This window comes from Telopea speciosissima, chromosome 7, assembly GCF_018873765.1.
Source record: "Telopea speciosissima isolate NSW1024214 ecotype Mountain lineage chromosome 7, Tspe_v1, whole genome shotgun sequence".
In the NCBI taxonomy this organism is placed as follows: domain Eukaryota; kingdom Viridiplantae; phylum Streptophyta; class Magnoliopsida; order Proteales; family Proteaceae; genus Telopea; species Telopea speciosissima.
The window spans coordinates 57,708,802-57,769,749 of NC_057922.1; the positions used below are offsets into that span (position 1 = coordinate 57,708,802).

The following is a 60,948-nucleotide window of genomic DNA, read 5'->3' on the forward strand; positions in this document are numbered from 1 at the left end:
AGGTGGATGGGTAGCTCAATGAGTAATGTGAAGACTGAACCCCCCCCCCCCATGAGAAACCCCCTGAAATCCACAAAAACCCAAATTCGAGCCCAAAAATTTGTTTCTGGGAACAATTCGGCAAGCCGGTTAAGGAACCTATGGCACTGGTTGCCTCTGGAACCAAAAGGGTTCCTCAGAGTTCATGGGCAGAGGCTTCCAGCGAGAATTGAGGGATCCGGCGAGACCGAATCAGCCTTGTTTGGCTGTTTTGCCTGTTTTGAAAGGCTGAACCTATTGGGACTTGGGGTTTTAGCTTCCTTAAGGTTTATGACCCATTTTTGAGTGGTTGTTTTGCAAATAGGTAACGAGTGACTCGAAACCTCATTTGCTCAATTGTTGGCATTCGATCTTGGATTGTGCGTATTGAGATGAGGGACCTATGACTATATATTATGACCTAGTGTATGTATGTTGTGAGTGAAGCATGATATGCATGTGTATAATGTGATGCAATTACTAAATGATGCCTGATTTATATAAATTGCTATATAAATGAATGCCATGAAGATGCTTTGAATTTTCATGATAATGCTTGAATGTTGAATGAAGTATGCTATGAGAAGCTTATATGAAATGATGATATGCATATGGTTTATGAAAGTGAGAGGAATCTGATATGCTATGCAATAAACATTATATAGAATGGTTATACATGCTATAACAAGAGAAAAGAAAGAACAATTATGAAATGAAAAGGATAATGAAGACATGAAGTAAATGAATGAACGAGATGTATGTGTATGGTTAATGGTAACTTAGTAAAACAACCCTGTGGTCATGGATTAAAGTATCGGTCCGTATCATATCGTATCAGCCGATACTGACCAATACGTCTCTTTTTTTTTTTTAAATGTATTGTATTAAGTGTATCGATATGTATCGCCTGATACGTGTCGATACAATATGATACGGTCGATACGTATCGATACACTCTATATGTACTAATATTTACCGTTTGTTTGGGTTTTTAAATGTATCGAAGCGTATCGATACATATCGATACACATGCCTTTTTCACATTTTACACCAACCCTCTGCGTCACGAACTAAATCTCAACTTTTTCTCCCTTCGGATTGCGCCACAATATATGTCGGGTAAAGTCGGATCCACATCGTACTCGAATCCTTGGAATACAAGACATAATCAACACTTGAAGGGAAAGGTAGGTTTTTTTCAAAAAACTTGAGCTTTTGCTTCAAATCTTGCATTTTAGTTCTTTTTTCTTTTGGTATGATTTAAGGAGAATAGGTTCAACTAACTATTAGATGCATTCTTTGTATACATTTGCAAACATTTGAACTCAAATCCACCATTTTTCACCCAAAACCGAAAATGGCTTCCTTATGGGTCAGTATTGTGCTTATGTTCGGTTAGTACACAACATCATCCTAGTTGCTCTTATTGTTGAAGACCCTTACAGACATGAGTTTGATCCACCCCAACATTCTTCATGGCAATAGAATGACTCTACATGTAAGAAATCTCATCTTTTATAACAGTTTCAAAGTGTCATACTTGTCTGGTGACTCTGGCTATACATTATTCATAATTCTTAGTGTATATGCATGATATATGACATATATTGCTTGTTTATATTGTTTTTTGTGTCCAAAAGTGTATTTCCATGTGTATTTTTATCATTTTCATGTGTTTCTACACCGATCAATACGTATCTCTGATACGATACAATACAATACATCTCTTAAAATCGCCCGGCCGATACAATACCCGATACTAATACTTTAAACCTTGCATGTGGCTACCACCCCTTTTCAGTAGGGGTTATGTACCGGATGAGAGCCTAATGATGAGTAGGACCACGTCCATCCTAGGGCCCCGGGGCCTGGAACAAGGTGTAGATGTGGCCTACAACGTACCAATTGCTTACCCTCCCCCAGGGCTAGTATATGTATATGGGAGAAGGTAAGACTAGTAGAAAGTGTGAACTAGAGCTTGTCCCTCCCCCGGGCTACGGTGCTTGGGCACATGGAAGAAGACAAGTCTAGTATGATGTTATGAGCTAGAGCTTGTCCTCCCCCAGGGCTACGGTGCCTGGACACATGGGAGTATACATGTCTAGTATGATGTTTAGATAGATGAGGGTTCCTCTCCCAGGGCTCCGGTGCCTGGATACAAGGGGGTAAAGCCCATCTATAATGCTTATTGTATCATCCTCCCCGGGCTGCAATGACTAGGGTCAACATGATGTGCACTCTCGGTAGACCACTAAATGACCATGATCTGACCTAGTTAATTGGAAATGAATTTAATATGCGTACTTCATCATCTGTGCTTGCAAAGTTTATTGTCTTATGTATGCATGTGTATGTAATATTCATAGTACCTCACTGGGCGCAAGCTCACCCCATCTAAGTTGTTTTTGAGATGATGAGACTGTGGAGGATGTGTATACCGCTTCTGGATATGAGATGGAGAGCCCTGATATATGTTATGACACTTTTGAGAATTATTTTTGAAGACAGTGTTTGTATTGGACTTGTAGTCAACATGAAGGATATTAGAACAATTGGTATATGAGTTGTAATATCTCGAACTATTATGTAACTAATCTTTTGGTCATATAAAGGACTGTGCATAATGTTAGCCAACAGTGTATATAACTCTAAGAAAGTTTTTAATTGTACTTGCTTCCACAATGTTTATATGAATGATCTGGGACCATGTTCCGTTTTATATTTATATGGATGATTGTGACCCTTGTGGTCGTCGCACATGAGAGCGGGACCTAACCCCTTGTCCGGGTTTGGGTTGTTACATGGCCTATCAAATATGTTTTGCTTGGGTATTCTCATACCCGAAAGGGTTATTGATGTTATAATCCAATTACTAGACATTAGTTTGTTAGTGTTGATGTTACTTTTATTGAAAGTACCCCGTATTTTTGGGCTGAGAGTCGTGTTCTGGACACTGAATCCTTCAGTTCTCCTCCTATTCCAGAATTCTTCCTCTTGCATATCCTCTGCCTCCTTGGTCATCAACACTACAAGTGCATCGATGCCGTTCTAAGCCGTCTGCACCAGTTGCTCTTGCTCCTCTCCTGCTCTCTACATAGTCCAATTCGTTGTCTAGGGATCCTACTCCATCATCTTCCTCGCTGACTTACCAATTGCTCTTTGGAAAGGTACTCGTTCTTGCACTCAAAAAATTGTTGGTCATTTATCCTATAGATAATTTTGTTTGTATTTCACATCTTCCCTCTTCCATTTATAGTTTTTCACTTGTCATTATCTGCATACTGTGTTCTGAAAGCTTATCAAGAGGCGTTGTCTCATCCTAGGTGGAAGTCTACTATAGATGTGGAAATAGATGCACTGCTTTGTCGCCAGATATAGACATTGATTGATTTACCCCTAGCAAAAGAGTTCATGAAGTGTTGTTGGGTGTATACCATTAAGTATAACCTAGACAGATCTGTTGAGTGACTTAAGGCTTGTTTGGTGGCTGAGGGGTACATTCAGAAATATGGTGTTGATTATTTTGAGACATTTTCTCCTGATGCTCGTCTCAACTTTGTTTGTGTTCTTATTTCTTTGGATGTTAATCTTGATTGTCCATTGTTTCAACTTGACATTAATTGCATTTTTGTATGGAGATTTACTTGAGGAGGTTTATATAGAGCAACATCTTGGGTATGTTACTCAAAGGGGAGAAAGCATAAAATGTATACAAGCTCTATAAGGTGATTTATGGTTTGAAACAGTGAACGAGACTTGATTTGATAAGTTCAGAAAATCTGTTACTGGTTATGGGTTTGCACAGTACTAGTCTGATCAATTTGTGTTTGCAAAGTCACCAAGAGTATTGGTTGTTTATGTTAATAATATTATCATCTCTGGCAATGATTTGACCGGAATTGAAGGTGTCAAGATCTACTTTCAACAACACTTTCCGATGTTGTCTAGGTAATGAAGTTGTTCGCAGCAAAAAAAGTGTCGGTCTGTCTCAGAGGAAATATCTGAAAGTGGTATGTTGGGTTCCAAACCTGTTTGATACTCTCATGGATTATCATCAAAAACTTGGTCTTTATGAAGATAAGGGGTTTGTAGACAAGCATCAGTACAGGAGTTTGGTTGGCAATCTCATACATCTTACTGTGACTAGACCTGACATATCGCTTGCAGTTGGTGTTATAAGCCAGTTCATGGAAAAACCCAAGCAGGCTCATGGTACTAAATCTCGTTTCGTTTCGGTGTTTCGGTCTGACCAAAATTTCCGAGATACCGAAATTTCGTCGAAATATGATATTTTTCTATGGGTGTAAAATGCCAAAATGACCGAGATTTCCGAAATTTTCGAAACGAGATTACCGAAATTACCGAAATTTCCGAAATTTCCGAAACGAGATGACCGAAATTTCCGAAATATTCAAAATATTGCACGTGACTTTTTCAATATCTCGCGATATATCGTGAGTCCACGATATTTCATCGATATCTCACGAGATATTGTCGAAATATGGTATTTTTCCATTTCGGATTGGTATCGTATCTCGGACAGCTCGAGATATACGAAATATCGCCGAAATTTCGCGAGATTTTGAACTATGAGCAGACTCACTAGGAGGCAACATGTCACATTTTAAGATAGTTTAAGGGTGTTCCTGGATAGGATCTCATTTATAAACCTCATAGTCAAACTAATCTTGTCAGTTACTTTGATGCTGAAGGTGATAGGAGGTCGACCACTGGTTATTGTACATTTTTTGGAGGTAATCTTGTTACTTGACGCTATAACAAACAAACTACAGTGACTAGGTCTAGTGCTGAAGCTGAGTATAAAGCTGCTAAGATATGTGTCACGATTGGGGGTTTGTCCCAACTCCCAACATGATATAGTTAATTCATATATTTAGTTTCCTTTCTATCTTCCTAGTTGGTCTAGAACTGAAGTTAGAGTTAGAGACTTAGAGTTAGACTAGGATACTAGGATTGCTATTCCTATTACTGTTATATTTCAGTTTGATTAATATAAATAAGGGGGCTGATGGTAGATCATTCTGAATCTATCGTAATGTTCTCCCATTCTCTCTTCTCTCATCTCTCATCTTCTTCAGATTCTGGTTGGTAGTTTGAGGTTTTGTTACATGGTATCAGGGCAGTAATCAAGTACCTAATTCTCTCTGTTATCGCTGTTTTGAGAGTTGTTTTAAGTTTCTGGGTTGAAGAAGGAAACTCTAGTTCATTGAAGAAGAAGAGGAACTAGGGTTTTGTATGGGTTTCGATAAAGAATTTTTTTTTATGAAAATCATACCTGTGATTATGTTCTGCTGAATTGATGATTGAAGATTCTAGGATTCTACCTACTGCTTCACTGCAATTGCTTTTTCACTGAAGATTTATTTACCTCTAATATTGTATCGTAACAGTGTTGTGATTCATCGATTGCTGATGTTGAATCACTGTTGACATTTGCTATCGTCTGCAACCATACTCTAATGTCGTCTGGAGCTCTGTTATAGTGTTATTACTCTTTTTGAGTTGCTGCTTCCCGCTTGCAAGAACTGCACCACCCAGGTTACCGCCTCTCTGTTCTAACGTTTCGCTTCATGGTCTCGCTGGAACGATTGAGATGGTGGCGTTGCCTCCTTGTTCAACACGACGGTTATTATCTATTGAAGTTGCTGATGATTGATGTGCTTGAGTTGATACTGCTACCTGGATAAAATTCTCCCTGTGTTCACTGGCGCCTACCACTACTGTTTATGCTCAAGACTGATGCGGCTTTTAATATCTGTTCTTGTTGTGCCAAGCTGGAGCCTTTGATATGTATCCTCCAGCTTGATGGAGAATATTAAGATGTGTCACTGGGGGGTTTGTCCCAACGTGATATAGTTGGTTTATATCTAAAATTCCTTTCTATCTTCCTAGTTAGTCTATAACTGAAGTTAGAGTTAGAGTCAGAGTTAGACTAGGATACTAGGATTTCTATTCCTATTACTGTTATATTTCAGTTTGATTAATATAAATAAGGGGGCTGGCGGTAGATCATTCTGAATCTATCGTACAGTTCTCCCATTCTCTCTTCTCTCATCTCTTATCTTCTTCAGATTCCGGTTGGTAGTTTGAGGTTTTAATGTAAAGCTAGGGTAACCTAGCCCCAATTAACCCACAATAAATCACAGCGGTCCACCAGTAATAGCCCTAACAGCAGGGTACAAACCAGGTCCAAAAATAGGACTTAGGGTTCAGATTGTTGGAAGTATCGAGTGGGGCCCATCTATGGGTCTCGGGATTAGTGCCTGGTGTTAATACCGAGATCCCTTATGGGTCTCGATTTATGTTCTTTTTATTCTGGTCTTTTCCAGATTTGCTCCTAAGTCCTATCCCTATTTATATTGTATTCTTTTTATTATGAGACGAATAACAAGTTGCGGCTGCAGTTCTCTTCTTCTCTTCTCTTCCTCTTCTCTTCTTCTTCTTCTCTGGTTCCATAAATTACATAGTATCAGAGCTGAGTTACTAGAACTGGTACACATCCGTACACAGTCCCCTTTTCTTCTCTTTTTTTTCCTTTTATTTTCTGCGATTTCTGGTGACCTAACCAGAAACTTGCAGCCTCACTGATCGAACTCTGTTCTGATGATTCTCCTCCAGACTTCGTCAACATCCAAGAAGAAGATGGGCATTCCTTCACTCAGCGTGTCCTCTATGAAGGCCTTCCCCAACATTGTTCTGCTTGCAAGCTCTTCGGTCACACCTCCAAGAGCTGTGGTTCAGATCCTCTCTCCTCTAAGGGTCACTCGACTTCCCAGATTGCTCCTTCGACTCTGGCTGTGGCTGAGATGCAGAAAATCACAGACCTGCTTCGTCTTCGGCTCAGGTTATTGCTTCGTCCACGGCTGCAGTGTCTGCTGCTGGTTCTTTAGATCCTGGGGCCTCCCTGCTTGGCCCTCCTGCTGCTGGTTCTCACGCCCCTTCTAAAGTTCTCTCGATGGTTTCCCTTGCTGCTTCGGTTGACAATGGTTCTATCGGAGCTCCCAACGAGATCAACTCCATCGCTACTCCCGCCATCGCTGCTTTTCGCGACAGTCCTCGCGGCCGGAAAAAACAAAGGCAGCGCCACTGGAGGAGTCGCCGGGAACCAGAAGAGACTTCAACGCTTGGTGAGTTCCCCGAGGCTCACCTACCACGACGCTCACCTGACGCTGGCCACAACAGGTTTTCTGCGCTCATGGACCTCGATCCTGAAGCTGCCTGTGATGTTGCAGTCTCTCCGGTTCTCCAGGAGCCCTGTGACGACCTGCAACCTCCCTCTGCTAACCCCCCTTCCCCTTTTGCTATACAAAACACGGTGCCTTCCACTGCTTCTCCCTTAAACCCCCCCCATTTCTAGCTTTCACCTACCCACTTCGTCATCCCCTACTCCCCAAACTTCCCATTCGACCTTTCCACGTGGCCCTCCCCTTGTCCCATCCAACTTAAAATTGTCCCCTGTTGACCTGACTCATTTACCCATATACCTCCACTTTTCCACAACCCACTTATCACCACTTCTCCGCAACCCGCTAGAACCTAACCGAACCAGTCCCAGCCCAATCCACTTCAACCCAACCCATTTGAACATAACCGAACCAGTCCCAGCTCCCCTTACCGGTTCATCTGGCCCCAACTTGTGCCATCCCTCTCCCTTCTCTCCCCTGGTTTGCTTTCCCCCCCTGCGTGAATACCGTCTCAGGCCCCGCAGTGTTCCACCGGGGTCCAGAGTTAGTTCCTCCACTGGATGGCTGCCCCCTCCTCCCCCCCTCTCATGATCCCTTGGACCATTTGGAACGTCCGTGGGCTCAATGCAGCGGCCAAACAAGCTGAAATCCGTGTCCGCCTCAAGACCTCCAAATCCCCTCTTTGCTGTCTCCTTGAAACCAAAGTGCTTGAGCATAACTCATCCCGCATTGGCCACTCTCTGGCCCCCTCTTGGTCCTTCCTTTCCAATTATGTCCACTCCCCCCTTGGCCGTATTTGGGTTTTGTGGGATCCCACAAAATTCCATATCTCAGTCACCTCCTCTTCCTCCCAATTTCTCCATCTCTCCATTTCTGACCACCTTCACAACCATCTCTGTTTCTTCACCATGGTCTATGCCCTCAATCGCCATCCTGATAGAATCCCTCTATGGGAGGATATCCGATCCATCTCCTTCTGTTGGTTCCTCCCCCTAGGGCATTGGAGGAGACTTTAATGTCATCCGTTTTAATCATGAAAAATTGGGTAGTTCTCCAATCGACCACCAAGCAGTCACAGCCTTTAACTCCTGTCTGGAGGACTCTAGGCTAAACGACCTCAGATGGTCGGGTACTGATCTCTCTTGGCACAACAAGCGCTCTGGCTCAGGCAGAGTTGCCTGTAAGCTTGACAATGTCCTTCTCAACGACCCTTGGCTTTACTCCTTGCCGTCCTCCTATGCTCTCTTTGACCTCCCTGGCCTCTCTGACCACTCCCCCATTTCTCTCTTTGTCCTTCCTTACCTTTCTTTTGGCCCAAAACCCTTCAAGTTCTTGACATGTGGTCCTCCCACTCTAGTTTTCTTCCCCTTGTCCAAGAGGCTTGGAACATCCCAGTTCATTCCTTCTCCACCCTCTCCTTGCCTTCTCCAAAAAGCTCAAAAATGTCAAGGTGGCTCTCAAAGCCTGGAATTCCTCTACCTTTGGCAACATTTCCTTTCATATCTCTGCCTGTTGGGACACCCTCTCCTCCATCCAGCTCCGCCTTCAGGTTGACCCCCTCAACTCCTCCCTTGTTGAAGAGGAGATCCTTGCTACTTCTGACCTTGCCTCCTCTCTCTCCCTTGAGGAAAGCTTCCTTAAGCATAAATCCAGAATCAAATGGCTTGAACTCGGTGACTCAAACACCGCCTTCTTCCACCGCTCTCTCAAAGCCCGTTCCAACTCCAACTCTATCCTCTCTCTTGCTTCCTCCAATAGCTCGGTCCTCTCCTCTGTTGATGCCATCAAAGCCGAAGCTGTGAACTACTTCACTAGTATCTTTAACCCCCCATCCCCCCCTCCCTACTGACCTCATCAACAAATTCCTCCCCCCCCCCCCATCTCCTCTCTTCCCTCAGCTCCATCCCCTCCGACTCTGAAATCACCTCCACTGTTCGCTCCCACAAGGCTAGCAAAGCTCCAGGCCCTGATGGGTTCAATATGGGTTTCTTCTCCTCCTGCTGGGACATCATTAGTGTCGAGCTTATCAGTGCTATCAAAAGCTTCTTCTTCAACCCTCATCAGATCCAAAACATCAACCATACCTTCCTTTGTCTCATTCCCAAGTCCTCTGGAGCTACGTCCATGTCCGACTTCAGACCCATCTCCCTTTGTAATCTTCTTTACAAGTTCATTGCTAAAATCCTTCCAACCGTCTTAGCCTTGTCATTAACTCCCTTGTCAGTCCCAACCAATCTGCCTTCATTGTTGGGAGAAGCATCTCGGCCAACATCATCCTTTGCCAGGAAATTGGTCGAGGCTTTGACCGCAAGTCTCACTCTCCTGCTGCTCTTCTCAAAATTGACATCCATAAGGCTTTCGACTCCATCCGTTGGGACTTCATCTCCCAAGTCCTCCTCAAAATGTCCTTCCCTCCCATTTTTGTCAACTGGATCCACTTCTGTATCTCCACTCCCCGCTTCTCTGTCCTTCTGAATGGCAATCCTACTGGTTTTTTCTCCTCCTCGGTTGGTATCCGCCAACTGCCAAGGTTGTCCCCTTTCCCTTTTTCTCTTTTGCCTGTCCCTTGAGGTTCTCTCTCGGAGCATCCAGTCCAAAACAGACCTCCACCTCATCTCCCCCATCCCTAAGTGTAAGCCTACCAACCTGACTCACCTTGCCTTCGCGGATGATCTCATGATCTTCTCTAAGGCTGACCCCCTCTCCATTGATACCATCATGTCCTCCCTCAACCTTTTTCAAGGTCTTTCTGGTCTCCACATTAACCTGCAAAAGTCCCAGATTTTCCTTGCCGGAGTCTCGGACACCACCAAAGCCTCCCTCTCCTCCCTCACCGGCTTTACCATTGGCGCCTTCCCTGTCCGCTACCTAGGCCTCCCCCTCATCCCAACCAGACTTTCAGCCCACCACTGCTCCCCCATCCTGGATCTCCTCCGTAAGAGGTTGCAGCTTTGGAAAGCCAAGCTTTTATCTTATGCAGGTCACCTCGAGCTCATCAGATCGGTTCTCGAGTCTTGCTACATTTACTGGAGTGGTGTTTTTGGCCTCCCTAAGGCCACCATCAAGGCGGCTGAATCTATTATATGTGCCTTCCTTTGGAAAGGTGTGGACTCTGCCAGGTTCCTTCATCCTATGAATTGGGCTTCCCTTTGCGTTCCAAAGTCTGAAGGAGGCCTCGGGCTGAGGAGAATAAAAGATGTCAACACGGCTGGGTCCATTAAGCTTATTTGGAAGATCCTCACCAACAGATCCTCCATCTGGACTTTTTGGGTGTACGTTGGGCCCTTCCGTAGAGATTCCATTTGGTCTGTTAGCCCAGGGACTGATTCCTCCTGGGTTTGGAGCAGAATTCTGCAGGTGAGACATTTAGCTAGGGATGCCATTTCGTGTAGGATTGGGGATGGTACGACCACCTTACTTCGGCTTGACAAGTGGCACCCCTTTGGTGTCCTCTCTTCTATCGTGAGCTCCCGAGATATTTACTCCTCCGGATTGGACAAATTTACCCATGTTGCTACCATCATTACCTCAGGCTCTTGGTCCCCCCCCACCTCCCCTCCCCCCCTCGCCGACCTTTGGACCTCCCTCCCCCCCATCCCCCCTGGGCATCGAGGTAAAGGCGACACCATCTTGTGGCTCCCATCCCAATTGGGCAAATTCAGCTCTCACTCTGCTTGGGATTTGGTTAGACATAGAGGGACCCCTTGTCCTTGGCATAGAGTTGTTTGGTTTCGTGGTCACATACCTCGCCATAGCCTCACCGCCTGGCATGCCCTTGCTAACTGCCTTCCTACCCAAGCCTTCCTTATTTATCGGCATATTCAGGTCCATCCCAGCTGCTGTCTCTGTTGGAATGGGACTGAAGATGTCGATCACCTATTCTTCACTTGCCCCTTTGCCTCCTCCATCTGGTCCCGTGTCCTTCGCCATTGTTGGCCTGGTCGACGCACTCCTCTTCCCCTCAGCCGGGAATGGATTTGGATTGACATGACTTTCGGAGGGAAATCGATTTGCGACTCGGTTGGCAAGATTGCCTTTTGTGCCACCATCTCCCACATTTGGATGGAACGCAACCTTAGAAGCTGGACATCCAACTCCCGCTCTTTCGACATGATTTGGAAGGCCATCTTTTTTTATGTTTCATCTAAAGTTAGTTCCCTCCCCCTTTGTGATGTGAAAGATTCCCCAAGGAACAGGCTCATTGTTGTCTCCTGGGGCCTCCCTACATCTATTTTGCGCCCTAACTAGTCCCTAGTTAGGGTTGTTGCCCTTGGGCTTGTATATTCCCTCTTTTTTCTTCGTAATTAAATTTTTATTCATCCAAAAAAAAAAAAAACCAGAGACTTGCGATCTTGAGAAAAAAGGGGTGGTTTCACCCCTCCTCTTTGTTGGTTCATGGATTATGGATTTGATTGTTGAAGCTATGGATTAAATCTGCTACTTCTACAACAACAAAAAAAAAAAGAGCAGATTTCTAAAGTTTTTTTTTCGGTGATGCTGTGCGAGATTTTATGGAAGCAAGGTACTGATTAGCTTGGTGTTTGATTTATGGTGATTCGACTAGAGTGGTAGTTGTATATTTTTCAAGTTAGTGGCAGCCTTTGGTGTTTATCGATTTTTGTTGGGAGGTTTCTCGGTTTTTGTTGAAGTGGTGTGTTTCTCAGTTTTTGTTGGGTGGTGAAATTGGTCCCTTTTTCAACAGTCCAGCATGAGTGCTGATACTAAACAGAACGTGGTTACAGAAGTTGTTTCCTCATCCTCCAATCAAATCACGGAGAAGAAACTTGAAGGTGTCACAAATTTCCAGCAATGGAAGAAAATTGTGAACCTTGTCTTGACTGGTTGTGACCAGCAGGCACATCTAACAGGCACCAAACCTGCTGATGATACAACTTGGGATACTATCAATGCTAGGATTCTTGGTCAGATGTTGAACTCGATGGAGAACCGCAGAGTGGATTTGGTTACTCACATCGATACGGTTAAGGAGTTATGGCTTGGGGTTGTATATTCTGGTCATAATAATTTGTCACAAATTTATGAGCTATCTCAGGACTTTTATCAGACAAAGAGGAAGGGGCAGTCTATCTCTCAGTATTTTTCTGATTTCAAGAGATTGTATGAGGAGCTAAATTCCCTCTGTTGGCAGAATCGTGGATTAGAAAGAGAGAATGAGAGAAAATAATGTGTTGTATTCATTGATAGGTTAGGTTAGCCCCTCTATTTATAATAGAGGGGAAATTACAAAGAGACTAAACTAGGCGATGTGGGACTAAAACCCGCATAGCCCACTTACACTTAATAACATAAGAAGAATAAAACTACCCCAAAAAGACCAGAATACCCCCCACGGTATTGTGGATTACATATTCCAACACTCTCCCTCAAGCTGGATTATACAAATAAGCAAAGAAAGAAGATCCAGCTTGAACTAAAGAAAAAATAACTCCTAATAATGCTAACACTCCCCCTCAAGTTGGCGCATACAAGATACTAATGCCCAACTTGAACAAAAAAAGGGAAAAAACTAAATTGTAGCAGAATTCAGCTTGACAGATGAATGCAGCTCCCAAATAAACCTTCAAGAACTTGAAAAAAAATAGGTCTTCAAAACCTGGGCAGACTTGATTAGCAAACTTTCACCAATCTTTAACAGCTGTCCAGTGATAAATCTCTGATTGATAATCTTGAAGATAAGCAACTAGGGCAGCAAGCAGATGAATCAAGCAGCAGAAAAGATCAAGCAGCGGAAAAAATCAACCTAACTGTAGAACCTCATATAGGCAGGCAATAACCAAACATCTTCAATACTTTAATACTTCAATCTCCCCCTTACGGCAAACTCAACCCAATAACAAAATAGATACCCATTGGCAATGGTGAAAACTCTGATCTTCTATGTTTTGCACCAAGTGTTCCTGCAAGTTCTACTTCTACAATGTCTGCAGGTGTACTGTACATAATCCCCCCCTCACGTGTCGTACTATAACAGAGATGATGTAAGAGACAGGGCAAAAACATAATATTCCAGAATTTTCCAAGAGGTGCTAAGGGTAATGGAAAAGGAAGAAATGGCAAATTAGAAAATACCATTAACTTCCAAGGGGGTTATGGGTATATGCCAAAGGTATGTTTTGGGAGGTGGTGAAGTGAAAAGAGCAATGGGATAATGAACCATGGACAAAAACAATGCAACACAGTAATCTTCAACCTTTTTCAATCGATCAAACTAATTCCAAAACACCAATCTCCAATGATCAGATCTGAATTATAAAAAAACAGGTCTGATTTTTAGAAGGAGAAGGCACCATTCTTCAAAAACTTGATCAATCTTCACACAAGGAAGAACCAGTGTGCAAAATTCCAAACTATTAACTCCCACATGCTAAATAGAATTGACGAAGATATCTAGACAGCAATGGATGTAAGAAGCTTCAACAAAAAACTTGGATCAGATCTGAATTAGTGAATAAGGCTAGGATCAAGCTCTCAAAGTAAGCCGGATATGAACCAAAAAAGCTTCACATAACTGAATAGGTTTGTAGTTGCAACCAATAACCTTGGAACACACTGTTGTAATCCCAAATAAACTGATCTCCAGGGTAGTAGATTCGAGTCTTCAATAATGAAAGAAATTTGATCTCCAATAGTAGGATACTCAGTCTCAATAATAGGGCAGCAGTAGCCCACATAAAGGCAGCAGTAAAATGTCAACCAGTCATGCTTACAGAAGCCAATCAATAGAACCAGCAAGGTAGGTGGTAAAGCTCAATAGAACCAGCAAATATAAGATAATCACTCAGTAGATCCAATAGGTAGTTGAAGCAGCCAGCCACATAAGAACAAGGAAAATAGGTTGATAATTGGAAAAATCGAGCCATAAGAATGAACCTGAATTTTTTCCAAAAATAACTGATGAATGATGCTGAAATATGGGTTGAATACTCCTCTGATATGTATAAGACTCTCCTCAAAATATGAGCTTGATAGGAAAACCCTAACCCTAAAATCGATTGTTTTCAGGGTTTTAGAAAACCCTGAAATTGAGATCGATTTAGGGAAAGGGGGCTGTAATTGCTGATGTAGACATGTAATAGATGCTGACCAAGGCTGCTAGAATGGAACCTCCAAGGTGAACAATCAATCTCCAGTAAGAGTGAGACCTGATCTTCAAAGGGAGAGACTCCAAAAAATCGCAGAAGTAGAGCAGGGCAGCATTACAGCACTACACCGGCATAAAGGACCTTCTTCAAGCCTTGAACTGATGAAGGAGAGTTCTCTTTTAATGTTAGAACCACCTCCGAAGCACTCGAACAGCAGCAAACATCCCTAGCCCAAATCGATTTTTATTAGGGTTTTGGAAAACCCTGAAAAGAAGAGATCGATTGGCGTAGGGGTATTCAAAAAACTTGGATTGGTGCAATATTGAGGTCGATTGGTCCTTAAAGTGGGAGTAATCAGCCCTCCAAAAATTAGCAAAAACTGAAACCTGAAAGTCAGGGTTTTTGGCAGGTAACCAAATTAGCAGGTTAAGGAATTTTTGCTGTAGAAATAAATCCAGCCATCAGAAAGGGTCCAAACTTAAGTCGAGTAGGGCTTGTAGTAATAGGGAATCACCCCCAAAAGATCAGCTGCATCTAAAAAAGGAAACACCAAAATCGATTGGAGTCAGGGTTTTGAAAAACCCTGACAAGTTGAGATCGATTAGGGTATGGTGGCTGGAATTAATTAAAGCTTAGAGAAAAAGGAAATAGGAAATGAGGATAATGGAATAGGGTAGAAAGGGGATGGAGAAGGGTGCATAGGGAGCTCCAATGGTGGAAGGTCAGTCTTCAATACTAATAGGAAGTTGATCTCCAAAAAATTCTGGAAAACCCCAAATCGCAAAGATGATTCCAGCAGTATTTTACTATAAAAAAGTAGATAGAATGGAGGAGGGCAGCAACTAAATCATTGGTTAGGGATTTTACCTCATTAGTGCTGCCCCCTTACAAGGAGGAGAAGAAGAAAACCAGAGAAAGAGAAACCGAGAGAGAGAGAGAGAAGAAGGAGAGGTCGATTGGAGAGATGGAGTAGGGTTTTTTCTCTTTTTCTAACCGAGATCAGACCAGCTTTGATACCATGTTGGCAGAATCGCAGATTAGAAAGAGAGAATGAGAGAAAATAATGTATTGTATTCATTGATAAGTTAGTCCTTCTATTTATAATAGAGGGAAAATTACAAAGAGACTAAACTAGGCGATGTGGGACTAAAACCCACATAGCCCAATTACACTTAATAACATAAGAAGAATAAAACTACCCCAAAAAGACCAGAATACCCCCACGGTATTTTGGATTACATATTCCAACACCCTCCTTCCTATCTCTTCTAATGTGAAACAGATGCAGAACCCAGGGAAATAAGGAAATGGGTTGGAACCCAAGGAGGCTTAGCGGATTTGATGGTTGTCAAATCAAGTTTAAATTTCGAAATTCAAAAAAGGAGGAGGATGTTTGATGAGATAAAGGAAAAGGTTGTAAAGGTGCCTAACTTTTCAGTCTTGGCGGCTTGAGGTTAAGAGGTTGTACACCCTAGGAGTACACGTTGGAAACATTGGAAGTAGGGGATGCATTGAGAATCCAAGAAGATTTAACACCAAAAATATCCTCATGGCACAACCTCTTAGGACTTAAGCCACGTGGCATCGTCCAAAGAAGTTGTGAGGGGCATTGTTGGTTCCCATTTTTTCCGCCAAGGGTAGGCCGAGAAACATGGCCACGTGGCAGAGCACAAGAGATGCGGATAAGGACCCATCAATGGCGTGGATAGTTGGTTATTCTAAGAGGGGCCCATCATGCCCAGAAGTAGCCTAGAAGAAAGGGCACGCTCCAGGACGAGTTACTCCACAAAGGAGTCATGCGCAAAACAAGGACCCATGGCGGAATAATAATGGGGTTATAGATTCATGGAAGAGAAGACCTGACAGTTATGATAACTGCCAAGTAGAGTCCTTCATAGGCTCCATCTATAAAAGACATGGAGTCTTCATTAGGATCATCAATCATCTGACAAACACCTGCAAGTCTATCTTATTTTTGCTTTTTGCTTTCTGTCATTTCTTTTTGAAGCATGTACGGTTGTATCTCGTATTTGGGGGCGGCACAGAATTATTCTTGGAGCCCATTCCCATATTTGGTATGATCTAATGTGATTTGTCTTTTATTATTCTTTCATTCAGTCCTTTGCTTTATTTCTTGCTTCCAGCACCCCTTTTTTATTGTGACCAACGTCATTGGCATAACCCAAAAGACCTTAGAGCTACTCAGGCAAGAGGGAGATCGACCTCCTGGTTAGATAGAAGTTAGAACAGGCCATCGACAGCCTCGTTTGAGCCTGCGCAAAGGCTCTGGCATGCCCGCACTCTCTTTACCAAGTGTGTATGCCATCGTGTGTAGGTGTTGGATTTTTCCACCAACAAGTATGAAGGCAAAGCACCTATTAATTCGGCAGAGATGAAGGAAGAACACTGAGTAGGAAATATTTACCACGGGCATTCAAAGCTCAACGGCAAGCTCAAATAAATCCTCTTCGACAACATCACCACCAAAAGGCTTTGATGGACAGACCCGAACTGAATTTCCCACTTTTCCTGCTCCTATTAAGATCGATGGCACCAATTACCTCATGTGGTCTAGGACTACCTATTTGACCATTGCTAGTCGAGGCCTTACAGGACATATTGTTGAGAGTACCCTCATGCCAACTGAACCTGGTTCTCTGCAAGACCGATGGGTGTCCCATGATGCTATGGGGATGTCCTATTTGCTCCGCCCTATGCAACCTGACCTCTCCAGAACCTACTTATTACTAGAAACAGCCCATCAAATCTGGAGTGCAGCAAAGGAAACTTATGGGAAGGCAAGTATGAGATTCACAAGAGGGTTCATGACACCACTCAGAAGGAGTTGTCTGTTGCTAAATATTATGTTGCCCTCAAAAGTTTGCGGCAGCAATTGGATCATTACTTAGACTTTCAGCCCTCTACTGCTACTGATATTGCTGCCTTTCGCAAGCACATTGACAAGATCCGTGTGTATGACTTCTTGGCAGGTTTGAACATTGGGTATGACCCTATTTGAGTGCAACTGCTTAGCCAATCTCCATTTCCTATACTAGCGCAGTTTTTTGCTTTGGGTCATATAGAGGAGACTCGTAGGGGTTCTATGTTGCACACTTCTATTGTTGACAGCTCTGCCTTACAAGCTAGTTCCAGCCCTACTTCTATTACCATTCCTGATGGTGGTAATGCTGCCTCCAAAGAGGCTATTAAGTGTGAACACTGCAACAAACCCTATCACACTAAGGCTCAATGCTGGAATTACATGGGAAGCCTGCTGACTTTGAGGCGAAACGGGGTCGTGGGAAGTTTAAATCCAAGGCTAATCATACTAAATCTACAGTTGTTGTTGCTGCAGCCCCTTCTACAGACATTGGTCTTACTCAGGATGAACTTCTGGCTTTCCGTCGCATGTTACAGGCCTCTTCCGTTGCACCTACTATGGCATTTGCACTTGCTGCCCCTTCTAGTTCACACTTTGCTTCAGGTATTCCAGTCGGTAGTCATTGTGCATCGGCTATCTCTAGTCCTTGGATTATAGACTCTAGTGCTACTAGCCACATGATTGGTTCCTCCCATGTGTTTCACCACTATTCTCCCTCTTCTAGGAAAAATACTGTTCGAGTGGCTAATGGTTTCCTTTCTCCTATTAATGGAAAGGGCTCCATTCACTGTTCTCCTACCCTTACCTTATCTTCTGTTTTGCATGTTCCCTCTTTTTCTACTAATCTTTTTTCGATTAGTAGTCTTATCAAAGACATAAACTGCAAAATAAATTTTATTCCTTCTCATTATGTCATTCAGGATCTGGTGAAAGGGCACACAATTGGGGGTAGTAAGGTACATGCTAGTCTTTACTTACTCGACACAAGTCAGACTTTTCTTCCGTTAGCTTCATCTCCAGCTCATCAGTTACATTCAGGCACTTCTCCGAATCTTCACCTATGGCATTGTCGACTTGGTCATCCTCAATTCAGAACTTCATTTTTTTTACTTCCTCAATTAATCAAAGATTGTAAAATGGATGAGTTTTTATGTGACGCATGTGTTTTGGCCAAACAAACTTGTTCCAATTATTCTCCTTTGAATAAAAGAACTGTTTCTCCCTTTGCTTTAGTTCATACTGATGTATGGGGCCCTGCCCTTTGTGCATCAATTTCGGGCCATAGTTGGTTTGTTTCCTTTCTAGACTGTTTTACTCGTACCACTTGGGTGTACATGATGCAGCACAAAAGTGAAGTTTTTTGCTGTTTTCAACTATTTCATCGTATGGTTAAGACCCAATTCAATGCCACCTTAAAAATTTTGCGGAGTGATAATGGCAGGAAATACATGGAGGGTCAATTCCAAAATTATTTGGCTGAAATGGGATATTTCATCAGATTAGCTATGTAGACACTTCGGCCCAAAATGGAGCGCTAAAAGAAAGAATCAACATCTTGTGGAAGTGGCTTGAGCCATTATGGTTGCACGGCAGGTTTCTTCTCAATATTGGAGTGATGCTATCCTTACCGCTGCCCACCTCATAAACCGAATGCCTACCCGTGTTCTTGATGGTCGTCCACCTATTGACATTCTCCAGGGTTCTTCTTTTGCAGTGTCTCCAAAAATATTTGGATGTGTTTGCTATGCTCGTAACCATCATCCTCATGGCAAGCTACATCCTCGTAGCATTCGGTGTATTTTTTTTGGTTAGTCTGCCACCCAAAAAGAATACAAGTGTTATTACCCGCCCACTCGGCATATTCTAGTTACTATGGATATTGTCTTTCATGAATCCCTGGCGTATTATTCTCAGCCACCTATTCAAGGGGAGCATGATCCACGTTTTGAAGATGTGCTTGCTATACTACCGGTTCCTATTCAAGGGGAGCCTTCTCCTCCAAACCCTCCAAATCCAGCCTCTAGTTTGGTATCTGTTTAGGGGGAGCGTAGACCTGTGAGTCAGATTCCTATCGAAAAAATCTATACCCGGAAGCACAAGGAGCAAGTTGAGACTACCACTACTATACCTCTTCTCCAATCATCAGAACTTGATCCAGATCCAGACTCTGCTACACCATCTGGTAAGGATCCTTCTCTTGACTTACCTATTGTGGTTCGTAAAGGCATTAGGTCTTGTACCTATAGTTGTCATGGCGTCCTAGCGCTGGAGGTCTATGCATATCCACCTACGCCATGGCATCCTGTCTCTCTTGCCCTCTTCGATTTCTTCTTCCTGCCTCTCTTTCCCTCTTCGATTTCTTCTTCTTTAATTTTTTTTGTTTCTTCCCCAACCTTAGACCCACTCCCTACTTCCCTAAATCTCCTATTTTAGCTTTGGTATAGTAACCTGCAACTAAGACATCTGGCAGATCTGATTTCAGATCTCACCATTCAGTTGCCAGTAGAATTTTGGGGCTATTTCTCGTTGGGATCGGCAGACCTTGGTGCTACGATTTTGTTCCAAAAATTGCAAGGAGAATCGTCTTCATAAGGAGTTTCCTCTGCTCGAACTACTCTAGTTCACCGCCTCTCTGCCTCTCTTTCTATCGTGTCAGTGCAAGGTTGAAGAAGACATTAAGTCTTTAAAATTGCAAGTAAGGACAACTTATATTATTTATATAAAACCCCTTATATTCTCTATTGCTATTCTGTTTAACCCATTCAGTTTTCTCTTTAACTCCATTAAATTACAGTTCTGCCACTCCTTTACAACTTCAGATTAATTACAATTCTGCCATTGCTCTTATAAATCTTGAATTATCTACTAGTTTGCCATTCAACTTTGGATTTAATTACAATTCTGCCATTCCTCTTATAAATCTTGATTTATCTACTAGTTCGCCATTCAACTTTGGATTTAATTACAATTCTGCCATGGTCGACATGATCGCCATGGCGGGCGACGTGTCGATATATCGATCAAACACCCCTCCACTGACTTGGATCGCCATGACGCCATGACAACTATGCTTGTACCCAACATCCCATCTCCAATTTTGTTTCCTATTATTCTTTGTCTTCTTCCTATCGAGCATTTGTGTCTTCTCTTTCCTCTATTTCTATTCCTCAGAAGTGGCAAGAGGCGATTACAAATCCAAAGTAGCAAGCAACCAAGATGGAAGAGATGACGGCCTTATCCAAAAATGAGACGTGGGAGCTAGTGATTCTTCCTCTGAGCAAGAAACAAGTCAGCTATAAATGGGTTATTGTTGTCAAGCAGAAGATGGACGGGATAGTAGACAGATACAAAGCCAGACTTGTGGCTAATGAGCTTACTCAAATCTATGGGATCGACCACAAGGAGACTTTTGCCACAGTTGAAAAGTTAAATCTTGTTCAGGTTTTATTGTCATATGTTGTCAATCTAGGCTGGGATTTGCAACAATTGGACGTAAAAAAAATGTCATTCTTTATGGAGTGCTGGAAGAGGAAGCTTATATGGGGATTCCTCCAGGTTTTTTTTGTCACAAGACTTATGAGAAGGTTTGCAGACTGAAGCGGGCGTTATATGGGCTCAAGCAGTCCCCTTGGGCTTGGTTTGGCAGCTTCCATAAAACCATGATCTCCCTAGGGTACAAATAGAGTAATGTTGATCACACCTTGTTCATCAAGCGTCGTGGAGATAAGCTCACCCTTTTATAGTCTATGTCGATGACATAGTTGTGACAAGTAATGATGTCGATGAAGTTTCACACCTGAACATTTTCTTGGGACGAGAATTCAAAATAAATGATCTACGACAGCTAAGACATTTCCTGGGGATTGAAGATGTCCGTTCTTCAAAATGCATTTTTCTCTCTCAAAGAAAGTATCTCTCCTTTGGAAGCTACCTACTCATCTGAAAGAGAAAGATGGTGATCCTATTGACAAGGGAAATTATCAACAGTTGGTGGGAAAATTGTTTCTCTCCAAAATTAGGCCGGACATTGCATTTGCAGTGAGTTTGGTCAGTCAATTCATGCATGATCCCTACTCCACTCATATGGCTGTTGTTCTTTGTATTCTCTATTACTTGAAGTCACCTCCAGGACAAGGGTTCTCTTGTCTCCATAATATCATCTTCGTATTGACACCTACATTGATGCTGACTAGGGTGGTAATCCTGATCGGAACTATTTCAGGTTATTGTACGTTTGTAAAAGGTAATCTTGTCACATCGCGTAGTAAGAAACGGAATGTTGTGGCAAGCATAGAACTAAATCTTGCGAAATCTCAGTCGAGATCTCAAATATTTCGAGTATCTCGACCTGACCGAAACGAAACAGCAACTCGAATAAAAAAATGCAAAAACTCGGTCGAAATTTCAACCATCTAACGATATCTCGAGATAAAAATCAAAATCTCGCGAGATATCGAGATTCCTTTTTCAAAAGTAGCTTTATAAATACCAAAACTCGTTAGTCTCGGTCGAAATTTCGACCAAGACTTAAAAAGCTCTGGTTTTTTGGGGGTGTTTTTCTCCTTATTAGTCTCGGTCGTTTCTTCTCCCATACAGTGACATGGCATTCATTTGTCTTACAATCGGAGAACAATGCACATCCGCTCCATCGGACTATGAGTGGGGTCGATCCTGGACATCGAATTAATTTTTATTAGAATATTTGTAAACATTTGAGTCATTAGATGACTACTTGACTTGTATTGGACTATTGGGGATATTGCCATATTGATATCATCTTCTTAACTTGTTATTTACTTATCTTACTTAATATTATATCTTAAACTATGACTTATGAATCATTCACTTTATGTTTCCAACTTCCAAGTCAATTTACTTGTTTAAATTGCTTATTAATAATTAATTTATTTTGTCCTATAGTACTTAAGGTCATAAACAATGTGTATGTGTAATTAACTACGTTATACATTAGGATTCGACCGTATACTGACAATCAATGGTGCAAATCCAAAACACCCCTTTGGGTGACTATTTTTGCAATTCGAACATTTAAATGTGTTTACATAACCTAAAATAGGGTTTCCATGAAGTTTCAGACCTCAACTTGGCCTAACACCCACCGAAATGACCTACCGAAACATAACAGAAAAATGCAAATTTTCGATTTCGGATATTTCGGTCAGCTTGAAACTCCGAACTGAAAAGAGTTTTTTCGAACTATGGTGGCAAGGTCAAATACTGAAGCAGAATTCTATGCTATGGCCCAAGGAATTTATGAGTTATTGTGGCTTCAAAATTTATTCCAAGATCTTAGAGGTTCTGTTCAACGTCCAATGATGTTGTACTGTGACAACAAATCAGCAATTAACATTGCCCACAATCCAATGCAGAATGATCGTACCAAGCACGTGGAGATTGACAGACACTTCACCAAGGAAAAGTTAGATAGTAGACAAATTTGTATACCCCTTTTATGAAGTCAGGTGATTAGCTTGCTGATGTCTTCACTAAAGGGCTGAGTGGAAAGATGTTTCTTCATCCTAATTTGGTCAAGTTGGGCATGTGTGATATATATGCACCAACTTGAGGGGGAATATTGAATTATGTGCACCAGAATATCAGGAGTAGATCCCACCTGGGCAATGTATTCGGTCAGGAGTAGGGTGGTCATTTCTGGCCCCCTCTATTAGAGGAACTTGGGGAAATGGACCTGCCCAGGAAATGGAGCAGATAAAGGTCAGTTTTATTTATGCTTTTATTCATGTTCTTTCAAGCAAGGGTAGAGATATAATTAGGGTTGTAACACTGTTCACATGAACAGTATCTTGAATAGTGTTTCCCTTTGTAATCTCTTTCATTACTATAAATAGAGAGCTTGACTAATCTGATCGATCATTCAAGCCATTCCTAAATTCTTTTTTGTTAACACAAATGAATATTTTACTGCACTTTTGGTTTTTTACAATGTGTTACCATATTAAGATATATGGAATTTATACATTTGACAAAAAACCTAGCATTAGAAGGTTGAAAATTTCACCTACCACCGAAAATCCAGTTTTTATTCTTCAATTGGGGGGGGGGGGGGGGTTGACTTTTTATTGTTTTGGAATTTGATTTTTTAAATATTTTTATTGGATTAAAATAGGAAATATTTGCTTATTTATGAATAATATCTTAAGTAAATGAACTTATATGCTATTAGGCATAAATAAGTGTATGTCCTAGTTTATGGCCTGGTTTCTAGCATAAATAACTCTGTCCTAATTTCTAGCCAAGTTTCCTCAAGTTTCAACGGGCATGAGTGTCGAAACTTGTAAAATATGGGTTGTTTTGGTCGAAACTCGTCGAACTAGTGACTTTTTAAAATCCACCCACATCTCGTCTCAGTTTCTTGCGAAACCGAGATATCTAGATGGTTTCGACAAGTTTCGGCTGAGTTCTCTTTCCATGGTCTAGGTAAAGAAAAACTATAGACCAGACATAACCAATTGAAGATTGGACTACATTAATGTTAATTGGGCAGTCTTTGTTTCTACTACAAGGTCCACATCAGAATATTACACCTTTGTACGTGAGAAACTGGTTACTTGGAGAAGCCAAAAACAATCTATGGTTAAGAATTTGGTTCAAATTTTGGGCTTTGAAACTGAGGGCTCCATGCAATTTTATTGTGATAAGAAGGCTGCAATTAGCGTAGCACATAACCCAGTGCAGAATGATAGTACAAAGCACATTGAAGTTTATCGGTATTTCATAAAGTAGAAAATTAACTCTGGTTGCATACCCCTTATGAAGACAATGAATCACTTAGCAAATGTTGTTCACCAAAGGAATTAATTCTCTGCAATTCCATACCCTCTTGAGCAAGTAGGGCATGTATGACATTTATTCCTCAGCTTGAGATGGGGAAACATGTAAGTGTGGGTAAGATGGGAAATAAGTATGTATTTGAACCCACTGGGTATTTACATATTAGTGTAGAAGTATTTATGTAATCTTGTATTAACTATCGCAAGTTAGCAAATATAGGGGATAGGAACTGATCTCCCTCCTTATTTTCCCTCTAGCAAACCCTTGTTTGTTTTCTCTCTTCTTCTTCATCCTTCTCTCTTCTGCCTCCTTTACTTGCTTTCACTTTGTGATTTAATCCATATAAGTCAAACTCCCCACAATAATCTAAAACAGTTGTCAACCAAACAGACAGTAAAACTTGACAAGATACCAAAAATTTTTTGTTTAACTTCTATCCATGCCTACAGTCGATTGTAAGGCTCTTACTTAGTTTACTCTTTCAACATACATTACTCATTATATGAAGTTTTACTTAGCTGAAAATTATGAAACAAAGCCAAAATAACAGACCTTAGTGTTGCCATGATTCTGGAAAGTCCCTTTAAATATATTCCTCGGACATTTCAAAGCCAAGTCTTCAGATATAAAACCAGTTCCATCAGTATGTACAAGAAATTTCCCACCTTCATCATGAACAGCAACACCATATTCATCCTAACAAATGAAAATATTGTTTATTCTAGTGACAGATACGGGAAAATAAAGTTTCAACAGATAATAAATGAGCCAAAGTCAAGGACCATACCCGGCAAGGTTCATCTCCAATCGTTTGAATATTCAAGGATGCAAAATCTACGTCTAGCTTGATAGTTTTTGATAAGATAAGGGAGAACCTGCATTTCCAACAGTGGAAGATGATTTCAAACCATAGGAATACCAATTGCAGACAATAATGAAAGTGTCAAGAAAACATACCTCTTCATATAACCCACTAGACTGTTGACTGTGTGTACATGCATAAACACACAGCGTGCATCATGAACAGATTTACAATATAAATGATACGGTTTCATCCTGTCTACAAAGTCATTGGACTCCATACAGACAAAATAGCACTTCACACGAGATGATGTCGGATCCTTTTTCTTTTCCTCTTTGCCTCCATCCTTGAAAACTGATACAGAATTATACAATCAGACCGAGAAGAAATCATGTTGATGTACTCCTGCTAACCTATTACTACGTAAAGTTTACAAGAACAGAATCTCGAAACAAGATCCATGCAGCTAACCCCATTTATTTGGAATGAGCCTAGTTGAGTTGAGTTAAAAGGGGGGAAAAAAACTAAATGTACACTATGCAAGGATGTATCATGGTATCAACTGTGCCTGACAATCAAAGGGCATCAAGATGACCTCTTTTTTTTTTTTAAAGCAACAAGTGAAATTCTGTAAAATGAAGAAATAGAAGTACAAAGAGTAGGTCACATGAGTGACAGCAAAAGCTAGATATTGGGAATAACGAAAAGAAAGATAACAGCTCAAATTAATCAAATACATAAAAGGAACTGTGGATTAGTGAAGGATCCATCTCCTTCCCCATCATCCTCTCTCACACCTTCCCTGTTCCCAGTATTCTAGCAACCCTCTCCCTTCTGCTTATGTTTTTGTTGAATTATTTATCCACCCGTGTCCCCCTCTGGATAGTCCGCCATGTTAGAGCTCCTGCTTGATATACATATTCTTTTCACCCTTTCCTACAAGGTCGGCCTTTTAGAGGAAGCGGTTCCAACATGGTATCAGAGCAGGCAGGGTTCACGGAATCGAGTCGCCCTAGGAGCGGGCAGATGTTGAATTATTTATCCACCTGTGTCCCCATTTGGACAGTCCACCGTATTAGAGCTCCTGTTTGATATACATATTGTTTCCTTCCTTTCCTACAAGGTCTGCCTTTTAGAGGAAGCAGTTCCAACAGTTTTCTTCTCTCCCCTGCAACTCTGACTTCTTCCCAGGTTTCCCCTCTTCTCCTTAACTGGCCCTCCACCAAAGGCAGAGAAGGAGAAGGCAAGGATAGAATTTGAAGAGGCAGTTCATGCGACCCATACAGTACAGGGAGGTGATAGTGATGATGACAGTGATGGCCCTGTGTATGTACCTGATGATGTTTAGACAAAGGCAGAGGCTAGAGATTTTCGGCGACCACAAGCAAGGAGCAAAGGCTCCTTTAATGAACATGGTAGACATAGAGACCCTAGGGGAGGAGCTGGTCCGTCCAGGCAACCCGTGTTGCCCTTCAGAAGATCACAGAGTACTAGGGCAGCCACCTCGCCTAGTGGTCCCACCATAACGGGACCCCGTCCTAGAGAAATATCCCAACATCTACAAGAAAGAAGGCAACAAGCAACGTAGACGGAAGGAGATGTGGGGTAATGTGACGAGGATGGCTGGGGAGGCTATGTCTAAGTGGTTGTTATTCCACAGCATCCTCTCAAATGCCACTAGAGGGACCTATTACCAAACGATGCTAGATTCAGTTGCTAAGGCCCTAGAAAATCACAAAATAGAGGTTAAGGGCTCAGTTAGAGTGGGAGAATATCCCTCTCGGGATTAGCATTAGGGAATAGCACTAATCCCGAGATGGGCTCCCCTGTTTTCTTTTGTTTTTTCCTTTTCTGCCACTGTACTTTACCCTACATCAAATATATTTCTTCTCTAGCCCTCTCTCATTACGTGAGAGCGGCCAGCCTCTTGCTCTCAATCTCTCTCTTCTCCTCCTTTCTCTCTTCCTCTGCATATTTCTCTATATTTACATGGTATCAGAGCAATCTGATCAATAGATACACGCTACACACTTTTTCTCTTGGTTCTTCATTGTCTCTACATCTAACGAAAGCAAGGGGAAAGACTGATCGATTCTTGAAGACTCTTGACTTCTTTTCTGCAGCAGGGGGTGTTCTCACCCTTCTTTTGAAGTCATGAAGGTCCATGTGATGGCTTGAAGACATCAAGATTTCATACTAATCAGGCTCAATGTCTCTTTGGTTGTTTTTGTTACTTATTGGTAGTGATTAGATCGACACTTATGATCGATATTGCTGGAATTTGTGACGATTAGTATGGAAATTGATTCTTTCGGGGGTTTTGCTTGCTGGTTTGAACTCAGTACTGGCAGCGTTCATTTTTCAGATCGATTTTAATTGATTTTTTAGGGTAGATTGGTGTTTGTTTGACCCACTTCTGTTCGATGCTGCTTCCATTCGAGTTTGTCTGCTGCTGATTATTTGAGTGCTATTTGGCGGTTTGTCTGGTCTATATCTTGTGTTATTTGGCTCTATTTTCTTGCTGGTTTTCATGGGTGAGACACAGACGGATGTGAAATTGGTGACTGAGGTGGTATCCTCTTCATCCACTTTTCTTACTTCCAAGAAGTTGTAAGGCAAACATAATTTTCACCAATGCAGAAGATTGTGTCATTGGTTCTCACAGGAAGATGTGATAAACATCACTTGACAGGGATGAAACCTAAGAGTACAGATGAGACTACATGGGAGATTGCTAATATCCGTATTTTAGGTCAGATGCTGAACTCCATAGATAGCAATATTGTTGATCTTGTGAGTTGTGACAGATTAATACTGTCAAGGAGCTGTGGGATTAGTTGGCTGTGTTATGTACTGGACATAATAATCTTTCACGAATTTATGAGTTGTCACCAGAATGTTATCATGTCAATAGGAAGGTTCGACCTCTTACACAACACTTGTTGATCTTAAACGAATGTATGAGGAGTTGAATGCCCTACTGCCCATTACCTCTGATGTAACACAAATGCAGAACCAATGTGAACTGTTAGCTGTTATGAGTTTCTTGGGCAGCTTGGGACCAGAGTTTGATTCTGTTCAATCTCAAATCCTTGGTGGTGATAAGGTTCCCTCTTTTGCAAACACTTTTTCTCGGGTTCTCCGTGTATCTTGAGGCAATACCCGTGATTCTACTTCTGATGATAGCACTGCACTTGTTAGTAGTGGCCGTGGAGGAGGCAGTGGTACTAGTAAAACTCAAACTTCTGGTATACCTCCATCATCTAGTGCCCAGGGCATAACTGATAATAAAGGTGTCAATCGGTTCGGTTTCAGTTTGGTTCCATGCCTTGGTGGTATGATCCGAAACCGAACTGAGAACCAAGTCAGTTATGGAAGTGGAAACCGAATCTGAACATGCTCGGTTCGGCTCGGTTACGGTTCTAACTCAATTTACCAATACGGGTCCAATTCGGTTCTCCGATACTGTTCTATTCTGTTAGGCTGTCAGTTGTTGCTCTCTTGTTGTGTTCTCAAGAAACTCGATTTGTATAAATAAAATGCTCACAGAACCTTAAAGGAACCAGAAATATTAACAAATAAATAAGAATCCCAAGTGAGTTCTCCACTTTCAGATCTTATCTGTCAGCTTACCCATCAATAAAGTCAGAAAAAACACATCAAAATTATAGTTCCAAAAGGAAAAGCAACACCATTAAAAAAATATGGGGTTTTGGATTTAAGTGTGGTATTCAGTTCAGTATCGGTTCAAACCGACAGTTTTTTAGCTAAAATCATAATAGAACCGAACCGAATTGAAAGCTCATATACCAGAGCCGAAACCAAACTGAATTTATCCGGTTCAGTTAATTCGGCTCGTTTCGGGTTCGGTATTCGGTTCCGGTTTGGTTTTGACACCCTTACCTGATAACTCTGATAAATCTGGTCCTATGAAAACCTGCCAACATTGTGGCAAACCTGGTCATATCCAGCGTTTCTGTTGGAAGCTGCATGGCAAACTGATGGGGGGATCATGCCATAATATCACCAGAGCCCCTTTGTGCACCACTACCAGAGGCACAGGAGACTACTTCCACACAGACAGTTGCTATGGTTCGATGATGATTTCAGAGGCCACAGGCTAGCATGAGGTTGTTTAGACATCTAGGGTTATTTTTGTTATCTTCTTTTTAGTATTTAGGTTGAATAAGTGAAGGTCATTTTAGTATTTTTATTTGTTTAATTCTGCACTTTATTTTTAGCCTTTATAACTTATATGAGGGTACTTTGAGAACTTTGGTTGTTCATTTTGTTTAACTAGGATAAGGGTATTTTAGGGATTTACATTTTTTTTGTCTTTATTAGGTTGTCTTCAGACATTTGATGGACTTAATGAACAACGAATGAAGAAAGCAATTTCTGCGTGAAGCTCCCTCCCTCCACCTTTCTACGATTCTCCTTCTCTCTCTCTTCCCCTTCCCCACAGCTCTCCTTTCTCTTCTCCCTTTCCTCCTGCTGCTGTTCGTGAATCCCTTCCCCCCCCCCCCCCGTACTGCTGTTCATGAGTCCCTTTCCCCCTGCTGCCTCGTGAATCCTTTCCCCCCCCCCTTGCTACTGTCGTGAATCCCCTTTTTCCCCTATGTCCCTTGCGGCTGAAACACTTCAGCCAATTATTGACATTCCCCTCCATCTCCCTCTCAACCGAAAGTCCTTGTTCCCATCCTAACCCTGTCTCTAGCCACCCCAGTCCCATTCCCAGATTTTATTTTTGAAAGCCTTCGTCCTAAACCAACCTCCACAACCCATCCCTTCTTTAACATTAGTAAACAGAATTTTATAATTTTGTTTGCACGATTTTCCCCACCTTTTTCAGCCCCAAAACAGTACCTGTTTTTTTTTTTTTTTGAATAAATTGCATTGTCTCGATATTGGTTTATATTCCTAATCTTCTAATTATTGGTTTATCAATCTATGTGGGTTGTTATTCATGCGTAAGGATTAGTTGAATGCACTGCCTTGAATCTTCTTATCTAGCATTGTGGATCTAATCATATTAATTGCTAGATTTGTTTCCAACAGTTTGTGGTGATTATTCATTTGATTTATGGTGATATATTGCTGGTGGTACATTCTATTACTTATTTCTCATGCTAAATGTAAAGTTGTGCAACTTCCAGCTCTTGTCTTAAGTCCATATTAGGGTGTTACAACCGTGGTCCTGTCCTATTGTGGGATACCTTAGCTCCTAGGGTTTGTCCTGCCTCACAAACCTTCTCAACCAAAGGTGGCCAACACTGCTAATACTGAACTAGCAGCCCCATTCTTGCCAATGGAAAAGCGTCGTGCAAGGTTCGAAAACTGAGGTCTTGGAGCCATCTCGGCCCAACAAAAAACCGAGTTGGGCCGAGATCTCTGCGAGTTTGTGCATTTTTTTTTTCCTGACTCAGAAGCCCATGTCGGTGGGTTTTAGACCTCTTTTGGGTCTGAAAATCAGTATACAACCTATTTTAGGCCATTTAAACACAATGGCATTATTAGATTTTGCAAAAACAAAGTCCAAATAGGAGTTTCAGTTAGTGGGAAAGCAGGACCGACACTTACTAATTTTAGAAACCAGGACAGACACAGGACAAACAGTCTTATTTTTGCCTAAATAACTCCTTCAATATAAATCAGATTTAAGCAATCTTGGACTTGTTGGAAAGCTTTCAAAACATAGCTTTCCAACAAGTCCAAGATTGCTAAAATCTGATTTATATTGAAAGAGTTATGTACTGGTCAAACTTAATTCGGTGTGCGTGAATGCTGTCAAAATCGCTATGAATGAAAATAATTTTTTGGACATCAAAACAAATGAATATTTTACCGCACTTTTGGTTTTTAGCAATGTTTTACCATAATAAGATTTATGGAATATTTAGATTTGAGAAAAACCCCAGCATTAGAAAGTTGAAAATTGCACCTGTCGCCGAAAATCCAGTTTTTTGTTCTTGAACTGGGGGGTTGACTTTTTTTTCCTTTTGGAATTTTATTTTTTAACTATTTTTATTGGATTCAAATGGGGGGGTATTTGCTTATTTATGAATAATATCTTAAGTAAATGAAATATTTACTTAAATGATATTAGGCATAAATAAGTGTCTGTCTTCTTTGTCATGGTTCCTGGCATAGATAGGTGTTTGTATACCAAGAATTTCCAGCAAGATCTCCAGATCTGGCACTCATATAAAGGACCTACATGGGCATTTTCCATGTCAAACCGAGATCTCAAAGAGATCTCACCGAAATCTCGGATCTCAGAGAGATTTCGGCGAGATCTTAGAGAGATCTCGGCGAGATCTCAGAGAGATATTGACATTTTAAGTTTCGTAGGCCATCTCGACTCGGGAAATTGGAAAACCGAGAATCTCGGCGAGATCTCGGCATCTTGCGAGATTTCGGACTATGGCACCGTGTGACTTTGACTATGATAGAGGAGGAGTATGCTCGGTATAATCAAGCCAAGGCATCTCAGGAGTCTTCTTCCACTGCTACTTTTGTTCAGACAGGTAATGCTATTGCGTGTCTCTCTAGTTCTCGGCCCTAGATTATTGATTCAGGAACCTCAAATCACATGTCTAGAATTTCAGGTATCTTTTCCTCCTTACAGACCTCTTCTTCTAGTGTTACCCTGGCTGACGGTTGCGTTGCAACAGTAGGCACTGGTACTATTCAGCCCACATCCACCTTGTCTTTGTCTTCAATATTATATCTACCTAATTCCCATTTAATCTCTTGTCAGTTAGTCAACTCACAAAGGCATACAATTGTTCAATAACCATTTTCCTTAATGCTTGTGTTTTTCAGGATCTCCAGACAAAGAAGACAGGATCTCCAGACAAAGAAGACAATTGGTAAAGGCAATGTATTGAGGGGGTTATATCTTTTTGAGGACTCACCTTTTATTGCATGTTCGAGTACATTATCCCCTCACCAAATACATTGTCGGTTGGGTCATCCTTCGTTACAGGGTTTGCAGAAGTTTTATCCTAGTTTTCGTTCTCTTTCAGTTTTAGTGAATCGTGTCAGTTTGGGAAGCCCCACCGTGTGAGTTATCCACCTAGAGTCCATAAACGGGCCACACAACCTTTTTCTTTAGTTCATTCCGACGTGTGGAGCCCTTGTCCTCTAAAGTCCAAACTTGGTTGTAAGTATTTAGTTACATTTGTTGATAAGTACTCTCATGTTACTTGGCTTTATTTAATGAAATGTCGGTCTGAATTATTTTCTATATTCTCAACCTTTGTTGCTGAAATTAAAAATCAGTTTGGTTGTTACATCATAATTTTAGGTACTGATAATGCTCGAGAAGATTTTTATGTCCCATTTATTGACCTTATGACTACTCATGGCAATGTTCATCAATCTTCTTGTCCTGACACACCCCAACAGAATGGTGTGGCAGAACGGAAGAATCGTCACTTGATGGAAGTCACCCGGTACCTTATCTTTGAAATGAAGGTGGCCAAATCCTTTTGAGCGGATGTCATTTTGACCGCATGCCCTCTTCTCTTTTAGGTGGTCGCATTCCTCATACTATACTTTTTTCCTTCCAATCCTCTTTTTCATTTACCACCCCGTGTGTTTGGGTGTGTCTACTTCATTCGGGACCATCATCCCGAGTTATCCAAGTTAGACCCTAAAGCTATTAAATGCATTTTAGTTGGATATTCCCATGTTTAGAAGGGCTTTCGATGCTACTCTCCGGTTCTTTGTAATATTTCATCACTGCTGATGTATCTTCCTTTGAGTCTCAAACACTCAGTCCTATACGGAGAGTCTATTGTGGAATCTGGTTTGGATGATGATATTCCTACATATATTGTTCAGTCTGATGTGCGTACCCCTCCTGCACTTAAAAATGTTTACAGCCGTCGCCGGAGAACAAAAGCTGCCCCTACTGATCCTCCTCCTGCTGCCACGTCTTTGTCGTCTACAGATCCTGCACCAGCCCTGGTCTTCCACCCTCTTGACTTGGATCTTCCCACTGCTCTTCGCAAAGGTACAAGTCGTTGTGTTCAACATCCTCTTTCACCCCATGTTTTTTATTCTGGTTTATCTTCTATTTTTCGGACATGTCTTTCTATTGTTGCACCTCATCCTATCCCTGAGACCATTACAGTGGCTTTATCTAGTTCTAGCTGGAGGACAGCTATGGAGGAAGAATTGCTGGCTTTGGAACATAACTGGACATGGGATCTTGTTCCACTGCCAGCTGGGAAATCTGTTACTGGTTGTCGGTGGGTATATGTTGTCAAAGTTAAAGCTGATGGCACTCTTGCTCGCCTGAAAGCCAGATTGGTGCCAAAGGCTATGCACAGGTTTATGGAGTAGACAATTTGGATACATTCTCTCCAATAGCTAAACTCTCCTTTGTCCGAGTTTTGATCTCCATTGTCGCATCTCATCAGTGGTCAATGCATCAACTGGAGGTCAAGAATGCCTTCCTCTATGGTGATCTACAGGAAGAGGTCTATAAGGAGCAACCTCCTGGGTTTGTTGCTCAAGGGAGTCCGGTTTGGTTTGTAAGCTGCACAAGTCGTTGTATGGCCTAAAACAATCTCCTAGGGCCTGGTTTGGTCGCTTTACAAAGGTGGTACTTTGGGTTGCCACGGTGTAACAGTGATTACTCTCTATTTTATCGTCAAACCAATACAAGCAGGATTTTATTTATTGTGCATGTGGATGACATTGTGATTATAGGAGATGATTCTGAAGGTATTAAGAGTTTGAAAACTCATCTACAGCAAAGGTTTCAGACTAAGGATTTGAGGAAATTAAATTATTTCCTAGGTGTTAAAGTGGCTTAGTCAAGGAAGGGAATATCCCTCTCGCAGCGAAAATACACTCTTGATTTACTTGCGAAGACTGGGATGCTAGGGTGTCGACCCCTCGACAACCCAATGGATCCCAACATCAAACTTGTCGTTGAAGAGAGAGATGTTCTTGATGATCCAAAGAAACATAGAAGATTGGTTGGAAAGCTGAATTATTTGACCTTCACTCGACCCGATATTGCTTTTCCAGTGAGTGTTGTTAGTCAGCTGTTGTCATTTCTTCGGACTCCTCATTGGGATGTTGTTATCCGAATTTTGAGGTATCTCAAGAAGGCTCCAAAACGTGGATTAGTTTATGCTGATCATGGACATAGACGAGTTGAAGGTTTTTCAGATGCAGATTGGGCTGGATAATCTATTGATAGGAGATCAACAATAGGTTATTGTATACTTGTGGGAGGTAACCTGGTCTCATGGAAAAGTAAGAAACAGAGTATAGTGGCTAGATCAAGTGCAAAGTCCGAGTATCCAGCCATGGCACATGCAACTTGTGAACTGATCTAGTTAAAGATGTTGTTAATTGAACTTCGATTTGAGGATTCCTCTCCAATGCAATTGTGGTGATAACCAGACAGCGATACATATTGCCTCAAATCCAGTATTACATGCGTGGACTAAACACGTTGAAGTACACTATCACTTTGTTCGGCAAAAACTTCAGCAGGGATTAATTTCTACCAAACATATCAAGACTAGAGAACAGCTTGCAGATATCTTTACCAAGTCACTAGAAAGTGGGAGGGTTGAAGATACTTGTCACAAGCTGGGCTTGATTGTTATATATGCTCTAGCTTGAGGGGCCGTGTTAGAGTGGGAGAATATCCCTCTCGGGATTAGCGTCAGGGAATAGCGCTAATCCTAAGATGGGCTCCCCTCTTTTCTTTTGTTTTTTCCGTTTCTGCCCTTGTACATTACCCTACATCTAATATATCTCTTCTCTAGCCCTCGCATTACGTGAGAGCAGCCAGCCCCTTGCTCTCTCAATCTCTCTCTTCTCCTCCTTCTCTCTCTCTTTCTTTGCATATTTCTCTTTGTTTACAGGCCCTATTACCAGTCACTCCTAACTGGCCTCTCTATCAGTTGGATATCAAGAGTACCTTTTTGTATGGTGATTTGCATGAGGTATATATAGAGCAACCTCCCGGGTATGTTGTTCAAGGGGGGAAATCACACTGTATGTAAGCTGCACAAGACAATTTATGGTGTGAAATAGTCATTTAGAGCCTACTTTGACAAAATTCAGCTCGAATTTTTTTTTTTTTGGATGAATAAATAATTCAATTACCACAGGAAGAAAGGGGGGGGGTAGGAGAGAAGCAAAGCCCAGCACAAAGCCCTACCAACAGCTAAGGACAAAACACAAGGGACAAAACCTCTAACAAAACATCGCACTAAATAGAAAAGAAAAAATTCCCAGGTCTATATTCTCGTGGCAAAGGACGCGATTTCTGATATCCAAATTGATAAGCGAGTTGATCTCCAAGATGGGCAAGGAGTAGGTAATGTAGAGATCCTTCATAGGGAACGGAGGGGAGCTGGGGTTGCAACGATGAAAAACTTTAAGAGACGTGGGGGCAGTAGGGTGATGCGAACGGGGGTTCAGGCCCAAAATAGGATGGGAGATTCGGGAGGGGTTAGAGCAATGGGCTTCAGAGTAAGAGGGAACTTGCCCATTAGAAACAGATGGGCCAGCCAAAGAGGAATGATGGTGGGCCGGGTCAGAGAGGGAGAAGACAAAGTAGAGGAAGTTGAAGGGGGGACCACCATATGGGTAGGTAACATCGGGGAGAGAGAGGACCGAGAGGACAAAACCCTTTGGCCTGTGATTTGAGGAAGGAAGAGTTCCAACATTAGAGGGGAGAGAGCTAGGAGACGCCACCACATGGACAGCAGACAAGGGATCAAAGGGGACAAGTGTTTAGGCTTAGCAGGGGTAGAAGTCAGCTCCTTGGAGAAAGGGCAAGTTTCAACATCATAGAGGGATTAAGACTGCAAAATCGCAAATCTGTTCGGACCAGCGGTACTTGCAGGGGAACTAACGGCCCAGGGGGATGAAGACAACGTGGATAACCAGAGGATGAGGGCTCTTGCAGCGGGGACGATGGCGGCTTCTTCTCCGGCCACTGCTAGGATAACATGATCAGAGGAAGCCGGAAGACGAGATGAGCCAGTCCTGTTCACCATGGGGGCTCTACGACACATCCTGGTGGGGTTATCTTCACACACAACAGTAGCTTCAAGGGACATTCGAAAGGAGGCGACAACCAGCGAAGTATCCTCAGGGGTTGCGACTGCATTAACATTTTAAATAAAACCAGATTTAATAGAGACGATGGAGAAGAAGAAGATCAAGAAGAAGGGAAGTGGCTGTAATCCTTTGGGGAAAACCATCGAATGAAATTGTTTTCCCCTCTTCACCAATATTATTAATAATAGGGTAGAGCTAACACACAAGAGAAATTCCCAAACTGCCCTTGACTAACAACGCTCATCTCTAGTTACTGTTCACGTGAACAATGTACGGTACTGTTCATGTGAATAGTGTACAATACTGTTCATGATACTGTTCACGCCAACAGTACCCAAAGCACATTAACAAACATCATGGCTTAGATTCTGCCGAGAAACGACAACTTCAAAAGGAGCTTCACAAGAGTTCAAGCCTGTCTTTGGCGAACAAACGGTAGAAGGATGGCCAAAGGTTTTGCAGTGGAGGTAGTTGAGAGGCTTCCAGTCATAGTGGACTTCTTGCTCAAAAGAGAAGTCATCTCCTTCCATAATTTTGATGAGAGAAGGAAGGGAAGATTTTGCAGAAACCTCAACACACATACAAACAAAAGCCAGCCGATCCATCCTCAAAGTTCGAACATCAGAGAAGAGAGGAGTACCCTCAACCGATCCCACCAAACTAAGACCTTCCGAACACCAGAAATGGGGCGGCAACTCAGGAAGGGAAATCCACAAAGGGATGGTGGAGAAATCTACCTGATTCAGTTAGAGATGACGCTGCCATTGGCGAAGGAAAATAGGTCTCTTCCCAACTTGCCAGGGACCTCCTTCAAGGGCACGGCTTTTGTCGGATTAGTCGGAGAATTTGAAGATAAAGAGGCCATTATCCAGAAGGAAAGTTTCAAGGTTTCCAAGAGGTCTTCATTGTTTGGTGAGAGAGGACTCTACAGTATGGAAAGGAGGTCGGGAGCCAAGGAAATGGCCAACCAAATAATTTCTCCAAAGATTTGCTTCATCATCGAGCAGACCAGGGGGGCAATGGACAAATCTATAGTCGCCCTCAAGAGATGGGGCGATGAAACGAAGGGAGAACCCTTCTCTAGTAGCTGGATGGAAAACAGAACTCCATTGCGGAAGAGGACAGAGAGCAAAGGGTGAAGATGTAGGAGACAAGGGAACGGCAGTCGACGGAAGAGGAGATGATGGTGCAGAGGGATTACCGAAGGTAGGGGAGTTGCCAGCAACTGAGGCCGCCGGAGGAGAAATAGGTGAGGATAGAAGCATGCTACATCGTGACTTTCCGGTGAGCATAAAAAAAAGTACAATCAAAATAAGTGTTGACAGTACGTTTTGAAGAGTTAATTTCGGCTCGATTGTTTCTAACTGTGGTTTCTCACAATTTATTCTGCTCACTCGGTTTCTGTATGGGTTTCCTCAGCAATCTCCTTGGTATTGAAGAATGTTGAGAACCCATTTGGAATAATTTCTCTTTACTTTAGGGTTTTATTTGTTTTATTATTTTTCCATATTTAAATAGTTTTCCCTTAGGTTATAATTCTCATTATAAATAAAGTGGACCTGTGTCATTAATGTCAAGTCATATAATTCTCCAAACTCTGGCTCTGAACTTGGTATCTGTGCCCAAAACCCTATGAAATCCTCCTCGGTTTTCATATTGTTCTCCATCACTGCTTCCGCCTTTCGATGGAGTTCATAGCCTCCTCGTCTATCATGGTAGAAGATCACCGCACCATGCATTCTAGAATTCTACATTATACCACACCTTGATCACTACGCATTCCACCGCTTTGTCCGCCCACCTTGGTTTAAGTACTCGGTTTCTGTACAGGTTTCGTCCTGGCCAAAAATCGAGTTGGGCCGAGTTCTCGGCGAGTTAGGGCTTCTTTTTTTTTTTGAACTCGACGGTTGGTTTTGGTAGGTTTTAGACCTAGTTTAGTCATGAATGTTGGCATACAGTCTATTTTGGCCCATTTACACACAATGACACTAACAGATTTTGAAAAATCAAAGTCCAAATAAGAGTTTCAATTAGTGGGAAACCAAGAGATACGCTTACCTAATTTATTATTTCTCAAATCTAAAGATTCTATAAATCTTAATATAGTAAAACATTGCTAAAAACTAAAAGTGCAGTAAACTATTCATTTGTTTTTATGCCCAAAAGAAAAATATCTTCATTCAGAGCAATTTTGACAGCATTTGCGCACACCAGATTAAGTTTGATCGGTAAATAACTCCTTTAATATAAATCAGATTTAAGAAATCTTGGATTTGTTGGAAAGCCTTGTTTTAAATGGTATTAGAAATAAATAAGTGCATGTCCTGGATTCTTACATCAATGCCTGTTCAGCATTCTAGCATAAGTATCTGTATACCAAGGTTTCCCACCGAGATGACCGATACCATTGAGATTTCAGCATGATCTCAAGATCTCGGCCGAGGCAATGTAACTTTCCATTTCGCCTTCAATCTTGTCTCGGGTTTTTGAAAAAACCAAGGTATTTGCCGAGATCTCAGCGAGTTCTTGAACTTTGCCACCAGCTACTGTAGCCTCTCGCCGTCACACTTCAGTCTGTCGCGACCTACGTCGTCATGCTACGACCAACGTCGTTGTGTCGCTCCACTTTGCCAACCCTCTTTGCCTGTGAAGTCGCGACAACCTATCGACATGTCGTTGTCCACCGCGACCCACAACTCGTCGCGCCTCCACCACCAATCCTCTCCACGAATGTTGCCGCGGCGACCCACAGGTCGTCGCGCCATGTCTCCACTGGCCCTCTCTCTCTCTGTCGATGTTGCTGCTACAACCTAGATCGTCGTGCCCTTTTCTCTGTCGGCCCTATCTATCGGTGTTGCCCCCAAGACACTAGGCCACCCTGCTCTTCATCCGCTGGCTTTCTTAGCCCGGCATCGTCACCACCACAACCCACCCTAAGGTCGGTGCATCTCCACCACTGGCTCCTCCAGACACCAGCATTGTCGTTGCAACCCGTCCGTCGACATGCTTGACTCCGCCAGCCCTCTCTCTGCTTAGTGTCGTCATTACCGCAACTCACCAGTCGTCGTGCTCATCTAGCCGCGACTCATTCCCTCCTCACTACTTTTTCGATTTGAAGGGTAATCTTCCTACCTTGTCGATACCATGATTCAAGAGAACACCAGTGTCACCTCCACGGGTACTACTCCAATTCTACCTTTTCAACGTTCAAGCACCTCCACTAGGCATTCTAACACTCTCCAACCTGGCCCTATCAAGTTAAATGGCCGGAATTATCTCACATGGTCTCGTGCCTGTATTCTCACTCTTCGAGGACATAACTATGCTGAGCTTATTACAAGAGATACTCCCAAGCCTACAAATCCTGCTACAGCTGCTAGCCTGCTACAAGGTCCTCTAACGAATCTTTGGTAATGTCCTTCCTGATTAATTCCATGGACCCTTCTGTTAGTCCCAATTTCGTCCTCTTTAACTCTGTTAAGGACCTATGAGGTGCAATCCGCTAGACCTTTTCACTGGCAAGAAATTATACTCAAATTTATAAGATTCATCGACAGGTTCGCAATACTTCTCAAAAAGAGCTACCTCTCACTGCATATCACAATGCTCTGGCTACACTTTGGCAGCAATTGGACTTCTATCATCCTGTTCCCATTATTCACCCTGAGGATGCTGGTACTTTCCAAAAGGAGAGGGAGATGGGACATATGTATGATTTTCTGACTGGACTTAACCCAGAGTATGACCAAGTTCGAGTGCAAATATTAGGGCGTGAGACATCCCCTACTCTCCTTCAGGCTTACAACCTGGTTAAGTCTGACGAACATCGCTGAACAGTTCTAATGCCTCTACTATTACGGTCAGGTGTACTCTGCTCACCATGCCACCAGCATCTCTTCCCATGGATTCCTCGAAGGCTCCTGCATGTTACCTTGTGAAATGTGATTATTATGGTCGGCCCCGTCATACACGGGAAACTTGTTGGAAGCTCCATGGGCACCCCAAGGGTGGACGCAACCCTAAACCAGACAATACTCGATCCCAGACTCATCTCTCTGAAGAATCCGAAATCAGTCCTACTCCTACCACGGCACCTTTTTCTGCAGATCAAATGGCCGCTATCCAAAAAATGGTGATGCGATTGACTACTAGTCCTTCTCCCTCCGCTGTTTTGAACCTTGCCCATCAACTAATTTTCATGTTTCTTCTACGAACCCTTTCTGGTAAATTAACTCTGGCGCTACTAACCATGTGACTAGTGACTCAACAGTTTTCCGTATCTATTCTCCTTGCTCTGACTAGGATAAGGTACATGTTGCCCATGGGTCTCTGTCATCCATCTCGAGTAAAAGTTTCATTTCTTGTAGCTCCCAACTTTTTCTTCCCTTAGTTTTGCATGCCCCGAAATCGTATGCCATCTTTTATCTATATTTTGTTTAACCAGTGCATTAAGTTGTTCTATTCACTACTTTTCTACCCATTGCTTGTTTCAAGTTCTGGTGACGGACACAACAATTGGGTATGGTCGGGTCCATGGTGGTCTTTATTATTTGGATTCTCCACCAGCTGTCTCAGTACCATCTTCTGCTCAAACCCTCCATTCTGATAGTGCTTTGACAAAGCTTCGTCACTGGCATCGTTTAGGACACCCTTCATTTCATATTTTACATTCAATGTTTCTTGAGTTAGTTAGAATTTGTGGTTTAAAACAATTAAATTGTGATGTGTGTGAATTTGCCAAAGACATCAGAAACTCGTACCCTATTAGTAATAGTAAAAGTGATGTTGCTTTTTCAATTATTCATTCTGATATATGGGGCCCCTATAGGACTGTTGATCGCAATGGTTTTCGTTGGTTCATTACTTTTATTGATAATTGCACACGCCTCCCATGGGTTTATCTTCTCCATCACAAATCTGATGCTTTTTCTTGTTTTCAATCTTTTCATATCATGCTTCGTACACAATTTAATACCACAATTAGAGTGTTTCGCAATGATAATGGTACGGAATATGTCGATCATGTTTATCAAGAATATCACTCCTCCCATGGCATACTCTCCCAGACTTCCTATGTTAGGACACCAGAACAAAATGGCATCCCTGAAAGGAAGAATCATCATCTCCTAGATGTGATCCATGCTTTAATGTTCCCCACTAGTCTTCCCAAAACCTATTGGGGAAATGCTGTTCTTATTGCTGCCTATCTTATAAATAGGGTTCCCTCTGGTGTTCTTAACTTTAACACCCCTCTCGTTCCTTCTGCACCCTACCGTTGCCTCTTCCCTTTCCTCACCCCCCAAAATATTTGGGTATGTTTTTTTTGCACATAATTCCTCTCCTTCTTGATCCAAGTTGGATCTTCATGCTCTTCGGTACACTTTCCTTGGTTATTCAGCCTCTCAAAAGGGTTACAAATGTTATCACCCTCCTTGTCGTCACCATGGATCTTAACCATATTTCACGACACCTCTTCAGGGCAGAGTCTTGAGGAAGAGTTGGTGACAAGACCCGCTTCCCCTATTGTTGTTGACAATAATTTTCTGGAGCCAGTTTGGGAAATTTCTGGTCGGGGGAGTCTACAATTGATAGTAACAGCAATACGGATGAGACTGTTCCTACTCCTTTGGAAATGAGAATCTACACTCGGAGTAGATCTAAGAAACAAAGTACCATGAAAAACTCACCATTGCCCATTGTGATGCCTCCAGCAGATTATGCGTTCCTACACAACATCCCATTTCCCATTTTGTCTCGCATGAATCTTTATCACCCTCCCATAGGCCTTTGTTTCTTCTTTGTCTTCTGTGTCTATCCCAGAAGATTGGAAAGAAGTCATTAAAGATCCGAAGTGGAAGATTAGCATGGTAGAGGAAATGCAAGCGTTTGACAAAAATGGTACCTGGGATCTTGTGCCTTGTCCTGAGGGAAAAAAATTGGTTGGATGTAAACGGGTGTTCACAATCAAGCAAAGGACATATGGTACTGTTGAGAGATACAAGGCACATCTGGTTGCAAAGTGCTTCACCCAAACCTATGGGATCGACTACCAAGAAACCTTTGCCCCTATAGTAAAGATGAATTCGGTGAGGGCATTACTATCTTGTGCTGCAAATTTGGGTTGGAATCTCCAACAATTAGATGTCAAAAATGAATTCCTAAAATGGGGATCTTGAAGAAGTTTCTATAGACCCACCTTATGGATTTTCTTTTCCCTCTGCTTTTGACCATGTTTGCAAGATGAAGAAATCTCTATATTGTCTCAAGCAATCTCCTAAGTCTTGGTTTGGCCGTTCCCTGAAAGCTATGCAAAAGTTTGGATATAGGCAGAGTCAGGCTGATCACACCTTGTTTATGAAAAGAAGTGGAAACCAGATCACAGCCCTCATCGTGTATGTCGATGGTATCATAATCACTGGGACTAGTAATGATGAAATTTCCCATCTAAGATCCCTACTTGTGACAGAGTTTGACACTTAAAATTTGGGATCTCTTTGGTACTTTCTCGGGATTGAAGTTGCACGGTCAGACAAGGGCATTTTCATCTCCCAACGGAAATATGTCTTAGACCTCCTTCCATAAACAGGCATGTTAGGGTGTAAGACTGCAGATTCTTCTATTGAGGTTCCATAAACAGGCATGTTAAGGTGTAAGACTGCAGATTCTTCTATTGAGGTTAATCAACAATGTAGTGATATGGGTGACCCGATTGACAGAGAGCAACAAGGTACTAAAACTTGGATCTCGGTATCAACTCGACCCTTGGAAAAACTGAGTCGAGTCGAGATCTCGCCGAGTTGGTGCATTTTTTTTTTCTTCTACTCCAAGCATCAACTCGATGGGTTTAAACCTAGTTTGGGTCTGAAACTTGGTATTCAACCTATTTTAGACCATTTAAACACAATGACACTACCAGATTTTGCAAAAACAAAGTCCAAATCTGAGTTTCAATTCGGACCATAGTTTGGTAGGCGATGACGTACTAAAATACCCTACTCTACACATAATTTAGTAATAGAAAGCAAGCAAAACATTCAATTAATAGCCAAAGAACTTAAATAAGAATTAGAAATATTAAAGTGATACATCAAACTATTTAACAGTGTTACAACTATCATCACATAAAATGACTTTGAATCAAATATTCGGTCTCCGCTAGTGTCACATAGTCTTCCCATGACATAGTGTTGCAGTAATGTTGCATATAGTGCTCCACAACAACCAAATAAGAGTTCTGTCAAGTTAGGTAAGTAAATAGATAGTAGATGGGTCATTTCCATGGGTCCTCTCGAGATCTCGCTGAGATATGTCGAGTTCTGTCGAGTTAGGTAAGTAAATACATAGTAGAAGGGTCATTTCCATGGGTCAACCCGAGATCTCGACTCGAGATCCAAGATGAGATATTGCACTTTTATGTATTGTATGCCATCTTGTCTCGGTTTCTCAGAAAACCGAGACGAGAGCTGAGATCTCACTGAGTCGAGATGAGTTTTAGAACTATGGAGAGCAATACCAAAGACCTGTTGGACAGCTGATCTACCAGTCTCATACCAGACCCAATATTGCCTATGTTGTTCGCATCGTCAATACATTTCTCCATGATCCCAAGACATATCTTGATGCATTGCAGGGTATATTGTGATATTAAAATCTGCCCCTAGAAAGGAAATTCTCTTCTCTAACAATGGAACTCGAAACTGAATATATTAACAGATGCCGATTAGGCCGGATCCATTGATGATAGATGATCCACTTCTGGTTATTGTTCTTTTCTTGGAGAAAATATTGTCGCATGACGTAGCAAAAAACAATCAATCGTCTCCCACTACAGTGCAGAAGCTGAATTTCGTGCTATGGCATAAGGGATTTGTGAACTCGTGGCTCATGGGATTATTGTGTGATTTGGGAATTGTCCCTGAAGATCCTATGCGATTCTACTGTGACAACAAGGCTGCCATCAGTATTGCCCACGACCTTGTCCAGCATGACATGACAAAACATGTAGAAACTGACATAAATAATTAGCTGATGTCTTCACTAAGGGCTTACATTGTAAGGTGTTCCACCCACTAGTCTCCAAGTTGGGCATGTTTGATATATTTGCACCAACTTGAGGGGGAGTATTGAGAACCGTGGGATTAGAATAATTTCAAGGCATTATTATTCTCCAACTCTGGCTCTGAACTACAGAGCAGGAAGGGGATTAGTCCATCACAACGGAAATATGTTTAATATTTTGTGTGAAAGTGGTATGCTTGCCCCTAAACCAGTTGAACTTGGAAACAAGGATCAAAGGTAAGAGAGAAGACACGAAGAAAGAAAGAGGAAGAGAGACGTTGGTGAGAGAGAGAGAGAGAGGAAAGAAAGAATGAGTGCAAACTGTGGAGGTGGAGAAGTGATCTCCCTTGCCTATATTGATTTACTAACTTAAGATTAGAGAAATTACATCCATCTCCCTAGGGAGGTAAAAGGTAAAAATAAAAAATAAAAGAACATAAAGGCACAATACAAGGAAACTAACCAGATAATAACCCATGCCCAAAGTACCCTTATTACATAGAAACTCTAACAGTTGATACTCTTGTGGATCCACATCAGAAGTTTGGAACAAATAATGGTGAATATTTTATAACACCGCGGTACGAGAGGTTAGTTAGGAAGGTTATTTATCTAATAAAGGAGCTCATTTATTGTCAACATCAGAATGTTGATCTTTTAGTATGATACGAGGTCTACCACAAGTTATTGTTCATTTATTGATGGTAATCTTTGCTAGATCCAATGCTGAGACTGAGTATAAAGCTATGGCTCGTACTGCAGCTGAGTTAATGTGGTCGAAGTCTCTACTTCTAGAGTTGGGTTTTCCTATTACTCAACCTATGAAGATGTTTTGTGATAGTCAAGCCGCTATCTATATTGCCAATAACCCAGTGTTTCATGAAAGGACCAAACATATTGAGATTGACCGTCACTTTGTGAAGGATACTATTATGAAGAAGCTGATTGTTACTCCATTCATTTCATCTGCAGACCAGTTAGCTGATATGTTTACCAAGTCCCTTTTTGACCTTGCTTACTGGAACTGTTGTTCCAAGCTGGGCATTGGAGATTTGTATGCTCTAGCTTAAGGGGGAGTATTAAATAATGATCCTATAGGAGTCATGGACCCCTATTGGACCCATTTTTGTTGGCGGTTGAGGAGTTAGGAGTCTAGTCACGATACGGGGGGTGTCCCTATCACGACAAGAGTGTTTCGTTAATTTTGCTTTTTGGTCTTTTTCTTGTTTCCTTGTTAGACTAGGTTTCCTTATTAGACTGTACTTCTATTTCTTGCTGTAATTCAATATTATAAATAAAGAAAGAATAAAAGCAAGTGATAGAACACACACTGAATCTATCACTGGTTAAGTCTTCCTTCTGTCTTCTTTCTCTCTTCTTCCCTCTCATCTTCTCCTCTCCTTCTTCTTACTGCTGTTAGTACTGATTATATAAATTTGATATTGTCGCAAATTACTACAGGTTAGTTGCATTTTCATAATTTGATTGCTTAATCTCTAGAACATACTTTTACTAGGCCAAAACTTAACGAATGAGATGGGAGCAGGATAGTCTATAACATGGACCTACTCATTTCTACCGTTACCTGCCACATGGCATCTTTCGGTCTTTGCTTTCATCAACCATTTGTGAAAATTAATTTTTCCCATAGCAGATAAGAGGATAACATAGAAGAAGAAAATGGAACACCACAAAACAGGGCGAAAGAGACACAAAGAAGAATTGAAAAACCAAATACAGTCACATATTGCATCTACTAAGGAAGAAAATGGACCATTCAAAACAGCGGCAACAAGAAACAAAGAAGAAATGAGAAACCAAATGCAGTTTCGAATTGCAGAAATGAAGGAACAACCCCCCCCCCAAAAAAAAAAAACACCTTTAAACATATAGAACTTTACATACCACAAAACAGGGGCAAAAAACGAATTGAAAAACCAAATACAGTCACGTATTGCATCTACTAAGGAAAAAATTGGACCACACAACACAGGCAACAAGAAACAAAGAAGAAATGAGAAACCAAATGCAGTTTCCAATTGCAGAAACGAAGGAACAACCCCCCCCCCAACCAAAAAAACCACCCTTAAACATATAGAACTTTACATATCACAAAATGACCAACCCCTTCCCACCCACCCAAGGAACAATATTAAATACAACAAAAGAAAAGATGGCAAGAAAATTATTTTCTCACATCCCCCACGTCAATTTTTTATAATGTCGTAGCCACCCATCCCCCAATCATCGAGATCAAATTCGTTCCTCACTCCATAAACCCACAACTTACAAATTCTTCCCAACCTCCATTGATTTTGAAACAGGCTTCTTCCTGAACCAAATTTGTTGCTGGTTCTTGACAATTACTTATAATGTAATAAGCTCTTGTAATGGATAAATTTCTTCCCACAATCAGCATTATTTATACGAGGAAAAGTCATATGTTACGAGGAGATATATTCAAATAAAATAAGTGCTTTACCAGTTGAGCGGAGACCTAAATAGGCAAAAGAAGAAAGAAGTGGCCTGGACCACCAGATTAAAATTTATAGTCCCAATGTCCCACAATGACCATCCTCTTTGTTAAAACAATTATAAAGAACTGTTATGGCATTAAAGATAATATTTCCATTAAGAGAGTTGAGAATCCTCGTTCTTTTATTTTTCAAATTTTGAGAGGTGGTAATAAGTGACTAGGGTTATGCAATGAACATTCCAAGAATCAATAATTTGATTTGGTCAGTAGAGATATAATTTTGGACAAACCTAATGAAAAAAAGACCAATCTTTGCAGAGGGAGAGCAAATGGTCTAAGGAAAGGACTTGGGAAGTGGGCAAGTGGGAGCTCTAGGCCAAAATTTGGTTTCAGGCACCTATGCCCCTCACTTGCACTTACCCAGGCATAAATAAAATTGCTTCACAGCTTTGTAGAAGGAAGGGGACCTGGGAGTTCTAGACCAAAGTTTGGTTTCCGGCATCTTGGCCCCCATCACTTACACAGGCATTTTAATAAAATTGCTTCACACCTTTGCAGACGTTTTAAGAGATACAAGAAAAATCTACAATGAACAACAATCCCTTCACATAATTCAAGAAGTAATCGTGCAAATTCTTATTGACCTAGAGATCAGGAAAATTCAGAACAGGTATATAGAGGACAAAATGTTTAACATTATCTTCAAACTTCAAACACAGGTAATGTCAAAAAAAAAAAGTACAAAAACTGCTACAGCTATATAGATAAAGAAAACTTTTAAATGTGGACAAAAGCTTGAATATGCATAAGCTGAATGTAGAATAATAAACCCTGGCTGACATTGATGGTTGTTCTGAAATTATTTGTTGAAACTCATGAAAAGAACAAAAGGATAAGCTGGAACTAACCATTCAAACCTGACTTGCCACTAAAAGCAATTTAAAAAAAATACCCACCAAAGAAACGGTAGTGGCGCAGACCAACAAAAATTCCTTCTTCTGCAATTTTTTTGTAAATGGACGTGCAAGAACTGATAGTTGAAACATTTCTGTTTCCTTCCTCTTCAGAAAACTTGACCAGCAGTACATTATCATCACCTAAGACCTTCTGAAGATGAGTTCTCCGTTTATCATAATATGGGCCCTGAACAATCACAAAGGGTTTACCATTTGACCAAAGAAATGGCTTCATTCATAAAAAGAGAGTTAGAACAGAAAAATGGATCTCTCCAACATTCAACAGGTAAAACAAAAAACACAAACCATACACTACAACAACAACAACAAAAAAAACTCAGCCTTGTCCCAACTTAATGGGGTCGTGATGTAGATCCTAGCCCCATGCATTGGCTGACAAACAATCGAACCAGTCCAGCCAAGACCAGTCAGCTCGAGCGTAACCAGTCCCTAACTTCGGGACAGTATTGGACCAGTCAATTTGTCTTCATCAAGCCATTCCCTTATCAGCTTCTACCAGCTTCTAAGCAACTTCTCAATTTCTCATCAGCAGCTTCTCAGCAACAGCCTGTAAACAGCTTCTCATCAGCAGCTTCTCAGCAACAGCTTGTAAACAGCTTCTCATCAACAGCTTCTAAGCAGCTTCTCAGCAAGTATCTACTACTATTTTCTTGGCTAAGCCCTCACTATGCCCTTATTGTAATTTTTTGGGAGAATAGAATGAATGAAACAAATGAAGCTTGCTTTTGCAAACCATTGTCCGGAGAAAGGCTGAGAGATCAACTGAGAGAGTTGAGAGTGAGAGGCCCACAGCTGAGAAAGCCCTCTATCCCCATTACCCTTCTATCCCTCCATCTTCTCTTCTAGCTTCTGTTTTAATTGTTGATTTGTTCCCTTAATCTGAAGTTTATTGATTGAGATCAAGATCCTGCCAGGGGTTACATCATTCATGATTTAACCTTACATTAGGTCGGCTACATGAATCCAAACAAAACAAAGTAAGGGAAAACAGAGGTAAAAAGAGTGATGGGAAATGAAATGAGAAGTGGAGAATGACAGATGCAAGAAGGAAAATGAAAGTAAGAGGAGAGAGGCACAGCCAACAAGTTAGGAGAATCTCAACTAAACAGGGTCTGCTACATGGATCCTTGCTCTCCAATAAGCTCTATTCGAGGTCATACTTCGCACGAGACCTAGACTATGCATGTCCTTCCTCACAGCTTCTCCAATGGTCATTTTAGGCCTATCCTAGCTCATTTAGCTCCTTCAATCGAAATCATATCACTCATTACTGCGACATCCCTAGGCCTTTGTTGAACATGACCATACCATCTTAACTGACTCTCTCAGAGCTTATCACTGATCGGGGCAACTCCCACGTCAGCTCTAATGCGTTCATTCCTTACTTTATCCTTCCTAGTTTTTCTACATATCCATCTTAACATCCTGATCACAGCTACACATAGCTTTCCAATAAGACACTTCTTAACTGCCAAACATTCTGCCCTATACATCATAGTCAGTCGTACAATAGTCGTCTTGTGGGTACCGCAGTCTGAATCGATTTTCGGGATCCCTTTGAGACAAAGGGTTGATTTATTGTTGAGATTCATTATTAAAATGGGGATTTGGAATCACGCCACATATATATAAAAATAAAAGGAGTCGCCGCCGAAAAATAAAAGGAGTTGTCACATAGGATTTGGGCCGAGGACCCAATGAGTGTTAGCCCTATCCAAAGTAAATGAAAGGGCTACCTGATTCCATATGATAGAGAGTCCAGGTAAGTGGTCAAGTTATGAGAATGGGAAGGCTTTAGAACCCCACCTCGCCTAGTTAAACCAGTCTTTCTACTAGATACTTGATTTCGAATATTCTCCTATAATGATATGTCCTATACCAACATGTAAGCCTAACTTGAAGGCTCACGCAGGTTACATGCCAACTAGCCAACGTGAAATTTGCCAAAACGAAATCACTAACTTATTAAAAAGGAGTCTAATAAGACCTCACAAATCCCCTCGGAGTTGCACTGCCTTTTATGTAGAGAATAATGTTGAAATAGAATGAGGAGCGCCGCTATTGGTTATCAATTATAAACCACTAAATAAAGTCTTAAAATGGATTTGGTATCCTCTCCCAAATAAAAGGAATCTTCTTAATAGATTGCATGCAACCCCTATCTTCTCAAAATTTGATATGAAATCTGGATATTGGCATATTCAAATTGCAGAAGAAGATAAATATAAGACTGCTTTTGTCGTCCCCTTCGGACAATATGAATGGAATGTCATGCCATTTGGACTAAAAAATGCCCCTTCTGAATTTCAGAATATTATGAATCAAATTTTTAACCCATATTCTCAATTTATTATAGTATACATTGATGATGTGCTTATATATTCTAATTCACAAGAGTGGCGCAACAAGAGGGCTCTAGATGTGGGCGACATAGGCCGCATGGGTGGCAGCAACAGAAAACACCATGGTAGCAGTGGCGGCAGGCAGTGGTTGATGGTGGTGGATGGTGGTCAGTGGTCAGAGATGGTCAGCATGGTGTGACATGCATGATCACATGTTCAGTCAACCATGTTGAACCAAGAGGCCGAAGCCTCGGTGGCTGCGGTGGTGGTGAGTACCTTTTTGTAAAAAAAAAAACAAAAAGAAAAAAGTAGATTCGCTCAAATACCAAGTTGAGAAGAGAGAATAGGAGAGAATAGATTGGTTTGTCAAGAACACAGAGGCCACCACTTTATTTATAATTAGAGATCATTACAATAAAGGAAATAAAAATCCTAACCAAATCATATGTGCAACATGTGCAAAATGAACCCGGACACTTTAATATATTTAGGTCCGGGTCACAGGTTGATGGGTCATCCTTCAACAATATATATATGACCTGTGGGTCATCCTTCAATAATATATATAAAATTCAAATTATAGAGCATAAGTGGAAGAGAAGTAATGAAAACTTACATAGATCCCCGGGGAGAATTTCCCATTGTTATTATGTGCAGCCTGTAGGGTCACATTTAGAGCATCTTTATTGTTGATTTGGTTTGAAGTATGAACAAGAGGTCCAAGCAAACAATGGCTCTCAAGCTCAAGTTGCAGTGTTTAAAAATTTACATGTTGTATCAAGGCTGTTTCTTTACTTTTTCTCTACAAGAGGCAATAGCTATGGGTACCCCACCATCCGACGAGGCTTTAACTCTTTATCCTTCCATCTTCAACTTCCTCTTTATTTCCTCCCAATTTCTTCTTTCTTCCCATCCTTCCTCATGGTCGGGTCAACCAGGTGTATGTCCATGTCAAACACATGTTGACAAAGGGATTTTATGCTAGAAGTCATGCCAGACAAATAACAAGAAACCACTCTGAATTGTCTCGTCGGTATTCCTGTCTATGTGCATGTTTGTGGGTGTGTGTATGTGTTTGCCTGTCTGCATGCTTGTGTATTGTGTGTATGAGGCCAAGTCTAACCCCTGGTAAAACCCACAAAAAGTAAATTTCTTATTGTTACAATATCAAAATCTATAAAGAAAAAGAAGAGAACATACAGAGAGAGAGAGGGGGGTTGAGCTAGAACACGATCGGAATTGAATGTCCTCTACCGTGGTCTACTGGTCTAGCCCCTTACATTATATTGAGTCATAAAGACGAATAATTAAAAGAAAATAACAACTAATCTCATCAACTCAACACTACCCTACTTATCCCATGGTACACCACTTAAATACTCCCCCCTCAAGCTGGAGTTAATATATATATATATATATATATATATATATATATATATATATATATATATATATCTCAAAAGGCTCCAGCTTGGAACAACAAAAAAACAGAACTAGTCTTGAACATATATAGCAATGGTAGATGCCAATGAGCACAGAGAGAACTTCATTCTGGTAGCAATACCAACTCAAACACACCAATCATCAACAGCAACAGTAGAGAAAAAACTTCATAACAAATAAATCTAGACAGCAACAAACAAAATAAGCGGTAGAGAATATTAGCCGCACACCAAAATATCATATCAGCAATAGTAACATTATAAAATCCTTCTCAAAGAAGGCGAGTAGTAATCTTCACAAAGAAGACTGATAAAAATGCAAATTAGGACGTTGTAAACCACTGAAAAGTGTAACATAAGTTGCTACGAAACCACTGATAAAAGTGCAGCATAGGCTGTGAACCACAAACAAAAGTGTTGCATATGTTGCCATGAACCACTGATAAAGGTGCAGCATAGGTTTCTGCAAACCACTGATAACAGCATGAGGCAAGGTTCGAAAACTCGGGTCTCAGTGCCAACTCAGACCCTTGAAAAACCGAGTCGAGTCAAGATCTCGCCGAGTTGGTGCATTTTTTTTTTCTCGACTCGAAGCCTCATCTCGGTGGGTTTTAGACCTAGTTTGGGTCTGAAACTTGGTATTCAACCAATTTTAGGCCATTTAAACGCAATGGCACTATCAAATTTTGCAAAAACAAAGTCCAAATAGGAGTTTTAGTTAGTGGGAAAGCAGAACAGACACTTATGCTAGAAACCAGGACAGACACAGGACAAACACACTTATTTATGCCTAATATCATTTACTTAAGATATTTTAAAGGGATCTCTGTTAGAGCCTTTGATGCAAGAGAACTTGAAGAGTTGGGTCACAGAGGTGCTGCGTACTTGTGTTTTTCTCTCCAAAATTCTCCTCCCCTTCCTCTGAGATGAAGTGGCCTTTTAATAGAGGACGCCTCTCTTTTCCACCGAAAGTGAAACTTATCCAGAAGGAATCTTGGACTTGGGTGGTGGACAGAGAGCACATGGGCTTGTCGGCAACTTTGGGCTTTGGAGGCCAATGGAGCCTACACACTTGAAGAAAAATTGGAATCTTTTGACTTTCGAGACCAAGGCACCAAAAGTAGATTTGGACGGTAGTGCTACAATAAAATTGACTTTTTACTATTCACTACATTGTCGGTAGAACTTGGAATCTTTTGAAAAGAAGCTTAAAAAACCGCACCGAGGCATTCCACGTGTAAAAACACTGTTTTCCTCATTGATTTGGTTTAGACTGGTCACTGTATTGGAATGGGCCCAGTGGTGGCTTGACTATCTAGGACCAGAGACAGTAGCTGGGACACATATTTAGATACAGCCACGAGTCAACTGCTGTGCCATTCTTTTTGGTGTCGTCATGGCTGACGATTTTCCAGCATCAGGGTTTGGAAACTAACCCATGGGCTTATGGCCCAATTTTCAAGATGTTTGGCCCAAAGAACGCCTGATGGATCTTGCTGATGACGAGGAGAACTGTTGGCTGATGAAATCCAGCCCATCATCAGGGTCTTGAGCAAACTGGCCTTCATGGAGATGGGGGTCTATGGATCCGACACTGGGGTCCGAGCCTTCTCCTTCTTCAGTATCAAGGGCCACAAGCTAGGCCTTGATTTCTGCTTGTTTAGCCTTTAATTTAAGGCGTCTACTGTTGCTAGATTTGTCTGATTTTTCTGAGGGAGCTATTTGAGAGGTCACTTTTGTGATTAATTGAATTAGGGCCTCAGGATTGCATCTGCTGCGGTCACATTTATCCCACCACTTGACTTTGAAATTCCTTATGAGAATTGGGATGGAGCAGTCTGGGCTTTCAGTCCGTTCGATTGCATACTCCCAATACATAATCCAAGTCAGGCCGCAATGGATGAAGAATCTCATTAGATCTGACTGTTCGGGGATTTGCTCAATGTGTAGGCAGTAGATGTTGAAGGCATCAAACACTTGATCTGGTAGGATATCTTGAATTGGCCCATAAGCGGTCCACCATTGGGGGAACCAGTTTGGGATTTGACTTGAGAACTTGTAGTCAAAACAGAAAAACCACGAGTGTTGATTTTTACTATTCTGATAAAGGAAAGCATGGTGCCAGGCATCCATGTAATCAAAATAGTAGTACTCTTGCGGCTGAAAGACTTGAGAGAATCTCTTAATAGTGAGGGGATGTGTGCCCCAATCTTTTGAGCTGAGCATTTGAAGGATGGTTACTGAAGTATAGGTCACAAGATTTGGATCACTCTTGTCAAAATTTTGCTTAATACGGATGGAATCCGTATCGACAAGGATGAATTCATAGAACTCTTGATTTTTTGAACTATTTGGGGAATAAAAATTCCAATCTTTATAAAAAACCCTTTGAGCTATTTCTACAGGAGTTTTGCAGCCTTTGGTGAACTGATCATCAAGGGCAAAAAGGTCTTGATAAGCTTGTTTAAGAACATACTGGCTCTTGGGAAAGTTCTGGGAAAGAACTAGTTTGGAAACTGTTGTGGAAGAACTGGGCTTGGTAAGTAGTTGAGAGGATCTTATATTTGGGACCATTTGGGTCGACTGGCTAGCCACCACTTGGGTGAAAGGGACACTTGCAACAACTGTTTTGGAAGGAGAAACTTTGACTAATTGGCTTGAAGGAGCAGACTTGGCATAGGAATCTTTTGATTTAATGCTAGGTTTTGGTTTGGGAGGCTCCTTGGGAGCCATTATTACTGATATGGTTTTGGGACCCTGCAAGAATTCACGGGTCAGGAAATCAGGAATTGAATTCATTTCTCCTTTAATATAAGTTATGTCAAAATCAAAACTTGATAAAAGGGTTTGCCATCTTGCGAAAATTTGTTTTGATGCTATGTTTTGAACATCATTTTTTAAAACTTGTTTTGCAGCATTGCAATCCACTCTTACTAAAAATTTTTTGTTTAATAAATCACTTTAGAATTTTTTAATACAAAGGATTACTAATAAAATCTCTTTTTTAATGGTACTATAGTTTTGTTGGGCAGGGTTCCAAATTCCTGAAGTGAACTGTACTAATAGTTCTTTGTTATCTTGGACTTGTTTAAGAATGCCTCCGTAACCTAATTCTAAGGCATCAGTTTCAATAATTTTAAAGAATGCTGGATCTGCAAGATTTAAGCAAGGGATTTCTTTGACAAGTTTCTTGATATCCCAGACTGTTGTGGTGTGACTAGAAGTCCAGGGGCTGGCTTCTTCTTGAGCCTAGAAAAAAGATCTTTACATAACTGGCTGATTTGAGGAATAAAATCTCTGACATAATTTAGGCTTCCTAGAAACCTTTGCAGTTGTTTTTTGTCTAAAATTTGATCAGGAAATATGTCAGCAAAAGCCATAGATCTTTCTATGGGAATAACTTGATTTTGGTAGATGTAATGCCCTAGAAATCTAACTTTGATTTGGAATAACTCTATTTTCTTCTGGGAGAGGACTAATCCACTAGTTTTCATGATGTGGAAGAAACTCCTAAGGTGTTTGAAATGTTGTTTAATAGACTTGGAGAAAACTAGAACATCATCAATATAAACTATTATGAATTGGCTGAAAAGATTTAGGATGTCATTCATAATATTTTGAAATTCACTGGGAATATTTTTTAATCCAAAAGGCATTACATTCCATTCGTAATGACCAAATGGTGTGGTGAAAGCCGTTTTGTAGCGATCTTCCTTGTGAACTTGGATTTGCCAATATCTAGATTTGAGATCGAATTTTGAAAAAATGGTAGCTTGGTAAAGTCTTTGAAGTAACTCTTTTTTATTTGGTATAGGATATCTAATCCATTGTAAAGCTTCATTTAGTGGTTTGTAGTTGATGACTAATCTGGGTGTTCCACTTTCTATTTCAGCATTCTTGTTAACGTAAAAAGCAGCACAGCTCCAAAGTGACTTGCTTTTACTTATTAATTTTTTGTCGAGAAGATCTTGAATTTCTTTTTTGCATATTTCTTGTAATTCTTGAGTCATCTGAATAGACCCAGCTTTGGTAGGGATGTTTTTGTCTGAGAAACTTGATTCATAGGGATGCCTACGCCTATGCCAAAAAGCATCAGGAAACTCTGAACAAAGTTCCTTTTGGATTTGGGTTTTGATATTAGAAATTTATTTTTGAATGGTTTTATCTTGGAGTCTTTGTTCAATAGCCTTGTGAGTGACTTCTTGTTTCAAATATTGGAGGTGCTTTTGTTTATTATGGATTAGGCTTATAGTTGATTGCTCTGATATAGCAACAGTTTTGAGCAGATCTATTTCTTTTGTCTTAGCTTGTTCAAAGAATTCAAAATGAACTTGTTTGCCTAAGATAGTGGTTGTGATTCCTTGGTTTGACACAGTGAAGGGTTTTATAAGTTCTAAGAAAGGTTGTCCTAGAATGACTTCTGTGTTTCAATCATTTACTAATATGAACATTTGTTTGAGGCAGACACCTTGGTTGCAGATGTGAACATCTGAAAGTTTGTAGTTGACTTTTAATCTTGATCCATTTGCTCCTGTTAACTGTTGGGTTGTTTTTTCAAAATACTGGGTTGGGATTAACCCTTCTTGTATGCAGTTTGTCTGTGCTCCTGAATCAACTAGGACTATAGTATTGATCTTGTGGGAGGAAGATATGACAATAGTTATATTGACATACCACTGTTGGCATTTGACCTTGTTAACAATATCAATGAAGTCTTCATTATTATTTAGTAAAGGTTGTGTACTGTCTTCTTCTTCTATTTCTACAACCTGTTTGGATTTTTTCAGGCTTGCTATATCTGCTTTTATGTTTTTGATTTCTATTTTTCTTCTATTTCTACAACCTGTTTGGACTTTTTCAGGCTTGCTATATCTGCTTTTATGTTTTTTATTTCTGTTTTTAAATCGTTGGTAGTGGCTTCTAAGTTGGTAATTCTATCATGGTCTGGATTTTGAGAAGGAGCAGGGGTTTTTTCAAACTTTTTATAAATGTTTTTTATGTTATAAGGGACTGCCTTAGTTTGAGGTTTTGCTGAGGATACTTGTTGTAAGAGTTCTTGGGCGTGTTGGAGGTATAGAGTCTTGGTATGCTTATCCTTGATTTGATCAACGAAGTTGAGGAATTCTTCTGGTTTATTAAAGTTTCTTATTCCTGAACTTGACTTTATCATGTTGATAGACTTTGATGATGCGGAATCATCACAATTTTTACAGAAAACTCCTTGACTATAGTTACAAGGAGAAACTTGTTCATCACTATCACTATTTGACTCAATCTGGTTTATTTTATCTTCTTGGGGTTCTATTTCACTCTTGGAGCTATCTTCTTCTAAGTCAGCTAAGAGTTGGATTTTTGTATCATCAGGCATTATAAGTGAATTGATCTTTTTTGCTAATCTGCAGTATTTGGCTATGTGTCCTGGTTTACCACAGTTATAACATCCAGTTTTGGTATTTTGTGTTGGTTTTGATTTGGGAAAGGGCTTCTTGTAAGGCCTATATCTTTTAGGGCTGGATCTAGTTTCTAACTTTTGATCTGAGTCTCTATGATTTCTATATCTATTTTTGGACTTCCTAATATGTCTATGGCTTTTATGTTTCTTTTGGGAAATGGTTTTAGGATCAAATCCAAATTGTTCGCAGAATCCTCCTAACTCTTTTTTGTAGGACTTATATTCTTTCCTAATTTATTTCCTGAGTTTGATGTCTGTACACAAAGCTAATCCTTCTTTGTGCACAAGACCTATGAAGTCACCATAGGTGAGAGTTTGATAGGGAATTTCCCCATTGTTTTCTTCTCTTAAAACAATGGGAACCACGTAAAAAATCTTGTTGCTGAAAAACCACAAGTAACCATCTACGTAAGAAAATGTTGCTGATGACTAGAGAAAATGAAACAAACTAATAATAATAATAATCTTCAAATATTAGATGATAACTCCAATCTCCCCCCCAGATGTAGCACTGACAAAAGAGGGCCTCAAATGAACCAAGAGAAAAGAAGAGAATAGGGATGATACAAACAACTATCAAAAATCACCTGGGTGGAAACAAAGTCCATCACAGGGAGCACAGATCAGCATGCGTCATTAAAAAAATCCTTGTTTTCTATATTTTATCTACAAGGAATACGCATCTTAACAAAATAGACGACAGCAGTGGAAGAGAGGAGAAACAATATCTGATGGAATTTTTTTTTTCCTTCTTCATCACTCTAATAGACTGATACATGTTACAAAATCAAATATAGTAAACCAGAATCAATAAAGACGAAAAGAGAACAAAGAGAGAGAGGGTGAGCTAGAACACTGCAGTAATTGAATGCTCTCTATCGTGGTCTAGCCCTTTAGTTATATTATATTAAGTCATCAACTCCTAATAGGAAACCTACTAAGAGTCTTACGATAGAGATGAATAACTAAAAGGAAACCCGAAAAAAGGAAATAACAACTAATCTAATCAACTCAACACTACCCCACTTATCCCACGGTAGTACGGAACACCACTTGCACTTGTATCACACAGTGTTTCTGAGGTATAGCTTGCCAACTTGGTGACTGGCGGATAAATGGTGCTAGATGTTAACAAACGAATCAAGGTATAACCTGGAGGTTGCCTAGGGTTCTAGGCAATTCACCTACTATGCCAACCGATAGACTCTGTATAAGTGTTGGCTAGGCGCCAATATAGACACCAGATTAGCAATTTGTTTAGAAAATATGACTTCAGATGACATTCTATTACATATAAATGCACAAATGATTAGAATACATGCCACAATGCACAGGCAACCAGCGAGGCTACCAGCCAATGACCATCGCCAAGGGTCAAATGGGCATTCTAAGCTTAAAAATGAGGACGAAAAAATCTTTAAAATGAAGTCCATATAAAGCTTTGAGGTTGCTGGTAAACAGTCTACAAGACAGAAGGGGTCCGCAGGAGCCACGGGTAAACCATGTGGCCTGTGCCCAGACTTGAACCAAATCCCACCTTCACTTTGCAGTACTTGAATCATGAAACAGCCTTTGCAGCCTACCAAAAGTAAATAAGCCCAAGGGTTAGGAGAGCAGAGGAAAGAAAAGGTTTGTCTTTCAGAGTAGGAGCATCATTCCACATATCCATATGTACCAATCAAGGCATCTCCACCTAGAAGTCAATAGAAACTCTAAACCACAATTGTCACGATGTCTAGGCAAACCAAGGGACTGGAGAGGGGCCTGGACACAAGGTAACGCCAACAAGACAACCAAGCCGATCAAAATGCCCACCTGGGCGACCAAGGTGACACTAGTTGTCAAGGCACCCCGATGCCAAGGCGGTCACCTAAGCGATGCCTTGACAACTATGCTCTAAACAAGTTCAGCAATATGCAATGCCCATAACAGTAGTAGAAAAACATGAAAACATCATAGCAGTCACCAACAACGAAAAGAACTGAAGCACCAAACCACTGCAAGTGAAACATAATCCAGAATTTTTTTTTAAAAAAACGAATTAAAAAAAATCGTAAAAAACAATAGTAGCTATGGCAAACAATAGTTAAGCAAAGACACAGTTGTATTTTCGAATCTTCAGGATATTTGTGCTATACATAATGATACTGCAGAGACAGGGTGGCACCCAGAACCAAATTGTTGAAAGTGATGCACCATTGAGACCAAAGCTTGTAGGCAAACACAAAGATAAGATGAATAGAGAAAAGAAGCACAAACTACTACCTCTACATGCAAAATGGAGGGAAAGAAATTCAAACCTTAAAGCTGTAATTCCCTTTTGAATCAACCAGACAATGATACAAGAATGCTCCTCCATGGTCTAAATCAAAATTCTGCACAAGAAAAGTTGAGAATAGTCAATGAACAACTTAGATGTAAGTGACTGTAAAAGTTGCAAGGACTTCAGGTGCAGCTAATAAACTCACTCTCTTCAAGCTACCATGGTGTACCATCATGCATTTACCAAATGTCTAAAGTTACAGCTATGATTCTAAAGTTACAGCTATGATACAAAAAACCCTAAATGTAAAGTACACAACCCAAGATGACACTTTCCATACACATAGTACGAGGCTTTGTTGCCAAGGTTCCATTCAGCAATTACAATTTACAAAGACATTCAAAGGCCCATAATACATAAAACCTTATCAGAAACATAATTTTAATATATAGCAGTTTTAGAAGAATGGTAACGACTTCAAGTAATTAATTGAGTCTGCAAGTGCATTTCCAATAATAGAACTCGAAAAAATTACAAGCAATCAAATATTTCAGCAAGGATGGCCACAAATATAATCATGACGAAGTTTCCTTTATTTGGCCCATACATTCTTACCGTAGAGCCTTCGTAATTTTGCTGCATCAAATAGGAGATGACAAGAATCAGATAAAAAGTGAGTTTAGAACCCTAAGACGCACCTTTCTCCTGTCTTTCTCCTTGATACAACGTCGACCAATACTTTGCCAAACGTCCGACTCAAATCTAGCATTTGGGGAGTTCTTCAATTTATGAATGTCCTCAGCTTGGATCACAGTTTCCAGCTTCTCCCTGAGAGAAAACAACCTAACATTTCATCAATTTCACCGTGAATTGTACATAGAAAGGTGGGTCAACATTGAACTTACTTTCCAGCATAACTTAAAATTAAGAAGGCCTTCTTGAACTCAAGTTCGGCCAACGCCATTGAATAGGATCGGGGAAGTCGTGCTGACGTGCTTGGTCCCCACAGACTCGACACAGCCCGTGATGTCTGACATCTCGTGTCTCCTTATCCAACAGAAAACACTCGATCAAAAGAGAATAAAAGCTGAAATCAACTAGAAACAGTAAAACGCAGGGATCACAGAATCCATTGGGGAATTCTTTGTTAACGTATTTAGAACTATAGTAGTGAAACGCAAATGTTGAGAAAACTGCTAAAAGTCGTCAATGAACAGGCACAGAAAGAATAATATTTCTCAATTCTGCCCAAACTAACATTAAAAATTCAAATACAGAGAAACCATGATAGTGTTTCAAAACTAAAATCTTCCAGAAATTCGGGATAAACTAAGGTCGAGATAAAAACTCGATTCAGAAAAGGCGCTTCATTACGTAAACATTCAACAAAATGTAGAAGTTAAAAAGAATATACATGATAATAAAATTACCAAGAGTATAAGCAGACGTGCCGCTTCCGGAAGGACTTGGGCGGGAAGGAGGAGAGTATATGCTTTTACCAGGAGAAAACGCAGAAAAAGGAGTTCCGCTTCCGGAAGGACTTGGGCGGGAAACAGGGGAGGATGTGTTTTCTCCACGAGCATTTTTCACCATGTGAACTATAAAACCACTGAGAGTTCGAATCGGCTGCTTGGAGCTATTAATCTGGCGGAGGATCTCAAGGGAGGCCTCCTCTCCAATCGAAGCTAGCTGTCTTTTCGCTCCGACGCTCGGCGGAGACACTGACCGTTGTTCACAGATTTTTGTGAGTGCTTGTTGAACAGAGGCAGGTAAAGAGTCATGGTCGGCATCATCCACCATGATCGTATTTCAGTATCTTCAAACCCTAAACAACAGAAACAGAGCAAACGGACGAAGCTTTTCTTCAACGCGATTGAAGTCGAAATTTGAAATAGGCAGACGACGATTCAGTGTATAAACAGAGAGCAACTTGGGCGTCTGTAGAGTGAGTCGCAGCTTTTTCTGACTTTCGAAATGACCACTCCCGCCGTTATGAAAGATGATGCCCTGTCG

The 60,948-nt window shown here is 41.1% G+C and overlaps 1 protein-coding gene across 1 annotated transcript; it reads right to left on the reverse strand.

The window, feature by feature from the left end:
- Positions 1-24,353: 24,353 nt before the first annotated feature.
- On the reverse strand, positions 24,354-60,735 carry LOC122668728 (probable RNA-dependent RNA polymerase 3). The gene is made up of 9 exons (XM_043865264.1): positions 60,366-60,735; positions 59,841-59,982; positions 59,634-59,763; positions 58,973-59,047; positions 47,416-47,602; positions 24,978-25,176; positions 24,808-24,895; positions 24,573-24,716; positions 24,354-24,386 (listed from the first exon to the last, which is right to left on the reverse strand). The coding sequence occupies exons 1-9, from the start codon at positions 60,733-60,735 to the stop codon at positions 24,354-24,356; spliced, it is 1,368 nt and encodes a 455-aa protein (XP_043721199.1).
- Between the last annotated feature and the right edge of the window lie 213 nt (positions 60,736-60,948).

Coding starts and splice junctions, on each gene's coding strand:
- LOC122668728 (XM_043865264.1), bottom strand. CDS start 60,735: ATGGTGGATGATGCCGACCATGACTCTTTACCTGCCTCTGTTCAACAA. Junction 59,764..59,840: donor ATTTTAAGTTATGCTGGAAA/GTAAGTTCAATG, acceptor GTTTTCTCTCAG/GGAGAAGCTGGAAACTGTGA. Junction 25,177..47,415: donor GCGCCACTACCGTTTCTTTG/GTGGGTATTTTT, acceptor ATTCTGTATCAG/TTTTCAAGGATGGAGGCAAA.